The sequence below is a fragment of the Oryza glaberrima genome, chromosome 9 (assembly GCF_000147395.1).
Source record: "Oryza glaberrima chromosome 9, OglaRS2, whole genome shotgun sequence".
Classification (NCBI taxonomy): Eukaryota; Viridiplantae; Streptophyta; class Magnoliopsida; order Poales; family Poaceae; genus Oryza; species Oryza glaberrima.
Window position 1 is genome coordinate 275851 of NC_068334.1, and position 72089 is coordinate 347939.

The following is a 72089-nucleotide window of genomic DNA, read 5'->3' on the forward strand; positions in this document are numbered from 1 at the left end:
ATCAATAGTTTTCTTCACCTGACGGAAGATTGGGCACCCAGTTACCATCAAAGATATCTGGCATCAACATCTCAGGATGGAAAGGTCTCTGCCAAGAAGATAGTTAAATCTGAAGAAGGCGATGCCAAGACCAAGAAAATTCCTTTGATCCAACTGATCACTCCAAGATGACCCGCAAATAGAGTTCGGGAGCAATGAGTTTGGGCTATGAGCAGTCAGAGCAGGAGAAGCGATTGGAGTGAGGCCTGAGAAGTAATCGGAAAGAGGATCCTGTGACACCAGGCGTGCGATCAGACTGACGGATGACGAAATCAAGATCCCTTGTAATTTTAGTAGACATTTTGCAGGTTATCTATCAAACTAATAAGGAAAAAGTACGAATTACCCACCCCCGAACTATCGCAGCCGTCTAAATTACCCCCCTAAACCACAAAGCTGGACATTCTTCACCCGCAACTATGCAAACCGGACGAATTACCCCTTTGGCTAAATCCACGGTGGTTTTAGTCTACGTGGCGTACGCGTGGCAGTCCAGTCAACATTCTATTAATAAAAAATGTGGGACCCACATGTCATACTCTTCCTCTCTCTCTCACGGGTGGGTCGGCGGCGGCGGGCAACCACGGGCGGTGGGTGAGGAGCTGAGGCCGGCGTGGGCGGGGGCGGAGGTGACAGCGGGCGGCGGGTGGGCGCAAGGATGGCGATGGGCGGGGGCGGAGGAGGCGGCGGGCGGCGGTCGAGGAGCTGAGGCCGGCGATGGGTGGGGGCGGAGAAGGCAGCGGGCGGCGGGTGGGTGCGAGGCTGGCGACGGGCAAGGGCGGAGGCGGCAGCGGGCGGCGGGCGGGCGGCGGTCGAGGAGCCGAGGTTGCTCAAGCCCCGGTGAACGGAGAGGAGCCAAGGGCGGCGGTGGCTGCATGCCGCGGGCGCGGAGGCGGCTGCGGGCGGCCCCCGCGCGCCACCGCAGACCCCGCGCGCTGCCGGCCACCGCGCGCCAACGACGAGGAGGAGGAGCCCACCGCCCACCGCACGTCCCCGCTCGCCCAGTCGGCCTCCGCCTCCGTCGCCGGCCGCCGTCGTCCTTGGGCCCCCTCCGCCACCCACAACTGGCTCTGCCCCCGCGCGCCGCCGTCCTCACCTCACCGCCTCCACGCTTCTCCGCCGCCTCCGCCTCCTCCTCCGCACCGACGTCCTGAGCGCCGACGTCCACGCCGTCCGCGCCGCCCTCTGCGCTGTCCTCGCCGACCGCCCACGCCGACCACCCGTCCCCGCGCCGTCCTCACTGACCGCCTGCGCCCACCGCCTGTCCTCGTTGTGTGCGCTGCGCGAGAGAGAAAAGAGCGAGAGAGATAATAGAGAGAGGGGAAGAAAGTATGACATGTGGGTCCCACGTTTTTATTAAATAAAATGCTGACTGGACTGCCACGCGTACGCCACGTAGACTAAAACCACCATGAATTGGGCTGAGGGGGGTAATTCGTTCGGTTTGCATAGTTGAGGGTGAAGAATGTCCGATTTTGTGGTTCAAGGGGTAATTCGGACTACCGTGATAGTTCGGGGGGTAATTCATAATTTTTCCAACTAATAATAATAATACAAATACATTTTTTTAAGAGATGCATTTGATTTGATAGTGCAGTAGTGAGGTGTGCGTGGTTTCAGCCCTGAGATCCCGTGTTCAATCCCAACACACTCACAGTTCCTTCTTAAAAAAAAATGTTTTCTCGTGCCAAATCTCTTTTTTTTTCAAAGTTTTTTTTTTTTTTGCTTCGTTTACTCTTCTACGGCCCAGCCAGTCAGAGCCCAATAATTGCAAGACATCACAAGGCTTTGAAAATTTTTACCATGTTTTCGCAATGATTGAATGAATTTTATGAGATGTCTGTATGTTCGATGCATGATGTTGTGTGGTTGAAGCGAAATTTATTTGGATCCTACTAGTAGATGGAAAGTGAAAATGTGTGCGTTGAAACCGGAATTTATCGTTTGCGGGGAAAATTTAGCATTTGCTTAAACTTTACGTGGAATATCAATTGGAGTAGTAATATACTCCGACGACACTACACTAATGTGTACTCCCTCCGTCAAAAAAAAAAAAAAGACAAACCCTGGTTTCCGTGTCTAATGTTTAACCATCCGTCTTATTTAAAAAAATATAAAAAAAATAAAAAAATAAGTCACGCATAAAGTATTAATCATATTTTATCATCTAACAACAATAAAAATACTAATTATAATAAAATTTTATATAAGACGAAGCGTCAAACGTTGGCAAAAAAACCTAGGGTTTGTCTTTTTTTAGGACGGAGGGAGTAATTAAGGAGCTAGCTAGCCGTCCAAGTGAGAGTGACTGACACAGACACAGGATGAGAGCGGCTGTTGGGCTTCTTCCCCTTCAACCCACTACCACTAGCAGGCAGCAGCGTCCTTTCCGCTTCCTCCTTTCTTCTCTTATATATAGCACCACACCTCCATTCCTTGGCTCTTCCGCCGGGGCAGTGCAGTGGAGCTCCCAGCCTAGATCATGTCGTTCTGGGGTACTCCTACTAGCCTACTACTACTCTGCTTCCATTTTCATATACTACTCCTACATTACTACATAATCTATCTATCTATCCCTACATTGGTTGATTGATTCTTTGTTTGCTACTCCGATCCTACATTGGATTGGATTGGATTGGATGTTGCAGGCGCGGTGGTGAGTGCGGGGAAACCCTACGTCGTTCGGCCCTCCGACGCCGGCGGCCGTCGCCTTCGGGTTACCCAGGTCCCTCCCTCCCGCAGCTTAATCCTTTCTTCTCTTGCCTTAATTACATGCATTAATCTAGCTCTCTTCTTTCCCAGTTTTCCATGTCTTCTTTCTTGCTCTTTATACCAATCTACTACTCCACTACTATTTTTTTTCCTTTGGTTTTCTTTAATGTCTGTTTTGCTCGCAAACATCATGATTTCTACAGGAAAAGAACATGGCCTTTAATTATTCCAAGTGTACATATTTTCTTGACAAACTTTTACTACTTCATACATCTCACATGCATTATGCATGAGTTATTCAGAAATTTTAACTGCATGTTCTCGCAAGTCGCAAACTGATCACTATCTGAAGAGTTGCAGAATTTCTTGTTTGCAAATATGGGTTTAGTAGTTCTATAGCAGTTTTTATTGTACTCTTCATACATTACACTAGCATATATACGTCTAATATATGGAGGGGCCCCTAAACATTAATGGTACTTGAAGTTGTAATTAACCCACAATTTGGTCCCGCAAACTTGGTTACCATTTTGCTCTGCCTCCAGTATATTTTTTCTTTACCCAGAACAGACATCGTAACCATCCTTCAGTTTTTTTTTTTTTAACCATTCACCTATCCAACTTTCAATATTATTAGCTATGTATTTTTCTTTAATTCCTGTCCTTGTGCAATCATATGCACCGCTGTATTGATTTTGCAGTTCCCTGCCGCCCAATTAAATACACAATTTTGTTCAATTATATATATGGATTTCCAAGTTTGTAACTTGAAAAAGTAAGAGTGACATGTCTATTCTATAACATAGACGAATGATCTAAACATTCTCACCCAGATTTAATAGGACCAACACCAGAGTTTACCTTGGTTAATTAAGTATGTTTTTATATTTCCCTATCCTTTTACAAAGCTTCAAAATTCATTTCAGACTATGACTCGGTTAATTTCATTTTATTGTACCAATTTGCACTTCCACAGTAGTTTAGAACTGGTGCATAGACTAATTGATCCAAATAGTGGTTCATAACAATGTGCAAATGCAATGTAATTATACCTATCTCAATTTTAGTTAGTCCATTTTGTTTTAGAACTAGAAGTCATTAAACTGGAAACTTTTAAACAACAAAAAATGCTTCAGGCTTATTCTGATGGTTTTAGTTTTTTTGGTAACCTTGTGGATAAAATCTTAATATAAGCTGTGCAATTTTCATAAATGCAAATTCTATGATTTGAAACACTAAAACTGCTTGTCATCCAGCACTCTCTCGTTTATAATTCAACTTCATAGTACGATTGTTTAATTAGCTTGCTGGTGGCAAAAAGCCAAATTGCTTGCATTCATCTAAAACTTTTCATAAATTAATGATTGTTCATGTTTTGCTATTGATTATTGTGGACTCAGTCAAGAATTATGCGACCTTAGCACTATCACATGTACTATTTGTATAGTTAAAGTAATCTGTGTTTCTGTTTCTGCACTAAATTAACCCCATCAAAACAAGTTTTTCACAACTAAATTAATATTCAGACCTGATGGTTTATTATTTCAGGCTACGCTAGGAAATTTTGACCATTCTGGTTGGGTCCTTGTTGAATGCAAGGTTGGTGACCAGGGGCTCGTGAAGGTTGCTGTCCTAAATCCTGAAACTGCTCCAGTTGCCCCCCTAGAGCTGGAATTTGAGGAGAACAAGAATGTGGTTTTATCAGTCCATGGTCAGAACTCAGTACACTTATCAGGATACTACATCTGTTCTTACAATGGTGACTATGGTGAAAACAGCAAACAAGCCACTAAAGAAACGTAATGTATCTTCTGAATTCAATCTTCGGTGTTTACATTTTTTTGTGAAATTTTGTAGCTCTTTGCTTAAGTATGCAAGCGGATTGCCCTGCAACCTGTGCTTATAGGCCAATTTCGCAGGCCAGTGTTGGCTTGTGAAAATTGCCTAATAAGCAGGTTAGCGGTCCAGCCCACTTGTATCCCTATCTTTTCTTTGTAAGGAGTCCTTTTTTTTTTTGGTATTAATAGAAGGTAGTGTAAGATGGTAGCTGGTGAAAATATTGCTATAGATCAAGTGAATGAGAAAATGAATTTTAAAATCATCTAAGTATGTATTCCAAAAATCTGGAAAAATTGAATGATTCACATTTCCCTATTTTTTGTTATGGTACTCTTTTATCTATAATGCGGTGTTTTCCTTGTTCAATAGAAAGTCCAATATATGCAATAGATGGAAATGCATATCTTGACCTAGAGCATACTCTAGGAGGCAATGTGGTTCAAGCTGCTAGTCAGGAGGAAAATGCTTCACAAACTCATGAGGATTTTTTTTAGATAATGGAAGCTTTATTAATCTCAGTAAATTTCATCAAGTGATACAACTATTCTTAGAGCACCTCCGGCTTCTGCACCTAAAGAGTGCACACAGCCAACAAGAACGAAACAAAAGATAAACTCATTATCCAAAATAGCAGGAACAAAAATAACTTCAGGAGCCCTCTAACCATAGCCTAGAACGCCACCCATGTGCCGGGGTAGAAAACTCATGAGGATAATGATGCTACACGTCATATTATCCAACAAACTAAACCTCCTATCCTGTAAATAAAATCTGTCACCTCCCTTATCATATATTTTTTCGTGATCCGTAACTATATATGTGTTGCTACAATGTAGTTGATTTATATCTTTGTAGGGTCTCGAAAGATGATGGTGCTGCTGAAAACAATGATGAAAAACAAGGGGATGAAGCTAAACAGTCTAAAAATGTACAGGCCGAACTGCAGCCTCACATTCGCGTACTTGATAGTGACCATGGTGAAAATAGCAAGCAAGCCACTAAAGAAATGTAATGTATCTTCTGAATTCAATCTTCCAGTTCCTTGGTCAGTGTACAATATAAAATGAATCAGTGTTTACATTTTATGTGAAATGTTATAACTCTTTGCTTAAGTATGCAAGTGGAATATACCCTTCAAAAACCTGCGCTTATAGACCATTTTTGCGGGCCAGTGTTGGCTCGTGAAAATTGCCTATAATAAGGAATCATTTTTCTATGTACGGAATTATTATTTTAATATTGATAGAAGGTAGTGTAAGATGGTAGCTGGTCAAAATGTTGCTATAGATCAAGTGAATGAGAAAATGAATTCTAAAATCATCTAAGTATATATTCCAAAAATCTGGAAAAATTGAATGACTCACATTTCCCTATATTTTTGGATTGTTACTCTTTATCTATAATGCGGTGTTTTCCTTGTTCAATAGGGAATCCAATGCAATGGATGAAGATGCATCTTTTGGCCTAGAGCATACTCTGGGAGGCAATGTGGTTCAAGCTGCTAGTCAGGAGGAAAATGCTTCACAAACTCATGAGGATAATGATGCTGCAGATCATATTATCCAACAAACTGACCCTCCTATCCTGTAAATGAAATCTGCCACCTCTCTTGTCAGCATATTTTCATGATTCGTAACTATATATGTGTTGTCACAATATATTTGATTTATATCTTTGTAGGGTCTCAGAAGATGATGGTACTGCCGAAGACAATGATGAGGCCGAACTGCAGCCTCGCATTCGTGTACTTGATAGTGGTATGACAATAGAAGATCTGGCCAAGGGAAATGTTGGTGCCAAAATTGCATCTTGTGGCAAAAAGGTCATTCCAAACCTTCTTCTGCATCTTACTAGACTCTGTCTAGGATAGACAAATATGCAGACTGTATTAATTAGCACTTCACTAGCTCTGCAAGTATCTCTTTCTTTATATGTTATGAAGATTTATCAGGCGAAAAAAAATCGTTTTAACCAATTCAACAATACTTATTCAGGTTTATGTGAAGTATGTCTGTATGTTGAGCAATGGTGATACTGTTGATCCTACCGGTGAAAGTTCCACTTGCAAATTCAAACTTGGTAAAAGATTAACGAATGCCCTCTTCTCTGTTTCATTATTGATTTCTTTGATACTCACACAAGAAACTTCCTTGTTGGTTGCAGGTGCTGGAGAAGTCATTAGTGGATGGGATCTTGGTATCGATGGTTATAATCTTAACACAAAAGCTAATATTTTATATATGGGAATACAGCAGTCTGAAATTTCACCCTTTTTTAATGATTATTGTTGGAATTAAGTTCTATCCCACATTTTGTAGGCATGCGTGTAGGTGGAATAAGGAGACTTGGCATTCCTCCCCATCTAGGGTAAGCATGTGAATTTCTTCCCTTCTCATTGTTATTATTAATTGATAATCTATCAATAGTTCTACTGATTATGAACAAATTGACTAAACTTTTCATATTACTGTGCATCATGGTGCCATGTCTATATATATAGCATAATAGCACTATCTTTAGAGGTTGTATCAGACGGTGGTGTGTGTTTTGGTAAGCATTAAGTCCTTACCTGTTGTTATTTCTAAGAAGCCATTGATTTTACCAATTGATTCACTAGAGTGCAATTCACTAGAGTCAATGCACTTCTTTTAATTCACTAGTCTTCTGTAGAACTTTTTTTAGAATTATTTATTGTTTAGTACTCTTATCAGAAATGGTGATACCTGAATCACAAATTCACAATGGTTATTTTGATTTACAATACCTGCCTATCAGTGTCGAGAAGTGGCTGTTGTAGGGCTTAATAGGAATGTAACCTATCAAAAGCTACTGTATAAGTGGCCCCATAATTCTTTTATAATTACTACTTTCTGGGTGACGAAATGAATAGTTGTATATTTTTTCTTGAATGTGCGATAGAGCTGTATATATTCGATTTCATGAACATGCAACTCATTATCTTTTCTCTCGAATATGTGTGCAGTTTTCTATTAATTTGCTTTTACAATTTCGGTTGAAATGAAATTAAGATGATACCTCGTTTAATTAATTTCTTGGGTGCACTTGTTTTCAGCTATGGTGATGTTGGAAGAGGAAACATACCACCAAACGCGTGGCTCAACTTTGATATCGAACTGCTGAAAGTCAAGAGTGGACGCAAGAAGGCACGGAAAGTAAAGAAGTCTAGGAGAGCGGCAGCAGAAACTTCTTCCACTGCACGCTAGATGAAGTGAAGGCACCAGATGCAACGTTTTGTTTTGGCTTAATTCCAGCAAGATTCTGCAAAATGCCTCTTAATTAGTACTCCTAACATCTATAACACTCCTACCAGGCAGCCTGGTACTCTATGGATGGCAAACTTAATTAGTACTAGCAACCATCCTTCATCTTTTGTTCTGTTTTGGTGGAGAACAATGGCATCATGCTAACTATGGTAAACTGGTTATGGCCTGTTAGAAGTATGTAGTGGTTTCTCTCTAGTTTGGTGCCCAAAAAAAAAGTTGGTAGCTTTTGTTATGTACGGTTGGGCATGTGTTAAGTTTAATGCTAAAATTATGTTTAGTGAGATCAGTATCATATGCACACAACTTGTGTACCTGTTATGGCCTTCCTACTACCATTTTTTTTTGGCAGGGCAATATTTTGATGAACGTTTGGCTTGTTTAATACTTAGGTAGTATTAAGTAGCCCTCACTACTGTGCTTTACTTGTTCCCCCAACCTTTTGTCAAAGCTGAGTTCCTGTAAACTTTTGTGTTGTTTCCATGGATTCAGGTCGATTTCATGTATGTTGCCTTGGATAGAGCCTACATTCAGCTATGAGCTGCACTGAAACTGTTACTAGCAATTAGTACTACTACCTTAAAAAAAAAACTGTTACTAGCATATGAGATTAGGGTTATATATTATAAAGACTATTAAAAGTGTTTTTCATGACAAATCTACTAATAACATCGTTTTCATTACAAGCTATTATAAAAAGATTGTATATTCAACTGAACTCGTTTCAAAAAAAATATGCAACTGAACCATTATAGCACGTACAAGTGTGCCAGTAAGTCCAAACATAAATTAGGATAAATAGCATAAGGGTGCGTTCGAACCTTAGTTCTGGTTTAAAATTTCCATGGCACGCAAAACGAGATAAGCCATTAGCTATTAATTGTTATAAATTTGAAAATATGTTTCTTTTATTTTTTTAAAGAAGCTTCTATATAAAAAGTTTTTGAAAAAAAAAACACTATTGAAGCTTGCTAACAGAAAACAAGGAACAAATATAATTTCATTCAATTTTATCCACTGATGGGAAACTACCATTTTCCAGTATTCACAGTGAATAATTGAAGAAACAAAAACTTGAAAACTGAATGTTTCTGATACATTCAGTTTACCAAGAAACTATATATATGGATCAGTTAAGCGTGATACCACGGACGCAGGCAACATGCAAAAACCATTGGATTAATATACAAATGGCCTGGAACATAAAGCCAAGGTAAATCAAAAGGTTACCCTTACGGGTGAAGTTCTTTCTATAGCTTGAACTACAAAGATCAGTTCCCTTCTGGTTATATATGAAGCATCAAGTTGCTGAATTCAGCTTGGTACGGCAAATTTCATAACACGGCCCGAAGCCTGCAATGAAGAAAAACAAAGATGACATGCGCGCACTTTTTTGTTTTTGGGCATGTACAGATGATACCAAGAATCATGCAATTTATTTTGCTACCAGACATTGGAAGAAATGACGGTACTTAGCATCGTCTTGTGTCATTAGTGGGTCTAATTTAGTGCACAAACTTGTCAAGTGGGTGTAATTTAGTGTAAAACATCAATTGTGAGCATTACTGCAAAAAAGAAGCAAATAGATTAAAAAAAACTTCCTTTGCAGTGATATAATGCAGATTAATTTATGGCAGGGCAACATATCATTCAAAATGGCCGTCTTTTCCTTGCATGATTCTTAGAGAGCAAAGAAATGCCAATAGATTTGTATTTGTGCAAAAAGAAGTAGGATTGGAGTATGAATAAGGCCAGACAGTCCTAACTCATTAGAAAGAGATGGAAGGTTAGCATCTCCCCACCTGATATTCTAACCCATATTCCACCCCTTTATCCCTAAATTCGAACACCCAAGAAAGGGAATTTGAGCCTCAGGCGTCTGCTTACAAAATAAATAAAAGAAAAACAACGAAAAGAAAACTAAGAAAGAACAACATCCATCTCATATATAGTGTCAACTGAAAACAATTTATTTTTGAAGTGCGTATTTCTAAAACAAATTATGATGGATATTGCATATTAATTTTGAGCTCAGCGGCATAGCATTTACATGATCACTTTTTTCTTACATGTCACAACTGTCTACTGTGGCCAGAGGCAAATGGATTCTCAGACGCCAGCACAATTCAGATGCTATGGGATTTGAATGCGATGGCCACACACACAGCGAGCGGCAAATGCAGATGTTGAGACTTGAGAGTCAAGAGATAAGTTATCTTCCAGTTATCAAGTATCTTTTTTTAATAGTTACCAAGTTATTTTTAGAGATTTTTAGGGCCACCCACATTAGAAGCAATCGATCCATGTAATTTCTTTAAGCAATGAATTAACATAATCTTTAGTCTCAGTCTCCTCTCTGCAGTACTCAGAACGTTTATGCAGCATTGCCAGGTACTAGACCATTCCATTTCATCATAAGATAGATCTAACATAGAAATACTCATTAAATGTGCAGCTTCATTGGCTAGGTACACTGGTGGTATACCCATATTTCCTACAAACAAATAAGAGTCTAAAGGAGTTTGTGGCTTTTGCAAATTTTCCATGAGGATCCTACAGAGTTTGTCTTGAGTTAGAGGGGACTTGGGATGACTGATGACTGATGGCCATCACTACCAGCTCAAATTTTTATATAGGAGAAAAATGTATCTGGCATCTACCTACCACTATTGTTTTCACAGCCCAATTCAAAAGCACAAAAAGTGAGAAAAAAAAAGATGATACAAAAATATATAAATGCAGCATAGCATGCAAACAACACGCAACATGTAGGATTAGGATATAGAGGTATGCACTGGCACCATATAATTGTTTACTCCCTCCATCCAAAAGTCTAAGGCATACTCCCTCCATCCACAAGAATTAGACCTATTTCATATTTGAGTTTTTCCAAATAAGTTGTTTCTATTTGTAGTCTCTATGCATCCAAGACTTAAATGGAGAGGTAAACTAAATGTTTGATCGGAACCCGAGGAGTCATCTTAATACTTATTGGTTGCACGCGTGCGTACACTGCTTGATCTTTGTTACATGCAAGATGAGTTAATTTCTCCTTGGTCTTGGTGACAAAAGTAATAGGTGTAAATTTTGTGGATCGAGGGGGTATTTCTTTTGTCAACAAGACCAAGGAGAAATTAACTCATCCCACATATAACAAACACCAAGGAACTATATGCATGCATGCAACCAATGATTATTAAGATGATTGCTCAGGTTCCGGTCAACAATTTAATTTAGCACCGTAAAACGAAAAGATAACCCCTTCATTTAAGTCTTAGATGCATGAAGACTACAAATATGCCATCTTATTTGGAAAAACTAGAAATGAAATATGCCTTAGACTTATGGATGGAGGGAGTATACTACTTTTGTTCTCCTCATGCCAATATCTTCACCACTTATTTTCAACAAAATGATAGCTAACACATTATTAATGCAATTTCTAGAAAGACAATAAGCAATGCTGCTATGATTATGACATTTAAACTTATAATCTAATTGTTTAAGCAAATACCAGTAGTGTGTGCTTCAGCACAGTTGCTGCGCAGATTTTGCTACCACGCTCACGAGATATCACCAAGCGGACATGTGGAACAGTTTTCCAGCTCTCACCAAGAGCAGGCTTGGGAGCTCCATTCCCAGCAACCATATGGTTAGTAACCTGGAGTCAATGCAAGGGGGCAAACCGATAAATGAAAATGATGACCATATTTTTGTTTCAGCATACATTTTAAGCACAACAGGCATAGTGCCCAAGTTAGCAAGCCTTATGGTGACTTCTCTAATTTAGCAAGCCTTCTGAAACTTGGTAGTCAGTCTTCAAGGTAACTAACTAAAGAAAAGTTGCTCCAAGTAATAGAGGCTTTGGTGCCTTTTTCCAAACCAGGAAAACTAAACTAGAGAAAGTAGAGGGAATATGTGCTCAAGATAGAGAAGTTAAAATTTCCACAGAATAACAGAGATGGACATGAGCAAACCCACTAAAACTAACAGTACATGATCAATTTACTTTAATAGCTTATCTTAGAAGTAAAGCAGGAAATGAAGCATTTCCAGATACATGTCCCAATCTGTTCATGAGAAAGATGGCATGCTGAATAAGTGAATTTGTACAGCAATTAATTAGAGCAAATTGCACTAGGGATTACTACATTAGTTTAAGTGGCATATTTAGGTGACCAAACTGAAAATCTGCACAACGGTATAATGTGCATTAAGTGATTCACACAAGATCCTTAACCTGCCCATCATAACCTTAAGTGATAACGTGGACTGACAACTAGCTCCAACATGTAAAAAATGTCAGTGAGGGCACGTGACCACAGCAGTTCTTCTTTAGTACTCAAACGCCTGACCTCTAGAGATTCTATCTTGAAATGTATCCCCACCTGTTCCTATCTGCCTATTTCATGTGAAGCAACCTGGAGGTTAAGGGTCACCTCTCTGTATGTAAGGAAGTGCAAGCAATATAAAATTGTGGAGACCAGAGCAACTCTGGCCAGCATACATCCTACCAGGAGTAGGCACAATCAGGAGTTCAGGACATTGCATGACCTTAACCATGAGGGTGCGGGGGCCACAGTTATGTAATTCACAGGATGGGGATTGAGTGGGGTTAAATGAGAAAGGATGATGAGAATCTAAATTCAATCGAAAGGGGTGAACGCTGTAGTAATGTGATCTTAGCCACACCATTGTCAAAGGGATATTGGAGGGTTATTGCACAACCGATGTGTTAAAAGAAGTATAATGCATACAATAGCTTGATGAGTCAGAATAATATTTTAGAAAGCCTTGTGCAGATATGCTCAACCCAAAGCATGCAGTGCAAATGCCAAAAATTATTAGCACACAAATTAGACTAAAGTAGAATTACCAGAACAGATAGATTATGCTCATATGCTAGCTTCTTTAGAATCATAGCCACTGATATCATCATCGATCGCCCTGTTAGGTTAATAAGACATGCAGAGACAAAAGGAAACAACAAATTTACTTCATAATAAACTTTAAAAATTAATAAGGACCCTCTCAGGAAGTAATTGTGTGAGAAAATAAATGATTTTTGGAACTTCAACAATTAACAGAAGCACATTGAATTTATGACCAGATCAAAGTATCAATATCTCGCTGTATAATTGCAGGTTAAGTGCTCACTGAACTAATTTTCTGCTATTTCTAACTTGCTAATCGGATCTAGTATATCTCAGCCACTTATGACGTCCCTGCTTATCGAGACTGATTTACTTGTTCAATAGCAAGGTGCAACTTATGCTATGAATAATAAAAGTAGGGCACAAAGACTATGCAAGTACCTCGTGGATACTTCCCACCGTTGATGGGAGCAAGTATAGACGATATTGAGTCAATGATAAGCAAGCATATCTTGTTACCCCCATTGTTTACCTAAAAAGCACGTGGCACATCAGAGTTTTTCAAGGCACAAATTGAACAATCACTTCACACTCACCTTGCTCTTCAGTGACAATTCAAGTTGATGTAGCACTTCAAACAAATCGAATATATCAAAGACTGACTTACAAATGATGCTGCTCATGACCCTCTCGAGTCGCACATTCTTTGGCTGCAAGTCAAATGTGGTAATTAGAAAAAAGCAAGTAGTATAGCAAGTTGTTAAACAAGTGTTACTAGTTAGAGTAATCTAATAGCAGAAACATGTCTTCAACTATATTTAGTGACACCACAGCAAAGGAAGCAATTCAGGTAAGTCCAAGTAACAGGGTAGGAGCAGTATTCAAATATGTGTACAAGTATGATTACCTACCTCTCTGACCAAAGAGATGGGGAATCCATCAACTATTCGAGCAATGCGGCTAGGGGAAAAGGAATTGCTAGTATCCAAGTACATAACAACACCCAGCTGCCTGGCTGCCACATGTGAAGCAGAACAAAGACAGACCTGCAGTTACATAGACAGAATAAACAACAGTGCCGCTTGTGAATTGTGATGTATACCTTAAAATCCTACTGTTTTTGGCAAGCCAATCTTGTCCGGAGGAGTAAGCATATAAAATGTATATCTATCTATTGCGTCTAATAAGTTAAGAAAGATAGAAGTGGTTAACATTTTCACCTGTGTTTTACCGGAGGACGATTGGCCGGTTATTTCAGTGAGCTGACCTTGGCGCAGGCCGCCTCCAAGAAGCGCGTCGACGCTGGAAAATTGAGGACATGATGAAGTCAAAATCTGCAATTTGGTAGTGAAATTACCCAAAAACTAAAAAAACTAAAGCAAGGCAGTTAGGGGAATCCTATGATCCAAACAAGTTGGGGGAGGGCCAATAGCAATAGATAGAGAGGGAAAGGAAATGATTGGTACATTGAAGATAGGAGTACCCTTGAAGGCCCGTGGGGAGGAAGCGCTTGTTCTCCGTCGCATCCTTGAGCAAGTCCATTCCATCCAGAAAGCATTGCCCCTCCTCATCTTGCTTCTTCTCCTGTACCCCAAGCACAAATCCATGCCACATACACACAGAAAATACGATTGATCAGTAGTATGAAGCCGTGAAACCAACTGCGGGTGAATCGCATGCGCATTATCTCGTCAAGAGCAAACGGTTTTTGTGCAGCATTCCGTTCCCGATTAAGCTGAGATTTCGAAGCAGGAATAAAAAAGCTGGGGATGAACTGAAATGGCCGTCAAGCAGCCGAGGACGGAGGACTAACCTCGCCTCCGGAGGGAGGAGGCCTGGGGAAGCAGCCGGCGCCGCCGCTCGCCGACGTCGCCGCCATCGCCATTACAGCCAGAAGGGGAAGCGGCGTTGCGTGGCTGCTGCTTCTTCTTCTTCTAGCCTACTATAAGGAAGGAGGCCCACTTTTCGGCCCAAATCGAACTCCCTTCCACTGACAAGTGGGGCCTACTGGAATCCCTCCCCCCCCCAATCGAATCGATCGACACACGAAACACAAGTTCGAGGAGAGAAAACCAAACCCTAGCTAGGCTAAGGCGGAGTGGAGAACCCCCGCCGTTGCCGGCGGCGGAGGCAGCGGCGGCGCGCGGAGAACACTCCGTCGCGGTAAGGCCATCATCCTACTTCCCCCGTCCTTCCTCCTTCGTTTGCTTCCCTCCTGCCTTGCTTAGTAATTATAATTGAAATTGCTTCAAACTAGCAAGCCCAGTTCTTATTAGATGCAGGAAAAAGAATTACAAGCTAGTAGCAAGTAGCAACCCCTGCAATTTCATTGCCGCTTATGTGCTTACAAAGGAATTACAAGCTCTTTCTTAGGTACCTATGCTGCATTCCTGCCTGTCATACCTTAGAATATATGCTCTAGCTCATTGGATTTACTGCCTCGATATTTTTTAATTATGTTTGTGCGAATACTTATGTCACACTTTCGTTTTTTGATTAGTCGTTGCTGAATGGCTGATTATTCTTGCTATTTCCATATGCAACGTGTCATTTATTACTTATGCAGACCAAATGGCTCCATTTATTGTAGGGTAACATTCCAACACATAACTCACCGTCTGTCATTTCATCTTATATAACCTGGTTCACAGGTCGATTCCGTATCAACAATGTCAGATCCTGGGAGGGATAGCAACATGCAGCAGCTCATCCCGATAGCACCTCCACCAAAGGCTTCTTCTGGTACCACTGGCAAGGAGCTCGTGGTCGTGGATGGTACGGGAAAGGCTTCAGGAGGAGTCAAGCTACGGGAAGACGAGGAGGACCTGGAGGTGAAGCTCAGGCGCATCATGGAGAACGTCCCTGTCCGTGTCAGCAACACCTCCGGATCCTCTGCTGGTTCTGGCTCTGGTGATTTCCACCAGGTAATGTCTCCCTCCCCCAGCCATCCTCCGTATGTGCTTGTGTGCATGTTTCTGTTGAAATGTAGCCTGATTGTAGTGAAAACAAATTCTTCACTGATTGTTACCACGAGGAAACCTTCCATTAACTCAGTACTGCATATGATGGGCTTTTTCTAGGTCGATTAGCACATGACTAGATGGACATGCTATTGTTTTTGTGTTTTTCTATGGAAATTAATTTGGAGTTTGAATAAATCAACTAAATTGTTTATCGGTATTGTGCTCCAATGGTCTTTACATAGAAATGACCGTGGAGGTTGAGTCAAAGTTTTACACAGAACTTGTGAATTTTTGTGAGCATGATAAACCTCTACCTGTTGTCTCATATAAAGAACAATGACAGCAGTTGGAGAAATTCTATGTATGTTGTTGGGATGTAGGAAAATACACACCTACTTGATAAAACAATGCCCAAACTACTAGATGATTTATGTGTAGCCACACTTATTAATGGGGGCTTACAATTTTCATGAGCTTGTGGGGTCAAGGTATGCTGAAAGCCCGCAACTCAGTTTCTTTATCATGACATCTAAGGGCTGAACAGAACAATTGTCCTACTTGTGAGTTTTCTTGCTATATATATACATGGCAAGGTGACAAGATGAGTGGAAGTTTAGGTGATTTATTTCCTAGTTGTGATCCATCTGAAAAAAGTCATTTTTTGACCAAGGCTTCACTGGAGACTATGCTTTGCATTATGCTACCATTGTTTAGCTTATCTGATAAAACCTATTCTAAATTTCAAACAAGACTTTCTGCTGAACATATTTGCAGATGTTCATAGCATTTTTCTGTTATTTAGTTATTTAATAACTGGGACAGATCTACACAAATAATTTCATTTCACATATTGTAGGTTAGAAACTTTTTTTTTTAACTTTTGTGTTGTATGGAGGGTTCCCAACACACTTAACCAATGAGCTAATTAACTTAGTTTTGAGTCTACCCATCATCATTTGAGAATTTTATTAATGTGTGCCAGTGGATGGGATTTTTGGGGTATGTACTTATGCTTAAACATTGAGGTCATGCTTATCAGCTACTGAGCAGTAGCTGCATATGCTTCACCTGGCATTTAAAATAGTAACACCAATGTCATTTCTGATGTATCAGTGTCTTGTAAACAAAATGACCATATCTGGATCACAACATTTTTTTCAATATTGGTTTCATAAGAATGGGTCTATTATATTAGGGATAGGTCATAGGTGCCCATAGGTCTGGGTAAGTTAGGCCGGATAATCCCTATTTGATTGGTGATAATACGGACACGATTACTTGTTAGGGTCGATATACCTACTTGATTGGTGATAATACAGACACATGTTATCAATTTAGAACCTTTCTACTTATTTAGCAAGTGTTCGTTTTAACATGTGTATGCTGCTGCACTCTTGCTAAGCTCAAGTCAATGGAGAAACATGCATTTCTAGTTATGCTCTTGCTATTGGTACTTAATAAAATCACATCGTTTAACAGAAAGTGTTCTTCTGATAGTATCGGCAAATGAGGAGGAGAGAACAGGACCGTCTTGCAAGGATGGATGCTGATTACCAGAAGAGGAAACAGATGGCTGAGTTTGAATTGAGGAGGGAGGAAAGGCTAAAAGAAGCAGAGGAGCGGACAGCAAAGAAGCGCCTGAAACGCCAAAAGAAGAAGCAGCGGAAGAAAGAGAAGAAACGATCTAAAACTAATAATGGTGGCGAGCAACCTAACGGAGGGGAGTCGTCTGGTGGTGATGAGGATTTAGACGATGAAGATAAGCCATAGGCAAGTGGCACACATCAATCGGATTTGAAGTTGCTATTAGACTACTGTTGAACCATTTCTTGGAGATTACTTCTGAAATAGAGCTTTGAGCATGAACTAATATTGGCAGGCTGCAGGCCCCCTTGTAGTTTTTTCTTGGAAACACTCTTAAGATGAGATGTGGCTTGTTTTCCTTGCTCTGATAAAGTGACTATGGAGTATGGATGGATAGATGAATCATTTTCTGGTTACCTTGTTTGTTTCTTCTGATTATCATGTCTGGGGCTCCCTGTCCCTTACAATAGCTTACTCGTGACATTTAAATGAATGAAATTTAACTGTTTAGCAATTTGAGAGCTGGCTAACATTTAATTCCTTTTTGAAGATTGTTAGCATTTCTTTCTGTTCTCTACAAATTATGTTGTTGCCCCAGACCTATGGATGGACGTGATAACCAAGGGCTTTTGCTTAGAAGCCTTGTATTTGACTATTCGGCCCAAAACATAAGCCTGCTTGGAAGCCAGGTATTAGGCCCAATATCTAATAAAGCAATTTCAGTTTTTAGATGAGAACTACTTCATGGGAGAAATTCCAAGTATGTTTCATGGATGATCTTTTGTGTCTCTAGTTTCGTCACCTTTACCTTTGTATCAACAATATTATGCACTTGGTCAATAAAACTCAGTACACCAAATCATCTTGCTATAAAACTAAAACACATCTTTTGTTATGTAATCACCTAAGAAAAGCAGTATAAATGAAAAGAGAACTTGAGCAAAGGTTTCTGCAGCACCAAATAAACTTGAGGAACCAAGCAACATACATAGTCTTGTTGGGGCATCAGACAACAAAATAACTTAGGCTAAACATACTGGATAGATCAACAGACCATACAGATAATACCACAATGGCTACTGATTCCAACATACTGACATCAAAGCTAGCTAATACATTAATACCTAGGCAGATTAGCATAACAAGCCGGTAAACAGTGATCTGCACAACCAGCTGTAAAAAGATAAGCACAAAAGTCTATCATTATCTGCTACGTTCCCAGGTGCCTCTTAAGGCACACAAAACCCACAGTTGTAGTGTCTTCCTCCCTAACTTGTTAACAAAGGGGTCATTACAGCCTTTCTTCCCTGAACAATTAATGTCAAAGTCCCTGGTAGTAGAACAGAATGGAGCACAAAAGGTCTATCGCTGTGGCTTTTGTAATTGTATGTGATGTGAGTTACAGAAATCTTTGTATGGCCTGAAATTGTTTTGCCATGATAAAAACTGATTCTTCAAGCTCTGGATTGCCTTTTGCTCAGCAGGCTGTACGTCTACAAATGGAAGCTCAAAATCCATCCTCACTGGGCTGCAATTGCAATCAAACAAATTGGATGCGGCTTGCTTTGGTCCAGAATGAGGAACTCCAGCTTTTCCACAAACAAATGTTGTCAAGTTTTCATCCATATGCGCCTTTTTACCCTCCTTTCTAGCAGTCTCATCAAGAGTGAGTCTATCATCAATCTGAGGCTCATAAACAAAATATGGCTTCTTTCTCAACTCTCGCGAAGCATACCATCCACTAAACCTGGTTGCATTGGCATTTGATGTTTTAGGAACACAGGCTTCAAGAGCTTCCCTACAGCGACGGCTTACCGAGCTGGTTTCTCCCTGACAAGTGCTGCTCTCTATAGTACCCTTGTTTCTGTCTTCAATTGCAAGCAGAAGAGGGATTGGGAGTAGTGGACCAACAAGAGCATCTCCAGATATTGCTTCGCTGGTGAGCTTGTTACCTGTGCCTGAAGGTTTTGCCAACAGGAAAGGCCGATGTTCATCATTGTTTCGAGAACGTGCAGGAACTTCTGGATATTCATATATCAGTTTTCCTTTACTGCATGCAAGCATGTCCTTGTATTTGGAGAATGTAACAAGAAGGCTATCTGAAGATAGCCCATTGTTCAGTATGTGCTGACACCCAGTTTCGAAGATGTTCATGGGCACACTAGCATTGCATAGGAGATCCGAAACTGACCGATAACACGGCGGAGAGTTCTCCTTTGCAAATGCTGATACATCTTCACTAATAACAATTTGGTGGGAGCCTTTGTTAACAACATTATGATTCTCCAACGCGCTGAGCAGATTGCCCTCCAGGTATTTTGATAGGTAATGGAACTTCAAAAACTTATATCTGGAAGAGAACTTTTCACCATGAGCAGTAGTGTCTGGAGAAATAATGGATGAAGTAGTACAAGCCGCAGATTGATGATGTGATCCATCACACATGACATGTTCATCAAAATCTCCAGATGCACGGAATCTTTGCATCTCCAACTTCCCCGACGACGTTAACCAGATCAAAGCAAAGCCAGTGAACGATGACGACGATTCGTCCTGCAGCAATGTGTTTGGAAGCACGTGGTAGCCAACGACGGTGTTCCTAGTGATGGGCTCATGATCAGTGAATATCTCTCTCATAAGCCCATTGCTGCAGCTGCAGTGCTGGCCTATCAAAGAAATCCGAGATGGAACATCCCAAGCATACAGGTGATGAGCATTCTGTGAAGAGGAAGAGCCTTGGTCCTTGGGGCCACAGAAGAAGAGATTAAACTCAGTACTCCAGAATGAACCAGCCAGAATGGCGATCCCCGAGCTGGACGCCCACTCATGCTCCTTGGAAGGCCTGAGTTGAGATAGCCGAAACATAGCAAGATGACTTGGGTTATGGAGGCCATGCTGCCATGCCAGCACGGGTGTCAGAGGCTGCCTGACATCAAGCACCAACAGAAGACGCTCCGTCGCCACCGACATGAGAAAATCGTCGAACGGAGCCTTGCAGAATGCAAGATAGTGGCATTCGCTGTTGAGAGGAGGATCAGGGTCGAACAACCCTTGCATCCCAACCCTCGCTAGAACCTTGCAGTGTCCAGGATGATCTGGACCATATCTGAGATCAAGGAGTAGGATGGCCTTGGTGGTGGCGACGACGGCCGTCCACGGTTGCGGCCCGTAGTCGCAGCTTAGGCAGGCGCCACCCTCGGTGGCAGTGGCAGTGGCAGTGCCAACGCGAAGGACGCTTCCACGGCGTTGGTGGAGATCGAAGCAGCAGAGGTGGGCATTGTCGAGCAGCACAAGGCAGTCGGAGTGCAGATGCTTGCTCCAGCACGCGTGCACGACGGCGGCGTCGAACGCCTGCTTGGCCGCGGGCACGAGCGCAGGCGGGGAGGTAGAACTAGAAGAAGAAGACTCAACCTTGAACCAATTGACCGAGTAGGTGGTGGCAGCGAGAAGGAATCCGTGGACAAGGGGGGTAGCTGCTGCTGGTGAGTGCGAATGCGGCGGGGGGCAGGAGGAGGTGGCGGCGAGGTGGTGGATGCGGTGGCCGGGGTGCATGAAGCCGTGGGTGAGGGTCTGCACGGCCGAGAGGGGGGCGGCAGTGGAGTGGAGAGTAGCGTAGGAGAGATGGTCGGCATTGTGGCCGGAAGGGAAGAAGAGGAGGAGAGAGGTGGAGGGAGCGCGGAGGAGGATGGTGGCGAGCAGGTTGGAAGGCGGCGGCGGCGGGCGGAAGGTGGTGGAGTCGGAGAGGGAGCTGGAGAGGGAGTGGAGGTCGGGGGTGGGGAGGAAGGAGGCGGTGGAGCTGAGAAAGTAGCGGAGGGCGTCGCCGGTGGACTTGGAGTGCGGGGGATGAAACTGGAAGGCGGGGAAGGGGATATTGGTGTGGAGCGTGGCGGGAGGCGGGAGGGGGGAGAAGAGGAGGGGTCCATACCCATTCCCATTCCCATTCTCGTTCCGGTTTGCGACGGCGAGGGACGGCGGCGCAAAGACGGAAGAGACGGGGAAGAGGAAGCGCCATTCCTCCGACAGGTTCATGCTGCTCGGAATCGGATCGGAGCCTGCAGGTGGTTGGGTGGGTGAGCACCTGAGCGGAATGTGGGAAGAGCCCTGCCGGCTGTGCTGCGCACTTCCTTCTCACTCATAATCGCTTCTTGGACATCCCGCCTCCTTCACCCACGCTCCCGCGTCTCCTCAGCTTCAAGCCTAGCTGCTACTATCCCCTCTCCTTTGGTAGGGGTTCACATCCAAAAGGCAAAGTCTGCCGTTGCTTCCATCCACACCCTTCGTTATGTGATCAACTGTTACATGGTTAGACCCCTTCCATGACTAACTAGTACCTGCTATTTATAATGATAGAATTTACTCTCCAAAAAGAATATCAAGAAAAAAAGATAAGAACTATATGCACGGTGAAGACTACAGCATGGCATCGCCAATCTCCCAGTACACTTATAGACCTCCACGAGCAATGTTGCGACAATGCGCTCCACTGCCGGATCCGACGTTGATGAGCACCTGGCTGTCAGCACCCTGATTTGCCGCTCTCTTCATGATAGTAGTAACAACGAAGTATTTATCAGCTCACCTATATAACAAATAATATAGATGCCAATATGCGTATATATGAATCTTTATGTGTAAACGGCTAGAGTAGTAGCAACAGAGGATCAATATTAGTTGATATCAATCCAATGACTCAGACAAATTAAACCAAGTAGTTTATATATATCCACTGATCGTAAAGATAATAGGCAAAAATATACTTACAGAAACGACACTTAGACCAACCCCAACCAAGATCCACATTAAGGTCTTGACTATAGATGGCCATAAGGCCCGAGGCCCGATGGCCCGGCCCAAGCACAGCATGACACGACTGTTGTCTGGCTCGTGCCGGCCTGGCCCGATAGTTGGGCCGTGCCTGGGCCGATGTCTTAGCACAATGGGCCGACCTAGAACGACAAGGTCAATGGAAAATAGTTGAGGGACCCCAAATAAACTTAATAAACCATATAAGACACGGCCCGAAGAGTAAAGGAACACAAAATATACTTGTTACAGCCATTTAATATAAGACAACCCAAAGAGATTAGGGAGGAAAAATAGACTTATTCTATGAAGAAGTACGATAAGCTATCGTTCCTTCGGGCAGGCCCAAGATTTGTTAAGTCATGCTTGAGCTGTGTGTGTAGCCCGTGGGCAAGTCCAGCCCGGCCTAGCTTGTTGGTCGGGCCGTGCCGGCCCGATTGACCTCAGCCCAGGCCCGATCATGCCTGGGCCATGCCAGGCCAGGCAGCCCATTTGATCATCCATAGTCTTGACCGGCGAAGATGTTTCACTTGATCCACCACGTGTCTGATCAGCCTCCTAACCGTAGACGTAGAAAAACAATGGGAGCACCATCGGTCGTGGCGGCGAAGTATTTGCAACCTCGATGACAAACCAATAAAAATCCAATCGATCTCCCCTCTATGGCTTCGGCTGTCTAGCAATATATGGCACATATATAGGCCCAGGCGCCCAGCCAACCGGACTCTGAATAATACTGCAGGCATGCAAGCCGAGCCTATATGGGAAAAAAACACCTTTAAATCCTAACCTTAAAAATAATAAAATAATAACAAAATTGCCCGTTCGCTGCAACGAGTAAAAGCGTTTTTTCAATGGTATCAACAGGTATGAGGAGTTTAGTAATAAGTTGAAACATTAATATCGCTACATACATTATAATCGAAAAGGTTAATGAAAATTCTTCCTTGGTTTGGGCCGAAAGCCGACTCCTTTCTTCCTTTTCAAATTCAGCCAAGTCCGCTACCTCCATTAGCTCGCCTACCTCTCTTCGGTCCAGCCCATAGAGCCGTAGGACCAGCGTCCAGCCCATAAGTGGAGCCGTAGGACCAGCATCCTCAATCTCGCCTACCTTACTTCGGTCCAGCGGAGCCGTACGATCAGTATCCTCAACCTTCGGAAGACAGTCCTGTCCCGTGCACGTACTATGTTGGAGACTATCCTCTCCACCAAATCCGGTAAACTACTAGGCAAAGCTCGCCGGCCAGCCATCATCAAAATCAATTAAATCCGGCGAATTAGAGCCACATTGATTGAAAGAGTAAATCATGATGAAAATGACGAGGGAAGAGTCGGGAATTGGTTTTTCAATCAGTTGAAAGAGGAAACATACTGGGAGGCATATTGATGTGGCGGGCAGTGCTAGAGTTCAGCCCAGCAGGGTTGGAGGCGTGCTGTGTGTGTGGGATCAGACGGGGCTAGAGGAGACGGATGAAAAAAACTGGAATACTTACCTATTTTTTAAGTAGGCATAGATAGATTTGTAAGGACTCGAATAGGATCTCTTGTGTATAAGTGCTAGTCCAGGATCAAACTAGCACACACAGACACAAAGATAATATTACAACCAACATCACGAAGGAAACCTAATATTTAGTATTAATAATTACTATGATAATCCTTATGGCTAAAGTTTACATTTATTCTGCCACGAAGGGCCTAAGGAAAATATTAAAATAGTAGCAGAAATAAGATAAACGTGTAGTAGTTCGATTCAACTCACCACAGGCAGTCAACTGGGACACACGACATATTCCTCGTCTTCAGCAGCAAACTCCTTAGGAAATAGTGGAAACCTTTCTTCTGGAATTGGGGGAATTGCAAGGTGAGTACATGGAATACTCAGCAATTACACGTTAATATTCACATGCAAGGCTGACGAAGAAGGCGATAGCTATTTTGCATAATAGAGCAATTTGCAGTTATAAACAATTTATAAACAAAGATTTGAACAACATTTATAAATAACGGGTGTTACCAACCATCCATCCACACAGGACCTCATAGCTATATTCATTAACCTGCACACAGCTCATTCCCATATTTCACAAACTACCCCTCATGAGATATCACCGAGCATGTCCATGACCGCAGACGCGGCTATTCGAATAGATTAGTTTAACACTCTACAGAGGTTGTACACCTGGACCCACAACATATATCGTCCTTTTAACGGCCATGCGTAAATTTCATACTTCAGGTTGTGTGCGGCCAAGGAGTCTATAATGAGGCTTTTTAGAAACTCCGTCCCAACGATACCTTCCCCCATGAGACACATTTCCCTCACACAGACAAGAAAGTATCCCTGGCTAACATAAACTCCTATCATCTAGCCACCTGGGCCGACAGTGCCAAGACTCGGAATCATACTAGGCCTGGTTCTTCCCATGAGATCATATGGTTGCACGTTAGGCTCAGATCAATTAATGGCTTATGAAGTCAAGTCTTTAATTGACCAAGGCAACTTACCAAACTACAAAAGCACACAGCTCAACAGTAGACTGACAGAGAGACTGTACCCAACAACGATCACACATGTACATGACCACCTAACCAGGTTCACATAGAACCACCCATCACCCCGGTCGAAAATGTTCTATCCGCCCATTGTTTACTACACGGTGCAACACATGCTACCGGAAAGATAGCACACATCCAAACAGTTCATATAAAATTGATTATAAGTATATGATTAATCAAAATTGTATTTTGCTTGTAAAACAACCTTAAACGGGGCTAAGCATAACTACTCTACCTTGAGTTGAGCCCAATGTTCAACTCACAAAGACTAGGGCGACAAGGTATCATGGACAATCAATAATTATCAAAGGTAGGATAATAATAACAATTTCGTCATGCTACCCATCAATAGTTTATAAATAAAGTAATGCATGTATTCAAAACAAAACATTTTACAAATGGGCTCCATATGTTCAAAGAGTGCACTTGCCTTGATCCCAGTACTGTCCTTGCATAGCGTCTTCTAAAACGAACTGCTCTTTTGCTTCAACATCTACATGGTCGCAAACGAAGAACAAATAAACAAAAGAAAAATCTAACTAATTAATATCAAATGAAATAACCAATTAAACCAGGAGGTAGAGCTCGATTATTTTAGAAGAATTTAGGAAGAAGAACTGGTCGAATCGGAGTTTGAATGACAAAGTTATGGCTTCCGGAAGTTTGAATTTACAGAAAATCCGAAGATAAAAGAAAAAGGAATATTCCGGGAATATTCTCTGGATATTTAATTTCGGAAATTTGATTATTTTTGAATAGGAAAATATGGTGGGCCTACTGTCAGTCAGGGGTATAGAGTTAGTGGACTCGGTGTATGTGGACTCGGTTGATGTAGACAGACACGTGGCGACACATGCCAATGAGATGGCACCGACAGGATGGATCTAGGGCTGACGTGGCATAAGTTAGGGTTATATAGATCTAACGGTTGAGATTGAATCTACGGGGTTTGGATGGCTGTGGTTATTTGGGGATTTTTTTTGTTGCGGGACCCACAGGTCAGCTACAGAGGGGAGGAGGAAGTGCATCCATGGCTCCATGGGCACGCTCCGGCGCAACAGCGTCGACGACAGCGTTCTGTGGCGACGGCGCACGGGGGCAGTGACTAGCGGCGGCATCGGCAGGAGGAGGCGGAGGCGAAGCTGGTGGCACGGCACGGTGCTCCGGGATAGCGTGGAGGCGGTGCATCGCGATGGGATTGTGTTGACGCCAAAAACACACACTGGCCTAGGAGATCTGCTTAGCTCCAGTGCAGGTCCAAAGATTGATGAGGTGTGGGCGTGCCAGTCAGTTTGATCCTGCAACTGACAAGATATGTAAACATCATATCAATAAGCCGATCGGTTGACAAACCGATCGATGGAGTAATTTCAGCCGATGCCGATACCAGCCGATAGCAATAGGGTTTCGAGCTATCGACTAAGTGTTTAATGTGGAGCCTGACACTTGATGTAAATACCAATATAAAGACAATCGGCTGATGATAATATGATATAACAATAATATAGTCCAATAGAAACCAATCGGTTAATAATAATATGATAGGATAAGTGTTGATCCGAAGGTTAAAGCATAGATCGGCTGGAGGTCCGATGTCATAAAATCCACAACATTAGATTAAACAATGAAATATTTGTTGCCATCGGCTAAATCTAACTTGTATGCAACATCCAGATAACTCATCGGCTGAAACCCCGATAAAACCCTTATTGGCAGTCAAAAAGCAGGCTAGGGACTATGCTAAACACGACTTAGTAGATCAAATTTAACTGATGCAACACTAAGTATGAAAAGAAACATAATATCTAGACAACAAAGCCCTTGACTATTTTTTAGGGTGGTGGATGCCTTAGCTAATCTAATCTAGTAAAACAATTTAGCCGATAATGGCAACTAATAGAGCTCAATTGAGATACTAAGACCAGATTAACTAAGACATATGATAAATAGGAAGACAAATATATCAACCAAACTGGAGCAATCTAAGAGGTCGAATGTACTAATGCAGCCTTGAACGACGCCGACGTAGACGAGACAATTGCCTGGGCCGGCGGAACATAGGACTTACCTCTTCACTGGAGATCGAACTGAACCGATGCAGCCCCACGTCATGTGCCAAATTCCACTGGTTGATAAGTAAAAACCTCGTGAAAGAGGGTGGCGATGCGCCGAATTGTATTGATTGTGGAGATAGTTTACAATGACCCCGGGTGTACATATTTATATCCATGGGAGGATACTAGTCCTTATAGGACACTGAACATATTTTCCTAAAGATAAAAGGAAATTAACAAACTATTTCTAATTAATAGATAACTTGCCATACCGCATCCTCCTTGAACTCGGTTACTTCTGGATAAGCTTCCTTTAATAGATTAATTTCCTTAACCGAATATAGTAGGAATACGACTATTGACGATGTGATAATTCTCTTAGGGGTTTACCAAATTTCACTGTTAACAGATGGCGGACGCGGGAGTTGAGGAGGAGAGAGGAAACGGTGTGGGAAGAAGAGAGGGCTTAGCCTCGGGCTCACCGGCGGCTGCAACATGGGAAGGAGGCAGCGATGACGATGGTGCGGCTCCTAGTGGCACGAGGCAATGGTGGCGGCGGTGGCTGCTCACGGTGGAGATGGTGGCTGCGGCGGCAGCAACGGAAAAAGGAGGGGAAAAAGGTGGTGCCAGTGGCTATTTATAGAGGGAGAGGACTAGGGTTAGGGTGACTCCGGGATTTGTGGAAAGGCTGCACCGGTTCTTGCGGGATTTGGCAACGACATGGCTAGTAGGAATGGTAACTTCCCCCGCGGGGACCCGACCCTACTGGGGCGGGGGCGGGTGACATTTCTGCCCCGCAGGTCCATCGGGGCCTGGGCCCCGCACTTGCGGGTGAGGGGACAGGGAAAACATTCCACCCGCGGGTGACTCGTAGGCCCTTGAGGGGGTATATTACCTCTTATAATGTAGCCCATTACAGGAACACATGCCCAAGTTGCCCATGGGAATCAGCATATATAAGGAAAAAAACCTAACCCTACCCCAACCAGACCTCCCCTCCACCACCCCACGCTGCCGCACATCACAACCGCACAGCCGCAGACGTGCTCCGGAGTTCAGATCTCGCCAGCTTGCCGCTCTCCCTAGTCCCTTTCTGCGCTCCGGAGTTTGGATCTCACCGGCTCGCCGCCCTCACTAGTCCCTTCCCCTTTGGTTGCCGCTCTCCCCAGACCCCATTCCCCTCCCCTTTGTTGCCGCTCTCCCCAGATGCCAGTCCCCTCCCCTTCGGTCGCCGCTCTCCGCAGTCCCCTCCCCTTCGGTCGCCCTCTCCACAGTCCTCTCCCCTCCTCTCCCGGTCTCCCTTCCAGACACAGGTGCGGCGGTTGCACACAGGCGCGGCGATGGCGCAGAGGCGCGGTGGCGCGCAGAGGTAGGGCTGTCAACGAGCCGAGCTCGAGCAAGCTTTTATGTGTAGGCTCGAGCTTGCTATGGACTCGAGTCGAGCTCGAGCCGAGCCCAGGTTTGCCGCAAGCTTGAAGTCGAGCTCGAGCTCGGCTCGTTCGAGCTTCGAGCTTTTCTCGAGCCTACCTAGTGTAGTGAAATACTAGAACTGTGATGCATGATTAGATAGGAAAAAGTAATACTAGTGCTCCTATGCAAGCCGCACAGTCGCACACTAGTAGTAGTACTAGTACTACCAGCCATGCTCTCGTTGGGACTTGGGAAATGGGACAACAAATGCACTCTGCCACTGGCAGTACTAGTGCTCAGTACTAGTACTAGTAGAGAATATAGCAGTACTAGTGCTCAGTATAGTAGAGAATTTAAACGAGTTAAGAGAGAGAGGGGGAGGAAATATACAGGAGAAGGAACATGTGCTAGATGCTGAGGCTCGCCGAGCTATTCGAGCTCGGCTTGGTAGGCTCGCGAGCTTAAAGTCAAGCTCGAGCTCGGTTTGAATCTTAGACGAGCCGAGTTCGAATCGAGCTCGTAACGAATCAAGCTCGAGTAGCTCGCGAGCCTCGAGCTTTTTTGACAGCCCTACGCAGAGGGACGACGGCGGTGCACATGCAACTGGATGGAGTCGCTACTCAATGCGGGGGCCCGGTCGGGTTGTGAGGCCCCAGAATGGCTAGGGGCGTGGGCTGATTTGGCACTGCATGTCCACTCGGGGCCAGGGCCGGGTGGAGAGTTCGGGGGTCGGGATGGGGCCGTTCCAGCCCAACTCGCCCCTGACCCGCCCTATTGCCATCCCTATTGGCTAGCAGCGGCGGTGGTGTGGCGCGGGCTCGGTTGGTGGCGGCGTGGGCCGAGGCGTTGCGGAGGAGAGGAGAGCTGGGCCGAGGACGACCACGGGCTCAGTGCTTGGCCTCCCCGGCTTGCTGCTCAAGAGGGAGAGAGGGAGAGCTAGAGGTAGAAGAAGGTGGAGGAAGGAAGAAAAAAGAGGAAGGAGAAGGGCTTTTCTGCAAAAAGGCAGAATAGAGAAAGAGATGAAGGAAAAAGGGAAAAAGGCATGGACTTTTCTGGAAAATTCCAAATGTAATCTATGCGGTACTTGTAATACTCTTTTTTTGGCAATTGCAAATTTACCACTACTTTGAATCGTTGTTGCAAGAATGCCACTAAAAAATTGCAAAAAAGCCACTAGAACTATCATTCGAGTGACACCCTTACAAAATTGAAAAAACCGGTGGAAAATTTGCAAATACCCCTTTTTTTTCTCGATAATAAACGGAACAAGCAAACAGGAATAAAATCGGATCGGGAGATAAGCAAAATTGAGGACGTACAAATACTTTCTTTTTTTTTTTTTGCAAAAACACCTTTCAATTTTTATAATAGTAGAGATAGAGATACGGCCACGATACCTAATTACCCTAGCTAATCTATATTTTCTATAAAGTTATAGCGCACTAAGTCTAAAGCTCAACATGCCACCGTGCTACATCATCACCCACTAGCAATAATTGCATATTTGACCTCATTTAAGCATATAACACCATCTACAATTTACTAGCTCTGTCCCGACCTGCAACCATACTTTGAGTTTTTGTTTATAATGTTTGATCATTCGTCTTATTCAAAAAATTATGGAATTATTATTTATTCTGTTTGTGACTTGCTTTATTTTTAAAAAGTACTTTAAGTATGACTTATGCTTTTTATATTTGCACTAATTTTTCAAATAAGATGAATTGTCCAACATTGCCAAGTATAAAAGTCAAAGCTAGCACCAATTTAGGATGGAGGTAGTATTTAATTCTACAAATCAACATGCAAGCATATCCAATCATCGCCCTCACATCATTTGCACAATATTTTAACAAATCTATCTATTATTTTTATAATATTTAACATATACTTATCAATATGTTTCGCATTAAGCAGTGGTATCATTTGTGTGTTTCATAATAAATACTGATAAACCCTGATATTTCATTATTTTTACCTTTTTAGTTCTAGTTTGATTGTCAAGAAAAATATATATTGAGAATTGCTTAATAATTCCCGTAGCATAGCGTGAGGAATCACCTAGTTAGTTTAAGCTTATAGTAATGGCACATGCAATGAACCATGCAATTTCTCCTGTCCTTGAACCATACAATCACTGAGAGTTGGCTTGTCTGGATCTTGTGTCGCACGATAAAATGAAGAATTCAAAGCAAGGCTGGGGCACATATATCATCCTCTCTGTTTTTTTTGAAACAAAGCCATCCCTAGCTTTGAATTAATTTGAGATAGTTCTTATTTCGTCTTTACAACATGAAATACCAATGACTTTAACACCACGATGCATAAAAAAAATAGTGACACTACTAGGAAAAGCATTATCGCAAGCGGCCGAAAAGGGTCTTCGCAGGCGGGGCGGCCGTCTGCCTGCGAAGATAATTTTCGCAGGCGGACGTTGGCTAGTCTGGTCCGCCTGCGAAAATAGGAATCGGCCGCCTGCAAAAAAAAAACTTCCGCCTACGAAGATAGGTAGAAAATATTGAAATTTAATAATAATTTGCCCGTAAATTACTTTTAAATTATTTAATAGAAATTCTTGCAAGTAGATTATTATGTACATATATTGGAAGATTATGAAGCATTTGGTACTGATAAATGTACATATATTACATTACTCAAAAGTGTTGCCAAAATATATGTATTACAATATTTTTTACATTGTCACTTCAAATACGCCATCTAGTTAATACATTATGGCATAGCACTGTTCCACTCCCGAAGATCCTTGAATTCGTCACTTGTGGCTAGGGCACCCTCTGGGTCGAAGAAATCCCCTTTCACATGACAGCACTCATGGTGGATGAAGTGACACAGATCACGCTGGACATTTTTTATGCCTGTATCGACAAAGCTTGTTCGACATTGTAATCTTGGCAACTGCATGCATTGAAGATAAACAATATATTAGTATCATAAATATATGAAGTTGTCTAGCACATAGTATAGAGACTTACATCCTCCGCGTTAGTCCTGTACCTCCCATTAACTCTAAGGAATTCGCAAGCGTAATACCCGCAAAGGACCGTTCCTCGCGGTTGCTTGTGACACTTCAGGACATATCATAAAAGATAGTTAAAATTTGCAATTAGTGAAACAATTGGTATACATTAAGTGAGTGGAGTATTACCGGCCAATAGGTACGTACTAGCAGCTTCTTCCTTGTTCGGGTCTGTTCTCCACCCTTGAACTTGTAGTACTGGTACGCACTGTATAGATGTCATACCGTTTCACATTAAGGAGGATATTTATTTATAATACATTCATATAAAATGCAAGAGTCATAATCACTTACTACTGTAAGATTGTTAGAAATTCTTTGTATGACTGGTGTTTGTAATCGAGAGGGTCCAAGACTACCACGGTTCCGTCTTTAGGGTGGATGAGTAAACAGATATAATGATCGTTACATATTAACAACAGCATAGTTAGTTAGTACCAGCTAAAATAAGACATGTGTGTAGAAGATAAATATACCCGACTCACTTAAAATTATAAGCGGCCATGACGACTCTCTTATTTTGAAAGTGCAAGAAGGCTCGTTCAATGTACTGTGCGACAATAATCAATTTCTCCTTGTGCAAGCCCTTCTTGTATTCAGCTATCTCTTTTAGAGTCTTGCCCTTCAGCTGGTCTGACCCTGGTGCTAGCCTCACGGTATGTTGTGTTTGGCAGACCCGAGTTGGATCCAAGAAGCCGATAGGTTCTTTTGTCTTCTTAGCATCCATGTATTGCATCCTACAGAAGAAGTTTGTTAGTAACAATCACATGGATTTGTATTGTACATATTTTTCATATAATTAATTAAAACTCATACTCACATGCACCAAACACCGACGTAGTTGACATCCATCTTATCCCGACAATATATGGCGTGGAGATATGAGAAATCTAGCCATACGTAACCTTCTTCGCCAAAACAATCTGCCGGTGATTGAGCTGTTATATTGCCCAAGCCTTTCTTGCTGGCCTGCATGTAGAAGGTATGTAACCTTTTCATCTCCCATGGTACTTCGTTCAGTGCCTATTCCGGCAAGAGTGCTTTCCCATGTTCGTACTCAGCCGGGCAATCATCGGTTGCGAAGTATGTTGGTCCGGCTAGTTCAGCGGCCTTCTGGGGGTCATCATCTCTGAGCTTGGCACGTTCCTTACCCCCTCTGAAGACGGTTACCATGAACTTCTCCTTGTTCTCATCTTTGGACTTGGAGTCGTGTCTCCTAAGCACTCTAGGCACCTCAGAACTGGTAGTGGCCTTCTCAGGGACAGTGGTCTCTTGCACCTCGGGGTCTTTCGCAGGAGAAGGGTCTTCAAATATTTCTGGCTCTGTACCGTCCCATTCCAATCCTGGTACTTCTTCTATTTCGGACCCGACTGATGCCACAAATTGCACCTCTGGTTCTGCCACTGTAATCTTCATGGGCACTTCCGGCATTGGAATCTCCATGGCTGCCTCCGGCACTGCAATCTCCGGTGGCACTTCCGGCACTGCAATCTCCGGTGGCACTTCCGGCACTGGATTATCCTTTTGCATCTCGGGTTCCTCCGCCTTATCAGTCACCTTCCTCTTAGGAGGTCTCGGAGGTTTTCCCAACCCCAGTTTTGGCACCACAGGTTTTTCCGTAGCGTCGGTGCCCAATCCAAAGGATATGTCATTCTTGTGCCAGAGAATTAAAAGATCGACCACATCCCTAAGTACGGATACACCATCTGCAGTCGGGAAGTCAATGTCGTAGGACTCAAACCCTTCGTGGACCACTTGCGGCTACATCTTGGCATACGCATCGGGTATGAACTCTTCGTTGTATGTTCTCCCAGGGATAGCAATGGCTGTAGCGGCCTCAAGAGTTTTCCCGGAGCGTCCAATGGGAACATGCAATCTGCAGGGCGTATTCTCCTTGAGGTCATCGAAGGGGTAATCTGGCTCAGGTTCTTTGGTTTTGGGGCGAGGCAAAATCATGTGCTTGATGCAGAAATCCATCATTTGCCTTTCAAACTCCGCAGCCCCTTCGTCTCTAAGTTTATCCTTGTACGCTTCACGCTTCTTGTGGGGGTCATGTTTGAACCCTTCCTTCCAACTCATCTTGCTCGACACATCTCGAACCCTTCCCCCATGCTCAGGAGTACCCAGCGCCGTACTTAGCACATCTTTCTCCCTCTTAGGCTTGAAAAATCCTTTCTTCTATGAACTGGATAAATTCTCTATTTTATCAGCAACGCTCTGCAGCTCCAGATCTTTAAACGATACTTTTACTTCATCCGTGATCTTAGGAGTTCTAGCTCTTACCCAGTTCTTTGATCTCTGTGTCCATTCCTCCATTGGTACCAGTTGCCCCTTCTTCCTCATTTTCTCCTCCTCTTTTGTCCACTACTCTACCTTTGGTGCGTACCCCGCGGAGCCTAAGCGATGAGGAAATTTGTTCTTTTTGGCCAACTCTGCATACTTTTGGCTCCTTTGAATTTCTTCCGGGGAGTTCTTCAACGTCAGAAAGTCGTCCCACTGATTCGGGGTTATGTTGGCATACGTCGAAAACGGTGTGCGTCCCGTCTTGACAAATCTCGTGTTCAAGGTGGTTTTCCAACCACGCCAAGACTTGGCCATTGTTTGCAGTGCACAATTCGTCACAGCTGCCTCTGATCCATCTGGGAACTGGAAGATTTTCTTTAACTCTTTCCATAGGACTTCCTTATCCCCATTCGATACATGATCCTAGTCCTTCACCGTGATGGGGATCTTTTCCCTTACTATTATGCCACACTGTGAACTGAATTTCGCACGTGCCATCTTAGGGGCGAGCGGCTCTCCTTTTGGCGAAACATGGGTAACAACATGGAACCCTTCATCCTTTCTATTCACGCTTCTCTCGCCCTTCCTTTTCTTCGCCTTAGCTGACCGTTTGCTTTTGTTTGAGCCGGTTGTGTTAGCTGGTACCTCGTCAATTTGCGACGGAACTTTTTTCTTCGGCTGCCGTTTTGATCGCCGTGGCGCCGTTTCCTACGAGAAGGTATACATGACAGTTTCGAATTAGCTCGGGCTAATAGTTATCACGGTGAATAGTTTACATATTACATTTACTTACCCCTTCTTTAGGGGGAATGTAGTCTTTGTCGCCTTCTTCACTGTCGCCCTTTTTCCTTCTCTTCGGGCTTGGGCTTGGACAAGGATCGCTTGGCGACGAGTACTCATCGTCTTCGTGAGCTATGTCGCTGCCGGAACTATCTTCTAGTGGGACCGTTGTTTCCGGAGCAACCACAATAGCAAGAGACTGCTCTTGCTCCCCTAAACCCTTCTCTTCAGTCCCTTTAGTACTATCGGCCATAGTTTCAAACCTCTAACATAAAAGAAAAAGTTATCCTCCACATTTTAAATTACTCAAATTAGTACAAACAACTTTAAATTGCGAAATTAATTACCACTTACTATTATGCTAGAATAGATATGTTTTATTAATTAGTACTTATGCTATTAATTAGTACTTACTATTATGCTAAATTAATTAGTACAAACAAATTTAAATTGCGAAATGCTATTAATTAGTACTTACTATTATGCTAAATTAATTAGTACAAACAAATTTAAATTGCGAAATGTTATATATTAGTACTTACTATTATGCTAAATTAATAATGCTAAATTAGTACTTACAAATTTAAACATATCATCCACAATTTTTTTTAAAAAATGTTAACATACCCTCCTACATGTTATTTAAAAAATTTGACAAATTCACATATCCTGCAAAATTAAACATACCCTCCCAATTTCATTCACATATCACCCACATTCCCAAATTCACATTCACAATCACATATAATCCCTCATTCACATATCACCCACCCCTCATTCCCATTCACACCCACACGCACACACACATATATACCCCCTCACACCCACATGCACACACATATAAAAAGGAACACCCACATGCACACACGTCCGTGGACGACGAACGGCCGACGACGAGCTTCGGTCGTGGACGACGAAGGAAGGGCCGACGATGAGGTTCGGCCGTGGACGACGAACCAGCCGACGAAGCCATTCGGCTGAGTACGTCTTCGCTCATGTGGACGATGAAAGGCCGATGACGAAGCCGCTCGTGGACGACTGCGAGAGAGAGACAGAGATGGCGGCGGCGGCTGTGGAGCGGCCGGCGGCGGTGGAGGGGCCGGGGGGGAAGCGGCCGGCGGCGGTGGACGGGGGCGGCGGTGGAGCGCTAGAGCATGAGCTTGCACGCGCGCGGTGGACGGCGGTGGCGGCGGCGGAGCGGTGGAGCGGCGGCAGAGGCGGTGTAGCTCGGCGGTGGAGCGGCCGGCGGCGAGAGCAGCCGGGCGGCGGTGGAGCTGGATTGACAGCCGGCGCGGCGCGGTCGAGCGCGAGGCCGGCGCGAGCTCAGCTCGAAGGCCGGCGGCGCGCGGAGGACGACGGTCGGCGGCGGCGGAGGACGACGGTCGAAAGGTGAAGGTCGTAGGCGGGCGGCGGCAGAGGACGGCGGAGGCGAAAAAATTTGGCAGCCTGACGACGCCAAAATTTCTAGGGTTCCCGCCTGGACTTAAAAATTTTGGCGCCGCGGGCTTGCCCTTATATAGGGTAACGATCTTCGCAGGCGGGCCGCAAGCGGGCGGTCCGCCTGCGAAGATCGTTTTTATTATCTTCGCAGACGAACGGTCCGCCTGCGAAGATGTAAACCCTACTTGGCATAATAATCTTCGCAGGCGGACCGGCCGCCTACAAAGATATTTGCAGGACTGACTCTTTCTATTTCAAAATTATTTTAAAATCATTTTTGTGATTTGAAAATGTCTACAGTAGTTGTAATAAAAATGGTAATTGTACATACAAATAGATAAACCTTAGTATTACTACTTTTCAAATTTAAATATTACTTAAATGTTTCAAACATTAATATTACTTATATGTGCACTTACCATTTTTTTAAGACTTTTTAAAATAAGTTTTCAAACAATCGTAAGTGAACATAACAAAATGCTACTAAATTTTTAAACCTCTTTTAAAAAAAACTTTTAAAAAATAAAAAACTGTAAATGTCACCCTACAAGTGGTAATTGCACATAAAATTAGTACAAACTCATATGCAAAATGTTGCGTGCAATTGTTCGTCAATTTGCGATATGATCACACATTACCTTACATACCACCATTACATAACTACTAACTTCTTAGATGCTTACATGCGACTCAACAATCATTACCCTTTAACATTTTTTCCCACACCGTCCATGTGCATGTAAGGCTTCACGATCTTCTGAGTAGATGTCTCGACATTCTTAATCTTCTGTACAAACTGACTATAAAGTGGCATACTATCGTATTGATTGTAATCTTCGACATCTTCAACCCCATCCACTCCCAATATATTTTGTTTCCCGGGTAGCACTATATCTTTCTTCAAATTTGATGGGTCTTTCACGTAAAACACTTGTGCCACGCGATTGGCGAGTACCTAAGGGTCATCCTTGTAACCCACACTCACCAGGTCATCAACAGTAAGACCAAACTTATCAACATTGACCCCGTTCGGGTATTTTACCGACTGGCACTTAAATATGGGGAATTGCATTGTGTGCCCATAGTCGATTTCCCATATTTCTTCAATAAACCCGAAGTATGATTGTTTTTCCCCGGCTTCATAAATTGCCTCCACACGGACACCGCTATTTTGTGTACAGGTCTTATTATCTCGGGCTCTTGTACTAAACGAGTATCAATTAATGTCATATCCTTGCCAAGAATTTACTGTAGTTGATGGACCACAAGCCAACCGCAACCAATCTACGAAGAGACGCTTGTGTTCTTTCATTATCCACTCGGTGGTGCGACCCTTATTGTTAGCTCGTATTAGTTCCATATGTTGATCGATGTACGGCTCAACGATAGCAAACTGATGAAGCACGCTAAAGTGAGCTTCTTGGAATGATTTGTGATCATGGGTGACGAATCTCTTCTTTCCTATCGTTCCCCTGCCACTCAATCTGCCCTCGTGTCGGGGCACAGGTACTCCAATTGCATATCCATCTTTGAGGTAATCGATACAGCACTCGACAACCTCTTCAGTACTATAACCCTCAACCATTGATCCCTCTGAATGTGCACGATTTCGGACGTAACCCTTCAAAACCGCCATGTAACGCTCGTATGACCACATTTGATGTAGGTACAATGGGCCAAGCGCAACCATCTGTGGCACTATGTGAACAATGAGGTGCTCCATCATATCAAAAAATGACGGAGGGAAACACATCTCAAGTTGGCACTGTGTCTCATGTGCGAATGTACGGAGATTTCCTAACTCTTCGAGACTAATGACCTTCTGTGACACTGCGTTGAAAAAGTAGCACAACCTTGTGATAGCAACCTTTAAATGCTCCGGTTTTATGGCCTTTATTGCAATTGCAAGAAACACGGTGAGCAAGACATGACAGTCGTGTGAATTATAACCAGATACCGACAAACCTTTCATTGAAACTAGTCGACTGATGTTTGATGAGAAACCTATGGGCACTCTGACATCACGGAGTGAGTTGCAAAATGACTTCTTCTCCTCAGGTGTCAGTGTGAAACAGGCTGGTGGAAGATATACTTTGCCATTTTTTTCTCCTTCTTGAGGGTGTAACTCTTCCCTGATTCCCATCTCGACTAGGTCTATCCTTGATTGCAGACCATCTTTAGTCTTGTTCGGCATGTCCAACAATGTTCCAACTATGTTGTCAAACACATTCTTCTCTAGATGCATGACGTCTATGGCATGCCGAACCTCCAGATCTTTCCAGTACGGGAGGTACTTAAAAAATATGGAATGCTTCTTGAATGGGGGAGGGAGTTTATCATCTGGCTTCGAACTATCATCTTGCTTCTTACTATCCCCTTGGTTCGTATTCTTCTTGGGTTTCTTGTGCTTTGTCCCCTTTGATGGTTTCTTAGTCACTTTTCCAAACTCGCAAACAATTTTCTCTGTCATTGCACACACCTTTTCTCCCGAGGTTGGTTTGGGTGCAGGATCTGTCTCTTCAATGCCATCGAACTCCGCCTTCATCTTGCGGTACTTGTGATTTGTGCGTAGGAACCGCCGGTGCCGCATGTACACAAGCTTGTTGGAACCCGGGAGATACCTATAGTACGTTCCATTCAAGCAGATCACACATCCTGTATTACCTTTAATTTGACCTGAAACTGAAAACATTGCTGGATAATCGTTAATGATCATGAAAATGATGGCCTTCACTGTGAAGTATTCCCTTAAGTACTCGTCCCACATTTTCAATCCCTCTTTCCATAAATCAGCCATATCTTCCAACAATGGTTCAAGAAATATGTCAATATCAATACCAGGCTGACAGGGTCCCTGTATGAGGATATAGAGTAGTACGTATTTTCGCTTTTGACAAAGCCAGGTAGGAAGATTATACATGGTGAGAAGCACTGGCCAAGTACTATGTGAGCTGCTCATGTCTCCAAAAGGATTAACTCCATCAGTACTCAGGGCAAATCTAATATTCCGTGGGTCTTTAGCAAACTCTCTGTACTGAGCATTAAAGTTTATCCACTGACGAGCATCTGCCGGGTGTCGAATCATCCCATCCTTCTTGCGCCCTTCTTCATGCCAGCGCATTAGTTCCGCATCTCGCGGATTTCAGTATATCCGTTTAATGCGGTCTTTGACAAGAAGGTACCACATCACAAGTTGCGGGATTTTTCTCTGTCGTCCCTCAGTTGTGTCAGACGGTTCTAGGCCAGTATTGCTATTCGATTTGTACCGGCTAGCACCGCATGTTGGACATTCATCTAAAGAAGCGTACTCTTTCCTGTACAATATGCAATGATTTACGCACGCATGAATCTTTTCCACACCAAGTGAAAGGGGGCATATGAGTTTCTTTGCTTGATACGTGCTATATGGTAGTGAGTTAGGCCTCAGGAGCATTTTCTGCAGAAGTTCTAACAAACTGTCGAAACTAGAAACTAGTATCAGACCATCCATGTCTCGCCTTTAACCTCATAAGTTCAAGAACTGACCGGAGTGTTGTGAACTCACTGTCACAGCCCTTCGACTCATCGTACACAACTTCCTTTGCTGCCTTCTGTAAAGCTTCAAAGTTATTTAACCCTCTAGCCGACCCCATCAGCACCTCGGGTTCTACATGATGTAACATTTCATCTAGGTCGATTTTGTCCTCAACAGAACCATCGTCATGCACCATGTCTTCAACTTGTGTCGGAACTACATTTTCAGGCCCGTCCACTTGTTCTTCGCCATGACGTGTCCATATTTCGTACTTGTCCATAAATCCACGAGTTACTAAGTGCTCCTTCACTTTAAAAGCATCGTCGAAGTCCTAGGCTATTTCATTCTTGCAGTCAGCACATGGATAAATTATCTTCCTCATATTGTTCTTCTCAGCGTGTGCCTTGGCAATACCAATAAATTTAGACACTTCGTTTCTATATGGAGACAAAAACCTCAGCCAATGATACATCCATTCCCGACTTTCCATATCTCTAAAAAAATACACGTAAAATATTTGCACAATTAATACCAAATTTGTAGGGTTTATTGAAAAAACTTATCGCTATTCAAAACTAATTAACTAAAGGTTAAGTGCAAATTAATAAAAAATCAAAGTTTATTTCAATTTTTTTTACACAGACATGCTAAATTAGTACATTAGGAAAATCTAACAAAATCATATCATCAGCATATTACAAAATACTATAACTATTTTTTGATTGCACCGAATAAATAGACATTAAAAATTTTATTCTCTCTCTATATATGACAAGATTTAGATCTAGATCTAGAACTAGGAGGTGGATTTGATAGCAAAAATAAAAATCTAACATCAACATATCAAAAGAAATAAAATTAAAAAACATGGAGCTCTTCCTTCACAATTTTGCATGCATAAATCCATCACAAATTAAGGTCTAAAAGCTTAAAAAATTGCATACCTAGTGTGGAAATGAGTAGATCTAAGTACCGTAGAAAAATCCCCCGAAGATTTGAAGTTCAAAACCTCCCCCCTATATTTAAGTCACTTTAGGAGAGAGAAACTTCGGGGAGAATGAACATGGCTCGGGGAGGAAGAAGACTATCTGGGGCATCTTTTTAGGCGGGCCATATAAGCGGCGCCTGCGAAGATGGACCGCCCCCTCCACCCTGGGTACTTTTTTTTCCGGCGGGGTTTTGGCTCCGAATTACATGCCCGCCTGCGAAAATCGATCCCCTACAACGCCGAAAATGAGTTTTCTAGTAGTGTGACTAGTCTGGCCCTCTTGTGTTGCATTAAAACCAAATTGCCACGGTCTTTAAAAAACAAGTGACAAACATTTATTGGCACCACATCACAGTCTACTTTATGAACATATTGCTCCCAATAGAAAATACATCTCTCCGCTCGATTCACCCATTAATTGAATATAACACGGCATAGGAAGCCTTCTCATAGACAAAGATAAATATGCACCAAATCTAAACGGATAGCATTAGTGAAAGTGCCACCACAATTATTAATTTGCATACCTTCCCCTGAATTTTGCACTCTAATTAAAAAATATTATAGCACTGCCCCTTTTCATCAATATTAGAGCTATCTTGCTGTACTACGCATGGAAGCATAGATAAACCATTATTCTGTTTAGCACCATCATCCATAGATAAAACATCAAAATCTCAATAGCATGCAGCTAGAGTATGATCAAGATGTACACCTTCTGAATTTTCTGATGAACTCTCAGAAATATAGCCCTCTCTAGTTATCAACACATTTTTCTGATTAGGGCAATCTCTCATGTAATGTCCTCTTCTCCCTACAAGTATAACACTGTACACTTCATGATTTTGAACCAGATGCAACGGTAGATTCAACTTTAGATGTGGATTTACTCACCGAACTAGTAGCAAGTTTAGATCCATCTCTAGAAGGAGTAGTCGACTTGAAAGAGACCGACTTACTAGCAGCACATACATTACTGTCTCGCCGAAAAGAACATGAACGGCTAGTGTGACGACTCTTTGGTTGTTGCTCCACCCTCTGAGATATGTTCACCATACTTTATATATATCTCCTATTATAAAAATTAAAGATGTTTCTGCTGGAATTTTGGTACGTCATCCGTGTTTGAGTTGGTTATATATCGTCCAAATCCAATTCGACGTGTGTCTAGAATAACTATTATACACCCCTATCCTAGCCCAACCCCTCTCCCTCCCAGCCCAACCCAACCAGCCCACACCATTCCGCTTCCCCATCTTGCACGCTCCTCCTCCTATCGACGTCTTTTTTTCCTCTCCTTTTTTTTGTTTTGTTTTTCTCCCAATAATCCTGATCATCTCCTCCTTCCAATCCCATCTCTTTTCTTTTCTTTTTCCTTATTTTTTTCTCTTCCAAATTTCTCTCCTCAAATATTTTCCTTTTGAATTTATCATTGTTTAAGGTGCATGCACAAGTTTGTTACTTTGAAAATGCTTTCCATCTACAGAAAAAAAACATTTACTAATTGAATGATCAAAATTTCAATATTTGGTCTACGAGGTATAACAAAATGCACATGCGTCAACTTATGAAATAGTCACCCAATCGATTTTTGAGGCTATGAAAAAGTGTACATAAGAGATTCTTCGTGTGGTATACAAAAGATTCATATCTTGGAAATAAGCTTTGAAAAGGTTTATTTTTAAAATTAAAAATTTTAAAAGTTCAAAAAGTAAAAAAAAAATCTGTGATCGGCTCTCCCCGTCCGCTCTGCATGCACGATTGGTGATTGGGTGTGGCTGCCCGCTCCCAACTTGCGAAGAGCAGAAGTAAACGAATATGTTTTTTTTTGAAAGAAGGGAAAAAGCTTTACCTCTTATACATTGATAGAGCAGGAGAAAACCGAAAAAGTTATATACAAAGCCCAAGGAACTCAAGCCCAAAGGAAAAGGTAGAGATCTACACTCCCGCTGGAATGATCTCGGTTAGCTTAGCCGCTCCCACTACGATCCAAGCTCGCTCCTCCTCTTTAATCTTGGCAATGATGATGGCAGGCATGGATGCCACTTGTCTGAAAATTCTGGCATTGCACTCGCACCAGAGTTCCCACGCCATCAGGATAATCATCAATTTAAGGGCCTTCGTAGGATAGTTTGTTGGGCACAAAATTTTTCACAACCAGTCTTCCACTGTTGCGCATTCCCCCCCTTCTTGTAGGCGGAGGTCTATACCAGTCCACCTTTGTGCTTCAGCCCAAATTCTTTTGGAGAGCCTGCAGCCTGCGAGTAGGTGAAGTGCTGACTCCGGCACAGTACGGCAGAGTGGGCAAACACGCTAATTAGCCGAACTTCTTTTCTGCACTCTATCCACCGTCCAAACCCTGATCTGAATGATTAGCCACAAGTAGAATTTGCATTTAGGTGGGGCCCAACATTTCCATATGGTCTGGTTGTAGATTGTAGTAGCCACGCCAAGAAATTGCATCCTGTATGCCGAACTAGTAGAATAGATGACATTTGTTCTCAGCTTCTGGACGATGGAGTCTCGCTGGTCGGATAGCGGGCCAACCTGTTGGATCAAGTTCCAAAGACAGACATATTGGCTCAGGTGGTCTGCTTCTGTAGTGTGCAGTAGATCTATGTCCCTAATCCAATTGTTGTGGGCAAGGGCGTCGTGTACCATTCTTGATTTGCGCTTTGAGGCCGTGAAGATGGCTGGTGCGATCTCTTTTGGCGCTTTGTTGTCAAGTGAGTGCGGTCCCAAAAACTAGCCATCTTCCCATCCCCTAGGATGATTGTTGTCGCCGCTAGGGGTGGGCATTCGGTTTCTTCGGTCTTATCGGTTCGGTTTATTCAGTGTTTTAAAAGTTCGGTTTCCCAAAACTACAAGCCGAAATTCTTTTTTTCAAAACAAAAACCGAGCTACAAAAACTGATGTAACTTGGTGCGGTTTTTTCGGTCTACGGTTTATACCGATATTGAGCGCGGCGCTTTGCTCATGGGGGTGGCGGTGTTTTGCGGCTAGGGTTAGCTTCAATAGAAAGGCCGATGCGGTGGGTTTGGATGGGAGTAAATATTGGGTAAGATGAGATGAAGCTGGGCTCCATGTTGTTGTTGGGCCATGTGTTGAGGTGAGGAAGTGGAGGCTCTAGTTGGGTGTTGAGGTGAGGAAGTGGAGGCTCTAGTTGGGTGTTGAGGTGAGGAAGTGGAGGCTCTAGTTCAGTGTTTTCAGTACATGCGGTTTTCTTTCTAAATGAACCGATTTAGACACCGAACACCGAACTGCGCTAAAATGAAGACCGATGAGAAAACCAAACACGAAAAAACCGGGATGCGACTACACCGAGACCGGTATCGCGATAGGGCTATCGCGCTACGCGCGCAACTGGCGATTCCGCGCCACGCGCACACCCCATGCCAAAAACGGAAACCGCTTTTTCCCGGGCCCCCGCGTGCGCCATCGCTAAAAATAGAAGGGAAAGCACGCGCTTGCGTGCGCAAGCGCCGTGCGACGCACGCATCGCTAGCTAGCGTGGGCCCCACCTAAGACAGCGCGATGCACCTCTCTCCCCCACTCCAACCCATCAAATCGGGACATCCAGCGACATCAATCCCCACACAGCCGCCACAGCGGTAAAAATCAGAAAAAAATCGCCATCTTGGAAGTGGGGAAGGAGGAGAAGCGAATCCAAGAAAATATCTAGGTAAAGTACACATGAAGTTTAAATTATGTCTTCTTTGAGATCCATCCACAAAAAAAAAAGGAACTAACCTAGAAACTTTTAGATCTTTTCTGTATTCTTCGAGAAACGAATTGATATGAATCTGTGCTGTAATTTTGTAAGTAATGAGCTGTAGTCTTGTTTTCTGTCTTCCTTCTTGATTTTTGTCTTCCTTTATACCCCAAATTCACTTTCTAGTGCTGCTGAGAAAAAAAGTTGTAGAAAAGGCATGAGTACTGGTGTTTCAAAAATCTCAAAGCAATTTCTAGGAACATGCAACTTACTTCCAGATAAACTTGAATTCACAATCCCTAGTTTAAACAGCATGAAAACATCCCATCTAGTTGCCTCTCAGTGCAATTTGAACAGAAAAGTTAATTTACTTCCCAAAATAAACTTGAATTTGCATTCCCTAGTTACATAGGCATGAGCGCTGGTGTTGGAAATGTCATAGCAATTTTACAGAAGTCTTAGCGCATTTTTAATAGAAAGTTACTTCTAACACTTCAATGAGTTACTTCCTAGAAACATTAAGTTACTTCTCACTGTGCATTAGGTTACTTCTCATAGCAATTCTAACCGTCTCAGTGCATTTTTAACAGAAAGTTACTTGTAACAATTCAATGAGTTACTTCCTAGAAAATTGCAAGTTACTTCCCTATAAACTTGAATTTACATTTCCTAGTTACACATTTTGTACCTTGTTTCTATATACAGCATGATGCATCACCTAGTTGCGTCTCAATTTCATTTTGTACTGCATCAAAACAAATTGTGAAAAAAAAATCATTAGTATAGCCACTGGTCTTAATTTGAGAAAATTGCTTCCTAGAAAGCATCTAAAAAAACAGAAACGTTTATATCGGTTATTTAATTACATCGAGTCCAGTTATAAAGAGTTACTATCCTGTTGCATGTAACTTACTTCCAAACTGTACTGGCTTACTTCAAAACATATAAATGTTACTCCCTCTAAAACATGCAAGTAATTTTCTATACCACTGATGAAATTGTTTGACAAAGTTACTCTGAAAACATAAAAGCTTTACTTTCATGTGATGTGTAAGTTACTTCTCCCCCCCCAATTACTGAATTACCTCAATGAATGCTCTGTATAAACTTTGTTACTAATAGCCTGAAACACATGCAGCAATAATGGATTTTGACCTCAACAGTATCCCAGAATTAGTTTCTGGTGAAAATGAACCTCCAGTACACCATTTACTAGTTGATGATGAAGACAGAAGTGAAACATAGTTCCCTATAAATCCAACTAACACTAGCATGGATGATTCCTGCTATAAATTTGGACTACACTTTTGACTTTGAAACTATGTATACTGCTGGTGATGCTGGAAGTTTACAAGCACACAATGTAGCCAATGATGAGATGCAAGTATTTGAAGCCAATGATGAGATGCAAGTATTTGCAACCAATGATGAGATGCAAGTATTTGAAGCCAATGATGAGATGCAAGTATTTGAAGAAATGTCAGATCATGCAGACACAATGCATACTAGTGTTGCAACTGGCGCAACAACTGCTACTGCCAACACAATTTCAAGTCAAGACTCTGGAACAGATGATTCAGAAGCACAATCAGCGCCATTACAGGATATTCCGTGCAGCACACAAGTGTCGTACCTCATCTTGACTTTCAACTCAGAGAAGGAAGCAAGGGCTCACTACAACAGGTACGCAAAGCGCGTTGGATTTTCAATCAAAATCAACACTGCAAGGAAGTCAACCAAAGATGGAGAACGTGACAAAGTAATGTTTGTTTGCAACAAATGTGGTCCAGAAGAAAAAATGGGTGAAGCATGCCCCCAAAGAAAAGGAAAAGAAGTAGAACAAGACAGGCTGCCTGCAAAGCAAGGATGACAGTGAAGAGGAAAGGAGCTAGGTGGGAAGTAATTCAGTTTGTTGAAGAACACACACATCCTCTGGTTAGAAAGTTTTCACTCAAGAAGTTCCTAAGGTCACATAGAGCAATACCGAAAGAGGAAAAAGATTTCATCACAATGATGCACGGAGTTAATCTCTCAGCTGGTAGAATTATGAAATTGATGTCGGAATTGTATGGAGGGGCTAGGAATGTACCCTACACTAGAAAAGACAAGCAATTTCAAGTCAAAGTTGGGGAGTGAGTATAGGTGTAGAGATATTCCTGAACCAATTGCTCACTTCGAGGAAATAAAAAAGGATGACCCAAATTTCTTCTACAAGATTCAACTTGATAAGGAAGACAGGGTGCAGAACATATTTTGGGTTGATGGAGCAGCAAGAAATGCCTACAAAGACTTCAAAGATTGCATCTCGTTTGACTGCACATACATGACGAACATGTATAACATGCCTTGTGCACCATTCATTGGGATAAACAGACATGGGCAATCAATACAGGTACTCCTTTTTTTTCAAAAAAATTAATTCTAAAATATCTGTAATAACTTTGTACATTATAGTACACCATAAGTTACTTGTTGCATTCATTGAGTTACATCAAGTCCTGATAAAAGTTACTTCCAGTAGAATATGAAGTTACATTTTTTTTAAAAAAAAGTAAAAAAGTAACTAAGTTTACAAGCTACATCTTTTAGTGTCTGTTCTATAGTTCAAAATTGTACTGATTTACTTCCAGCAAACACAAACTATACAGACTACGCAAAATTGTAGTAACTTACCTGCTTCAAATTTGTACTGACTTCCTTATGTGTATTTTTTTTGATATTCAGCTGGGTTGTGGATTTCTAAGGAATGAAAAGACAGAAACCTTTGCATGGTTGTTTCAAGCATTTCTAGAGGCTATGGAAGGTGTAGAGCCCACAAACATAATAGTTGATCAAGACCTAGCTATGAAGGCAGCTATAGCGCTAGTTTTCCCACATGCTAAGCATCGCAACTGCCGCTAGCATATAATGCAGAATGCTCAGAAGAAGATTGGCCATATATTAGATCATGACAAAGCATTATGTGATGCATTCAATGACTGCCATGATAACAGCTGGACAGAGCAAGAGTTTGATGCTAAACGGGTTGCAATGTTGACAACATATCATTTAGAAGATAATGAGCACTTCCGACACCTTTGGGAGATGAGATAGTGTTGGGTCCCAGCATACTTTATGCACTGTTTCTTCCCTTTCCTCCAGACTACAGCACAGAGTGAGGGATTTAGCGCAGTGCTGAAGCGCTATGTAAATCCCCAAAACAGCATATACAACTTCTTTTTGCAGTACAAGAAGATTCAAGAAAAAATCACTGTTGCAACAGATCAGAATGAGTTTGAAGCAGAAGAAACAATCCCTTCTATGTGGGCTAACTATCCAATGGAAACAAAAGCATTGGAGGTCTACACAAGGCCTATATTCAACAGATTTCAAAAAGAGCTGATTGCTTCAACATCATATAAATTGACCCGAACTTCTGAAAACATGTATCTAGTAGAACCGAATGGAGGTCCTGTTAGGAATTATGGATCATAGGCATTCATTGTATCTGCAAATGTGTTGGACAGGATATACAACTGTGAATGCTGTAAGTTTGAAAGGGATGGCATTCTTTGCTATCATGTTCTGAAGGTAACAGTCTGTTGTTACAGTAAGCTACTTCTCACTGTGCAATAAGCTACTTCTCACTGCACATTAAGTTACTTCTTAATGTGCATTAAATTACTTCTTATGCATTAAGCACTTTTGGCAAGTAATAAAACATATGTTTTTTTCCATGCAGGTGATGACATCTGATTTTGTGGGCCAAGTGAGTGACATTCCAGAACACTACATATTGCCTAGATGGACGATAGTTAAAAAGCCTGAATTGCCTCCAGTTACAAGCATTGGTGAACAAATGCAATTGCCCCCTGAATCTCTGAAGCTAATCAGGTATACCAATCTGTGCACAAAATTTACACATATTGCAAAAGATGCATCAAGAAACGGAAAGCCTACCGTATGGCTCTACAGCGTATGAGCTCAATGACTGATGATTTAGCAGCTATGAAGCAGAGTAGAAAGAAACAGAAAAAGGCACAGCTAGCCCTAGCTGATCCTGCAAAAGGAATTTCAGATATCCCCTCGGCATCAACTAACCCAACACTACAGATAAATGACCCCCCCATCATACAAAAGCAAGGGAGACCAGTTTCAACAAGACGCAAGCCTGGGGTCCATGCAAAGGCGTCAAAGACATCAGTTAGGAAAGGCCTAGCTAGTACGGAGAAGTGAATTAGAGCTACGAGATGTAACTTATAATGCTGTGACAAGATTGTTGAAACTTACTTGCACAGTTGTATTAAATTACTTTTAGCTTCCATAGTAGTTACTTCACAGTGATATGTAAGTTCTCAGGAAGACCATGCTGAGTTCTTTGCAAAACCAAGATGCTATTTTAATTTGTTACCCAACCTAATTTATGTGGCTATAATTTATGTGCTGGTTCAGGAAAAAATGCAGTGTTTGATTACTTTACCTTAAGTGTAGGATCAAGCTCTTTGCCCCATAATACTTGCATCCATTGCACACGATTTTCTTGAAACGAGAGCATCTTGTGTGTAAGTAGTTTCTTAATGTTGGGGATGTCACTTGGTTCAAATGCTGGCAACTGTTTGCCATCCCACAACTCCACAAATTTCAGAATATAAAAACCACAATCCCGGCTGTTTTTGTTTGCAAAAATAAAACAGGGATAAGTTTGAGTAAAAACAATAAATGAAAATCACTAACTAAAAAAAGCATGTTACGTACATGTTATCTTGCTTTGGGCCATCAATAAAAATCAGTGGATAATTATGGATGGTTTTCTTTGAAGACCTCATGTAAAACCTATCCTACATGGTCTTGATGGATACAATACCAAGATTAGATACTGAAATCAGCTCTTCGTCATCTTCTCCCCTCAGCGAATCGTAAACCTCGAATCTTTCAGCTTTCAGATTAAGGCACACCACGAAATAGTGACCATCCTTATCATTCCCATTACCCAATTCCTGGAGAATGGGAAAAAAATGTCTGCATTCAAGTGAAAAGAGGGAGGGGAGTGGAAAAAAGGTTTTTCTGTAAATATAATCATAATTTAGTAAGTATAAAAGGATAATAAAAAGTGTTTCAGAATAACATTTTCTGTCAATATAACAGAAAAAGTTACTTCCACAAACATGCTGAGTTAATTTGCAGAGACATTTAAGTTACTTCTACAAGCAGACAGGAAAAGTAACTTCACATGTCATTGACAGCAGGAATATATATTTTCTTACTAATTCTTCTACAAGCAAACAGGAATAAGTAACTTTACATGTCATTGACAGCTGGAATATATATTTTCTTACTAATTCTTTATGGTCAAGACGGTTCGCTCTCGTTTGATCGAAGTGTTTCTTGAGCTCATTCCTGTCCAACTACGAATCCAACAAATATCCCTGCACCATGTGGAAAAAAAACATAAGGTGTTGCAATGATAATAATAGTACATTAAAAAGTAAGAGATTTTTGTAAATTTTATATACTCCTATTCTGGCAGGAAAAATTCTCTTCGAATGCCAATTCACATGTGTTATTGTCCAGTGAGCCCATTGGTTTGACAGAGTTAGCAAGATCGCCCAGATAAATATAATATTCTCCTGTATCAATGATCTTTAGGCTGCATTTAACAAAAGCAAAAAGAAAAAAATGAATAAGCAAATTAGTATACCTTGTACAACTACTGTAGCATGTTAAATTAATTTCAATAACATGGTAAGTTACTTTCAATACATGTTAAGTTACTTTCTATGACATGTAAAGTTACTTTCTATGACATGTAAAGTTACTGCAAAGGGATGTGTAGAAGTTTGTCTGGAAAAAATTGCTGGGTCGTGTGCAGAACCAATATGCACATAACAAATGGAAGGCATGAACCAAAATGCAGTTGCTTCAATGGCATGTGAAGTTACTTATTTAAGAAGGTAATTTTACTTCTCTGAGAAGTGAAATTAGTTCTACAAAGATCATTTTACTAAAAAGTAAAAAAGTACTTTGTACAGCAAAAAATATGTGATTGTACCTATTCCTTCTTGACTTGGTTCTCCCTCCATTCTTGCAAATGTCGTCATATACCTCATTTATAACTCGAGAAACCACGAACTGCTTCTTGTTCTTATAATCAATGAAGGGTGACCTTTTGAATTTCGCTGGTTTCACCACCCTTTTATTGTACTCATGGGGCACATGTGTTTCTTCTTCTACTTCACAATCATCAGCAATAGGTTCCTTGGAGATTACTTCAGCGACAGGTGATTTTGTGGCAGATTTGCTGGCAATGGCCTCATCTGCTTCTCTCCCAACCTTTTCATAGTCTTCAGTAGTAAAACTTCCATAGTCCTCATTTGTGATAATTCTAGGAAATTCTTTACCTCGAGATGTTCCTGTTGCTTCTTGCCCCTTTGGTGTTTGCACAACTTCCTGAGAGCTATCAAAACCAAGATTGAAGTTTGTAACTTCATGTGAATCAATGGTTGTTGTTAGGAAAGGATATTTTTCTGCCTTTTGCACTGGTTGCTTCTCTGATTCTGGAACATTTTGTGCTGCAGCATTGGGTGCTTGCTTTTCTTCATGTTTTTCCTTGTCTCCAAACCCAATCCCTTCATCTACTTGTTTCCCTTTTCCAATAACATCATCAGCGCCTTTGCCTCCGCTGGCAATCCCTTCATTTGTGTCATCTCCATTGCATCCAGTAACATCATCAGCGCCTTTGCCTCCGCTGCCAATCCTTCATTTGTGTCATCTCCTTTGCAACCAGTAACATCAGTTGCAGCATCAGCCTGCTCACCACTCCTTCCAGTTTCAGCACCATCATTGTCATCATTTTCTGACCTATCCTCATCGTCATCTTCTTCTCCTTCATCATCGTCATCTTCTTCTCCTTCATCCTCATCATCATCAGAATCTCCATCTTCATCAGTATATTCATCTTCCTCAGTGTCTTCCACTTCTTCTTCATCAGCAACAAAATCTTCATCATCACTTGAAGTTACATGTACCAAAAGAACAAAAGTAACTTAGTGTACTGTAGGAAGTTGTTTAGACAAATGTAAAAAACTAAAAATTCAGTTCAAATCAACGTAAAAAAACAGTGTGGTAGAACAATGATACTAATGAGATTCAAATTGTGCAGAGTGGTAGAACATGGCTATATTAATTATTCTGTACAATAATTAATAGAAACATAGTGAAAAAACCAAACCTAGATCTTCATCTTGCTGAACTTTTTTTTGGCCTTTGTGCAAGTTTCTTCCGGTTCATTCGCATTTGCCTTGGTTTGCTACCCCTAGGATCCACAAAATCAAGGCCGGAAATCTGTCTCACAAATTTCGTGACCAATCCTGAAAAACCTTCACACAAATTTTGCACAGCGATCACAATTCTGTCATTTTCCTGTATAAAAAGAAAAAACAGAGAAGTTACATATGCAGATTTCACAAAGTTACTTTTGCAGTTCATTGATGTTACATCTACCAAGTGTACAAAAAGTAAAACAGAGAAGTGGGGAAAAAATATAAACCTGCTCCTGCATAGTATTGGGCACATTTGAATTTATGAAGGTTGAAAAATCTACATTGCTCCCAAACAAATTGGTCCCTTCATGCTGAAAGCTGCTCTTAAGCTATATTTTCAATTATAAAATGAGTAAGTTACGAACAAACAAAAAACTAAAAATGATGCAACTATGCCAACTATAAAAAAAACTCACTGATAAAGCTCCAAAGGAGCCATCTGCTGATGTATCTGCTAATATTGCTTGATTTATCGATTCATTCGTCCAAACAGTAGCTCGATAACCCTCCACTGGAACATTGAGATTTTTAAACGAAAGCGAGTCCAAATAAAGAATCTACAAAAGAAATTAGAGCATTTAGATTAAGTAAAAAAAGTACATAACTTGTCTGATTTAAAACCTACAAAATATGTTAACTTCCATATGTAATTTAAATTTGAAAACAAATTGGAAAAAAAGATGTGGCAGGGCATATATGAAGAAGTAACTTAATGCACAGTGAGAAGTGACTTAATGCACAGTAAGAAGTAATTTAATGCACAATGAGAAGTAACTTAATGCACAGAGAGAATTTACTTGACAGAAAGTTATTTATAACAATTTAACAGAAAGAAGTTACTTCCTAGGAACATGTAAGTTACTTCCTGGACAGCTTAACTTACTTTAAAAAACATAAAAGTTACATTGGGACAGTGATCGAATAAAAAGAGGTGAGCATTGTTACCGTCATGTACAGGAGACATGCTGAGTTGGTATTCTTCCCAGCTTTAGCAGCTTTTTGCAAAGTAGATATGACAAACTTGCATGAATTAAGATTCTTGATATTTCCAGCATCAACAACAGAAGGATAGCATCTTGGGCTGACTGTTGTTGCTGTCGTTGGTGCTAAAACAGAAGAAATGGCGTAGATGATCCACATGTGCAGGTACTTGTCATCTACTAACTTCAACTTCTCCAATTGAATCCCAAGAGAAGTCAGTGATGGTGAGATACCATCGTTGATTCCAAGCAAATTCAGCACAAATTCTTTAGCTTCAGACTCCATCTCATATGAGACATCTTTGTCGCCCATAGGGATACCAAGCACAGACTTCATTGACTCCTCGTTCACATCTATGGCTCCACGTCCAGGAAATACAAGCTGATTGGTTGCTGGATCGAAATGCTCCATCAACCAGCTGCACAAATCAGGTCTGAGCTTCGAGCACTTGAGATCTACGAGGCCATGGAAGCCAGCTCCCCTCTGTTAGTCGCTTTTGTTTGCCACTCATATGGGGATACAACTTTATAAGTTTCATAGGTGAAGCCCTGCTACTCTCTTGCTGCAAATGTATAAACAACAAAAAGAAAAATAAAAAAACTTCAGCATTTGTTTATTTTTTAAAAAACATATATAAAACAGTTTAAAAAAGGGTAACTGAACCAAGAAGTAACTTGCCATTAAGTTAGCTCTAGAAAATAACTTGCCCTCAAGCAGCAACATCAAAATATTTTAGGCACGGCGAGAAGTAACTTTATGCACATAGAGAAGTAACTTAATGCACAATGAGAAGTAACTTAATGCACATCGAGATGTAACTTCTTACTTGTTAACAGAAAATCTCAAAGCAATTTTAACAGGAAGTTACTTCTAACAAATCAGTAAGTTACTTTCTACGAACATGCAACTTACTTCCAGATAAACTTGAATTCACATTCCTAGTTACACAGCATGATACATTCCATCTAGTTGCCTCTCAGAGCAATTTGAACAGAAAGTTACTTGTTATAAAACTCAAAAAGTTACTTCCTAGAAACATGCAAGTTACTTCCAAAAATAAACTTGAATTTGCATTTGCTAGTTACATAGCCATGAGTACTGCTGTTGGAAATCTCATAGCAATTTTAACAGAACTTAATGCATAGTGAGAAGTAACTTAATCCACAGTGAGAAGTAACTTAATGTATCATAAGAAAATGTAGTGCATTGAAAAAAGCAAAACACTACTTGAGGGCAAAAAATGCATAAAAAAAGGTGGATGCTTAATACCTTTGCTCTGCTCCTTTTTGGAGGAGGTTACTCTATATCATCTGCATGATCATCTCCAATACTTCTTTTCTTAGCACGTTGAGACACCCCCCTTGTTTTTTTACTTGACTCTGGTTTGCCTAACATGCCTTTCTTTATAATGTTTTTCTTTTTCCCATTCCTGGAAATATATTTTGGATGTTAGTAATCAACTTGCAACTAACCATCGATCAACTAATAATCAACTTGCAGCTAATAATGTTAGTAATCATTTTGGAAATTCATTTTGGATGTTAGTAATCAACTTGCAACTAACCATCGATCAACTAATAATCAACTTGCAACTAATAATGTTAGTAATAATTTTGGAAATTTATTTTGGATGTTAGTAATTGCAACCAGAAAAATCAACATAAGCCAGAGAGAGAAATTTAAATACCTTCAAATGGAACCCGAGATCCACAAGCCGATGCTTGAGGGGGCGAATTCCACCGCAACCTTGCGCTCGCCGAGAGGATGAACTAGCACCTGATGAATGAGGGAGAGAGAGGGGAAATGAGGGAATAGGGGAGAACAAACTGGGAGGTTTGAGGAGCAATTTGCGCAGTGAAAAACTGCCCAATCTCTCCACCTCCCTGGCACAAAAAACGCATGGAAAAACAGCCCCATCACTCCACCTCTTTGGCTCAAAAAAACCGCAACGAAACCGCCGCATCACGCTGCAACTTACCCAAAAAAATGGCCGCCGGATTTGGTGGAGAGAAAACCACCTCCGCCGCAGCCTACGCTTCCCACCGCAACTGCAGGTTCGATGAGAGGAAACCGTCGGCTCCGCGCCTCCGCCGTCGGCTACGCCGACTCCGCCGACGCCAGCGCGACGGGAGGAAACAGCAGCAACTCCCCCCCACCCCCCCTTCGCCACAGATTTCGCTGGAGATTCACGCCGCCTCCGCCTCTCTCACACTCTCCGCCTCTCTCTCTCTCTCTCTCGTCGAGCGCCACCCAAAAAATTTGAACAGTAAACCCTCGCTCGTTCGGTCAGAAAAGGCGATGCGTGAGCTCGCTCGGTCGGCCGGTGGGGACGCGCGGCGTGCGCCGGATGGACACCACGTCGCCAATCGCGGATCGACGGCTGCCACGCGCGTCGCGCGATAGCGCTATACGAAAAAACCGGAGATTCGGTGCGGTTCGGCTCGGTTCTGTGCGTCCTACAGTTTTCGGTGATTTTCTGCCCAGCCTCGCTGCCGCAAAGAGACTTTTGTCCAGTTGGTTGCAAGGGAGTGCAATGTGTTTGATGGTATTTTGTTATATGTAAGGAAAATTTACAGTGGCCATAGCAAGCAAACAATGTGATATAGTATGTGAGGTTAGCTAGCTTGTCATTTTGTGCGTGCATGGGCCATGCAAATATATGAATGTATATGCCGTATATATACACTAGCTAGAGAATCAAAGGCTAGCATTTGCTAATTGGCCAGTGGGGCAATTATGTTCGTACATGCATGCGCCATATGCATGCTTATCGTATGAAGCGTGATTAACGGTGAAGTAATTATCGTATTTTACACGTCGCCGGCTGGATAAACTGATCAAGGCCCATCAAAAACCAACAGAGAAGCCACCCAAATATTTGTTCATGCACGGAGGAGATAAAATCCAACGAACCAAGAGATAATGAGCATAACAAACCAGATGACGGCGGCGGCGCACATGCTGAGGAGGAACGAAGGAGATGGCGCCAGATGACGGCGGCGGCCGGCGACTTCGGCTGCGGCACCTCGGCATCCGACGAGAGGACGCGTGTGCGGAGAAGGAGGCGCTGCCGAGGAGAAGGAGATAAGGCTCCAGTCCATTGTTATGGGCACTGCCCTCGTCGGAGTCACCGTGCCAATCGACTCATGGACTTCCGTGGAGAGCACCGAAGGCCATCGTATCGGCGTCGCCGCGCACACACTCCGGTGGCTGGCAACTTGCACCAGCAGCAGCTACACCGCCAAACGTCGAGCCGCATATTGACGGAGCTAGGCGACCGGTGGTGTCGCGCACACACCTCAGCAGCAAGCAAACAAGGAGGAACAAGCTGATGGCATCTATTGTGGATGCCTCTCCAAGCTCATCTTCGTCCATGTCTCGCCAACCTGAGGAGTTACCACTGACCAAGACGGTGTTCTACGCTGCGCACGCCGTCAACATACGGGATCATGCGCCGTCAAGATGAAGAGAGCACTGGCCGGGAGATCATCGGAGTAGCGCGGACGCCGTCGAGCCACCCGTGTCCACAGCTAGGCTGCTGCCTCGCCGGAGATGCTATTTCGGGCACTATTCATCACAAAGGTGTCGGTTGGAGTGCAGCCAGCCAGCTCCCACTGAGATCGTCATCACGCCATCCCCCGGAGATCGCGAGAGCTGCCATGGACGTCGGCCGGCGCTGCCGGCCGAGCGGTCCTCATCCTCGCCAACTGATCACCATCTGCCGAAGATGGCCGTCCCCATGTCGCGTTGATGGAGCGTTGGGAATAGTCGGAGCAGCCGCGGGCGCGCGTCGCCAAGCCATCCCTGATCCAGGAGATTGTCAGAGCAGCCGCGGACGCCGCCAAGTCAGGCTGATCCAGAAGTTCTTGTTGAGAACGACACAGACGCCGCTGAACCGCCCGTGTCCGCGAAGCCGTCGTCAACCGGGAGGCCATCTCGTCCACCTTATCGGCAACGCCCAGACGCTCGCCGTCCCTGTCAAGCTGCTGGTGACAATGTCCGCCGAGTGTCCGTCAAAGGCTGCCATTGTGCCGACACCTTCGCACCGAAGCCAGGCTCTAAGGATGCCGCCACTGTGATCCCTACTGTGTGAGGGCGTCTCACCGAGACTCCACCGGCCGGCGACGCCTTCACGCTCGTCACGGTCTCTTCGGTCACCATCGACATCTACTCAATCATCTTCGACGGTGCTGCCACCTTCCTCACACTCATCGCCAAGCCACTCAAGAAGATCGCCAGTCGGAGCGCCGCTACCCGGTGCCCGTACGCCGTCGTAAAGCCCAGCCATGATTCTTTCTCTTCATCAAGCCGAGGTCGTCTTGCCGTTCGTCCGCGACGCTCACGTAACCATCACGCGGGAGCACCACTGCTTGGTGGCCATAAACCATCGTCAAAGCCGGGGTCGTCGTGCCGTCCATCTGTGGCGTCTCCTTTTCTCTATACCAACATGATGAGATGACATCTATCTATGATGCTTCCACTTCGTCACGCCAAGATGAGATGCTGTCCGTCCGTGATTCTCTCCCTCTTAATCAAGATTGATGCCGTCCATCCGTGATTCTCTCCCTCTTCGTGGAGATCAATGTCGTCGCTCGTCTACATCAATATAAAGCAAAAATGGTGCCGTCTGTAATGCCAGGGAACCGTTTGTGCTGAATCTACTCTAACAAATGCTCTTGCCATTCCGCCGACGAGGCATTTACTTCTTGCAAGGTCATCGTTGTTATCGGCACCCTCATAGAGCCCCTTTTATGGGCTCGTCATCATATTAACCGGAACAATAGTAGATCCATTGTCCGAAGGAGGTGCCAAAGCCACGTTCGTCCAGCTGCTGTCTGCACTGACTTCTTCATCAACATCTTCATTACAAGTCCCTGTTGTATAAGGGGCATGACGGGTCATGAGGTGCCCAGCCATGTTTAATCCGGTAGCCGTCTACACCAACTGTCTTCGTCAACTCTTCGTTACTTTGATCTCACCTAGCCAGGAGGTGCCCAGCCATGTATATTCGGCTGTCATGTACATCAACTGACTTCACCAACTCCTCTTCCCTTTAACACCATTCCGACGCTGCTGCTGTGACGTCTCTACCGTCCAAGCTACACGAGTTCCATTCATGTCGAAGATCAACCTATCAACACCAGCACGTCGCTTAAGACTGATGAGGCGGAACGACGAGGGCGGGCGGAGTCTATATGAAGGCTACGCCACTAACACCAGCGCACGGACCGACGAGGCTGTGGATGCATTGCCGGCGCCCACATATATATCCACCATCTTCACCAACATTCATCATGCATGGAGAACGGGAAGCGAAGACGACGAGACGACCACAAGTAGCTTAATCGGAGGTGCTATGTAGGCTTAGACATGTGGAGGTAATTAACCAGGAGCTTCTCAAGGCCCTAGGAATCAGAAGGCCACATCGCTAATGTCAAGATCTGTCCAACGACAGGCAATGGCGCACGTATTTTATATTATACATGGAAACTGTATCTTGTTAATTCAATTAATAAAGATTGCGTATTTCTGTGTCCCTTTTGTGTTTGTTTTACATTGTGTATTTTGATACACTGGCACGCCCGTACTTATTTTCTTTTTAAACATAGAGGGATACATTCGTATTTTTCTATCCTGAACACAGTGCCGCTCCAAGGTTTGTCCGGCTCCATCTATTCGTACCACAGCCACCTTAGCCTGAGTGCTCGAGCGAACCGGTCCAAGTCGAGCACACCGAGGCCACCCAGATGTTTCGGCCTACAAATTCTGTCCCAATTCACTTTGCATTCACCCCCCCTCCCCCTACCTGAGATGTCCTCTCCTCTTGCCCAGAGGAATTTCCGTCTCATCTTGTCAATTGAATGGAGCGTGCTGTCCGGAACTTTAATGGCTATCAGGTGATAAATGGTTTGTGCCGTGAGGACGGATTTGGTCAGTGATTTTCTACCGGTGGTCATCATCATCTTGCCTTGCCTGGGCGCCAGCCTGGTCTTATATTTATCCAGCAGCGGCTGAATGTGGACCTTTTTTCTTTTTTAGCTTGGAGACCGTTAGATGGAGGCCGACATACTTCATCCGAAAGCCGGTTACGTTAGCGGGGAAGACTTGTAGTATCTCTTGGAGGTCTATGCCAGTGCAATGAAAGGACGCAATTTGACTTTTCGATATGTTTGTCCGAAATCTGGTTACTTCTCCGAAGGAATGAAGAATTTGGGTAAGATGTCGCATATCATTGACTGTTGGTCGGACGAACATGGCAACATCATTCGCATAAAGGGATGTACGAAGGTGTGCTGTTCTCCCATTGAGTTGTGCGAGCATGCCGAAGTCGGTTGCCTTCAGTAGCACTGCCTTTAAGGGGTCGATGGCTAGGATGAAGAGGAGAGGGGAGAGCGGGTCCCCTGACCGCATCCAAATTTTGAACCCTTGATTAGGATGATCATTTTGGAGCACGATTTTAGATTAAGATCTAATTGCTGATGGTGCTTTAAGTCCGAGGGATCTGCACCACCAATAGTTAACCAACCTTATGTGCCCCTGAAGACACGGAACCAACCAGCAAAGTCTCGATAGCTGCTCGCAGCATCAATCTGGAGGAATAGATCATGACCAATTCCTGACAGCCTGTTTCCAAAATCAGTCAGTTGACCTCTCGACCATTAGAAATTAAAATACAACTTAAGAATTGATTGTGTAAGGAATATGCATTATTTACCATGGACTCACGACAATTTGAGCTACGGCTGATCAGCTGCGGGGGAAAAAAACAAAGCAACCTTTTATTTATCTGTGCTGTTAGCAGTTTAGAAGCCAATCAGAAAAAGGACTACAATTTAAAAATTTCCAAAACTAACTCTAAAATTAAATATGAAAATTCAAATCTGGAATGTGGCTCATAAGGTAGCAGAAGGTCAGTGGCAAAAGTTTCAAATTTTTTTACTAAAGTCACCGTCCTGCAGCACATCGTGACATCCCACCTCAAAATTTTTACACCCCATCACATCGGACGTTTGAACACCTGTATGAAAAATATTAAATAAAGGCTAAAAAAAATAACTAATTGCACAAATTGCGACTAATTTGCGAGACGAATCTTTTAAGCCTAATTGCTCCATGATTTGACAAAATGGTGCTACATCATTCAATGATTGTAGTTTACTGGCGGATTCTGTAATTAGTTTTTTTATTAGTGCCTAAACACCCTATACGACACCCTATATAATATCGGATGTGATACGCGAAAACTTTACACCCCTGGATCTAAGCACCCCTTAATACATGGTATTTGGTAAGTATTCCCACCAACTAAGCAGGGCTGATCCTCTTTAAAAAAAAGAAAAGAAAAGAAGAGCACGCTGATCCTACAAGAGTGGAAATAAATGGGACGAGGTGAAGAATTGCATAGTTTCAAAAATATTGTAAAGTTGTTTCGATATTAAAAGAGTAGTTGCAGCAAATCCTTTCTTTCTATATAGTCACCCAAAGCTGAACTGTGGTTAAGCCACGTCACCACTTAATCCTCAGCCGTTCGATCTAATATGAATGGTTGCACACGCGTGAAGCCCAGCCCACATCTCTTTCCGGGGTTTGTTGGTTTCTCCAGTTGTCGTAGGCTCTCTGGACCTCTCATTATATTTGAAAGATGAAGTGAATAATTCAAGTCATCAAACAAAAATAATGAAATATCCGACGCCTAGAGAGAAAAATATTGGAGACATTGTTGGGCCTTTAGCTTCTTAGTCAACTTCAGCCTGAGATGTGCCCGTCAAACCACTCAAAGGCAGCGACCAGATGTGTTACACATTCAGGAGACTTGACAGAATGGCTAAAGATCTACAACATCTCAAATATTCTTAACTCATACTCATGTGAATCTAGTTCCTAGGATGTGCGAACTAGATTCATACTTTCATCTTAAGCATGGAATTACATAGCAAAATACATTTAAGACGAAAGTGATCTAAGATTTACAACTATTTATAGTTATAAGGTCCGACCGGCCAAATATAGATATATCAGAGAACAGCGGAAGCTTGACTACCCAAATACAAGCACACCAACTAGGGGTTTACCCAAGTAAGTTCAAGTCCTAGAAGAAGCAGTCAAAACCCGCATCACTCCTGCACAAATGGATATTTCAACATAGCAAGCATCAGTACATTAATCAAATTAATGTATTGCCAAGCACAAGATAATCCTACATACTACATGTAAGGCATATATTCAAAGAAAGGCAATATGTAGTTCAATTTCAACATAAAGCAAGTTTTGTTTCACAATTCTTTTGTAAAGGGAGTTGGTGATTCAGTTAACAAATCATTTTTGCATGTCCATCATAAATATCATTATATCATCATAAGCATACTCTTGTTGTCTTCCTTGGCAACAAGTCATATAATCATCATCACACTCACACAACTCAACATAATTAACCCATTTCAATCTCAAGTTAAACACACACATTTAAAAACATAAGTCTATACTCATGACACTTCACTACGCCGCTCATGACCGGGAGCACGGCTAATCGATTAGTTTTAGACTCTATAGAGTTTGTACAGCTTTATCCACATGATATGAATTCCTCTAGTTTTCCGGTACCCGTCAGTACCACCACACTCTACATGTTGAATGCGGTCTAGAGGTCATAACGAGGCCGTATTGCCTACTGTCTAACCTTGCATGAGCACGATGCGTGTTATTCCACACTAAGCCTAGAAGCTTAGTGTCGTCAGGACGGCTGGCCTACCGACCCTGATGCCGTGGCGTAGCATTCCCTACCCACGAGGCACTACGCTGTTGTATTGGACACGCGCAGACGCCCATGCCACAAAGCGAACATCAGTTCCTTTGCTAGAAGGTGGAGGAAGGAAGAAAAAGGAGGAAGGAGAAGGGCTTCCCCTCTACCACCCAGGGGTCGGCGCCCACGTCCACCCACCGCCCATCGACCAGGGCAACAACGGTGGCAACCATACCTCGCTTCCCCTTGACCACGCCGGGGTCGACGTCCACATGCCGGTACTCGCCCAACTCACCACCACCGGGTTTCACCCACCGCATCTCGTCCACGCCTGGGTCGTCATCCACCAAGGCGAAGGTGACACCGGCCGACATAGATGTCGACGACGACGACAAGGCCGACATTGCATATACGGCCCGCATCAACAAGGTTAGTCATATCAAGCTCTCATCGCCCTAGATAATGTTCATTCATGTATTTATTTTTATGGTTTGGAGTATGTCAACAAGTAATTCTTGTTTCAATGGGTGATGTTGCTCATCAATCTACACAAGTACATCCAATTTCATGGATGAGTGAATAGCCATGATCAGTGTTGAAAAGATTATATTCATGGATGATTGATGATCAATGCATACAAGTTAATTGTCATGAATTTAATGTGCTATGGGATGCATTTATATCTTTTTTATTGTGACCCTGCTTTGCTGTTAAATGAAGGATAATGAATACCTTTATGATTTCATCTATCCACATGAAAATATGTTTAAAGACTTTGATGACGACGACAAGGGTCTCGAAGGGGAGGTTCCATCTTACAAGGAGGTGATGATCCTTCTCTTAGGTATTATATATATATATATATATATATATATATATATATATATATGTATATATATATATATGTATATATATATGTATATGTATATATATATGTATGTATATGTATATATGTATATGTATATGTATATATGTATATTTATATGTATATATGTAAATATGTATATTTATATATATATATATATATATATATATATATAGGTTTACAAACGTTACAAACTTGGTAACACCTTACAATAAAATCTTACAACATTACCATAATAAAATAAATATTACACATACTTATTGACTAATTGACTAACATATTAAAAACTTATTGAAATACAACGTCATGCAGCAAACATATCATGACCGAACATAAATAACCAGACAGTGTAGGTTATAACTACTACAGGTTTCCTTCCTCCCTATCGTGAGCACCCTAAGAGCCCCTTCTATTCCTCCTCGCACGTTGTTTCCTAGGTTCCATGCTTGAAGATGTACCCTCCTTGTTATTCTTGCAATCTCTAGTGCGGTGCCCGTACTGAAGACAGTCCTCACATCGCCTCATAGGCCCTCCTGTTTCGGATGCATCCATATCACTTCTTAAGCGTCGTGTTTGTCTTCTACCCTTACCAGCCTTCAACAAATCCAAGTCTAGCACATAGATCCTTTTATCACCCCCAGTTTCGACTAGGTGTTGGAGGGACCTCCACCCGAGGATCTCAGCACTCCATGCATTCAGAACTCTATCCTTTAGGGAGAACGTCTACACGTATGATGTTGAATCAAGCTTAATTTTAGCACACGCGGCCAGGACATGGCTACATGGCTTATGAAGAAGCTTCGGCTTATGGCAAGAGCACGAACATGTGTTATCAGATTCGTGCCCTAGAGTAACTTCATGAGTGATGACCCCAGTAGAAGATCCAAAACCCCCCTTAGTGCGACATGTGACTTCCCACCTTCGTCTGGCGTTCCCAGTGGTAATGACCGTGTGAAATCTTGCCTTGTTAGCCTTCTCTTGGAGGTACTCTGCCATCCTATGGGTTGTTGTTGGTCTGCTCATCGAACTTTGTAGACTGATTTGCCTTGCACAACCGCTTGAATATGTTCATCAGCCGCCGACTGTTGAATTGTTTGAAAAAATTGGCTCCCATGTGCTGCATGCACCAACGGCTATGCATGTCAGGCCAGTAGTATGCACCATCACCATCCTCCTGGAGTTCTTTGATTGCCTTCAACAGACCGACATTCCGGTCATGGATGATGCATATCGATGTGCGTTTTTGCATCACTCCCCACTTTAGGTGTTGCAAGAACCACAACCAGCTTTCGTAGTTCTCGCTTTCAACAAAAGCAAAAGCTACTGGAATTATCTGGTTGTTCGCATCCGCACCAACGGCTGTTAATATCTGGCCTCGGTACTTCCCAGTTAGGAATGTACCATCGACACACAGCACCGGCCACGAGCACTGGAACGCATGAATGCATGCTCCGAATGCAAAGAATGCCCGTTGTATCACAAGATAATTTGGAGGACGAATTGACTCCCGATCCTGCACAGCAACATAGGTCCCAGGGTTCCTGTTCTTTAGAATGTTAAGGATCCGTGGCAGTGTGTCATATGCTTCCTCAAATGTCCCATATCTTTTCTCCATGGCCTTCTGCTTCGCCCTTCAAGCCTTGTGGTTACTAATTGTGTATTGTTCACCTTTCTCCACCAGTTTTATTATTGCCACATAGACAGGTCATCACCTTCAATAATTTCCTTGTAGTACTTGTTTGCGACGTATGCCGCGGTCAGGTTGCGGCTCCCTAGTGTTCCGAATCAGACAGGAGTGTTCCTGCAGTTTGGACACAATCCAATAAGGCTCGTACTTTGGCACGTGACCATGAAGACAGAAGGTGCAACCTTCCGTCTCACAGACGACTGTGTACTCAGTCTTGTTAGACTTCACAATCCTGAACTGCCTTTGCATCTGGAATAACCATGACTTCACTGTGTCTTGCAACCCAGTTTTGTCACAGAACATTGCACCCAGATTGATTTGGCCATCCTCGTAGAACCATATTGAATCATGACAAGAGTTTACTGCAATATAACTAGGGTCTTCAAGGTTCCACGAAGCAGGCATAGGTACTTCCTCAACTTCTTGTTCATCTTCGTCATCATTCTCTTCAGCACCGAGGTTTTCCTCATCTTCGACTGCATGTCGGTCCACCCTCTCAATTTCTTCAACTATAGCAGGTATGTCCTCCCCTTCATCGGCTTCACCAGTAGAATGGCGGTTGACCACTTCATCTCCTTGTATGGATAGATTTTGAATGTCAGGACCAACATCGCCACCACGATGGGGAGCTACAACTTCATCTTCTTCGTGTGAACTATACCCCAACTCACGATTGTTGGATTGCCCTACTGCGCTCTCCGTGGGGACTCTTCCTTGACATGCTTGCACCAGCATGACATATTCATATCCCTGTCTCCTACAGCCAGCGAGCCAATCCTGCCAGGTCTTACTCCGTGTCACATTTTTTAACTCCCATCTTATGTTGTTGGCCGATCGGCTCCACATAACCCTCACGTTAACACTATATATACCCGGATCTAAAGAAAATGTGCATGTTAACCAGTACCAAACTTCGGGCATGGTAAGGGTGTCAGGATTTGGATGGTATAGTGTGCATTGCCTAAAGTTGCTCAGATCGACACCACTTTCATTTTCCATAATTTCACCTTCACCAAAATACACTCTAAATGCTGACATTCTTGCCATTGCAGACAACACGGACTACTCCGTAAGGAAGTCTTACAGAACAAACGTGTCCTATTCACGACCAAAATTAGTTTACACGCATACTGTTTTTTTGATAAAAAATTCTTTATCAATAACTAATTATTTATATGTCCATATTATTTATAAAAAAATCATGTACTTGTAATAAAAAATTTATAAATAAATAATTACGTAAACATAAATTATTTACTTATGAATACATGACAATGCAATTCATTATTTATAATTTTACTACAACTTTGACATAAAAAATAATCACATGACAATAAAATTAATACCGATTAATTAATTAAAACACGTAATTAAACATAACTATGGCAATTGATTTAAGTAAAAGAGTATGCAATATTTAAAACAACACAACCATACCATATCGTACATAAATATGATGACAAAATATTTACCTGCATTTATCAGATCCTGCCTACTCCTTTTTAACAAGCTTGCTCGTATAACAATTGTTGCCTCAAAGTTTAGTTCACTGCATAATCCATATGTTTAACTAACAAATTAATTATACATATCAATTAATTTTAATACAACAAATGACTACCTATACCGAAGAAACATTGACGGAAGCTAAGTTAAAAATCATTTTGGTTACCTCTTTCTATTCTTTATCCAGGACAATGACACTCATTGAGCCGCATCATGTTCTTTGCTACGGACTGTTTGTACCTACTTAGATATGACCTCTGAAACAATACTACTATTGCAAATTTGGATGAGTACATTTAATATATTACAACTTTAACTATTAATTATCTAACGGACCGTAACTTTACTTAAATACGAAATATTTGTAACTATCAGTTAGTACAAAATTATCTATAAATTAATCATAACATGATAAATTAATAGAACTAAGTTCAACTTCACTTGATTAATTACATAATCAAATTAATCATAACTACCAATTTATTATAGTATAAAACTAGTTGCAGCGACATAAATATATTTAACTGCACTTTAATTACAATACCAAATAAATTACAAACTGTCTACTAATTACAAACTGTCTCCATTATAGTACCATCCTTCTCTTGTCTTCTTCTTTTCAACCAACTTGCTCATATAAAAGTCCCAATTTCAAAGTTCTTCGTACTACTGCATTTCTTTGTTCGTTCGTAACTACCTACAATGTTAAGCATGTCTTTAAGCACATCATATATTTCCCGCTACTTAACGAATATTTATACCTTTTCCATTTCTTACAAAATAAATAACTGCATGAACTACTAAGTAATTGTAACTTTAAATTACTACAAATTAATTAAAACTTTAATTTAATATTTGTACCACATTTAATAATTATCAATACTATTAATATCAATATCAATAACTACAAATATAACTATTAATATTTCAGTTTTTTTCATTTGTTACATATAATATTGGCCGTATATATAAAATTAAACATCACATGAACTACTAATTAATTATAACTTATAATTACTACTACGTACAAATTAATTATAACTTATATTATACTTTTGTACCTTATAAATTAATTATGTCTACCTATTTTTTAACCTGAATCTACTCTATTAAATTTCTACATTTCTATTTTTACATACGACCTAACAAAATATATTGTAGTAGTAACTAATATATACCTAAATTTTTCTGTAACATAATTAAAAACAAATATTAACTACGTGAACTAATATTTTCTAAATCCTCATCGTACTAATCAACTTACGTGTCTGTTTTTTCCTTCTCTCCACTACCTGCACTGCCTCCTCTCTTCTCTTGCTCTTCCTCTCCTCCTCAGTTCATTCCCTTCTGTCTTTCTCTATGAGGACCATCTCCTCTCCTCTCAATTTAACCCGGTGAGCGCATTGGATTCGAACACTACAGCGGTTACAAATGGCCGGCATGACGTGACTACAACAATAAACTGATAAGAGAGTGCACAGAGCTCTTCCACCTCTCCCTAAAAAGCTAAGGTAGATGGCTAGAACCCGTGCAAAAAGCAAAAAGAAATAGAGATGGGAAATAAAGGTGTCGGTGGCGTCAGATGCAAAAAGCGCCGCCGCTCTCGCGCATGTGGAGCGCGATACCGAGGGCGGTCTCGTGCATGCGTACCACGAGACCGAGCCCACTGCCGCTCCCTCGATACCCTCGCTCTCGTGCACGCGTAGAGCGAGACAGCCCGCGGTCCCGCGCGCGCAAAGCGCGACAACGCGCGGTCTCGTGCCCGCAAAGCGCGACAGCGCTGCCCCATTGCGCTCCTCGCTCTCGCGCATGTGGAGCGCGATACCGAGGGCGGTCTCGCGCATGCGTACCGCGAGACCGAGCGCACTGCTGCTCCCTCGATACCCTCGCCCTCGTGCACGCATAGAGCGAGACAGCCCGCGGTCCCGCGCGCGCAAAGCGCAACAACGCGCGGTCTCGTGCCCGCAAAGCACGACAGCGCTGCCTCACTACGCTCCTCGCTCTCGCGCACGCGTATAGCGAAACCGCGATCGGTCTGGCGCTCCCAAAGCGCGACGCCGCGGGCCCACTGCCCTCCCCCAGGCTTTCTCTCTCACGCGCATGCCGCGTCACCAGTCTCGCGCGCCACGTCTCCCCCGTCGCGTCATAACCGGTCTCACGATTTCATATTACGATACTGACCTCGGTCTCGCGCAACAAAACTGTGAGAGCGATGGCTCCACCCGAGGTAGTCGCGGATTTCTCCGCGTGGCACTTTCGCACGTGGGAAAGCGATACCGCTGCGGTCTCGCGTCTCGTTTGCGCGAGAGCGCCCGCTCAACTTCGCTATCGCTCTTTCAGATAGCGATTTCGCCATGCTATCGCACTTTTCAGCAGCGAACATCGGTATCGCTCTTTCAAAGGGCGATACCGATGGTTTATTTCCGTAAATCGTTCGCTATCCGGTATATTTTTGCACAATCAATCGATAAATAGTATAATTTCAAAAATTTTTTCATGATACTAATCCGGACAACAGGCCTGCTACCCTCGAAATCCTCCATAAGCTTGAGGAGACTGAAACTGTCCATGCAACTTGTTCGCCTGTGCAAGCGCAGGTATGCACGCATATGGTAGAGTCACGATTTTCAGCACGGGTATTCAGGGTTTACAAAATAATGTATAACAAATTTAACCATATATCCTATGTTACTATAAAGTTAGATACCCACTGACTCCTAAAATTCAACATGCAAGTATGTCGTATCATCACCCAGTTTTTCCTAGCAGTATAGCTAGCACTCCAATGGTTAAAATTTTTATGGTGATGTGACTCAATACATGTTAGCTTTTGGTTTAACAATAAATTACTAGTTTTACAGACATTTTAACTACCATATGTTTGTGTTGGCGTTAAACTAATTAATTTTCAACAAAAAAATTAATAGAACATATATTTATAGTTTTCGTTGTTACGTTATATAATAAAGTCATTCTTTGTTGATGGCGTACGTACGGCAGGATCAGAGCCTCGTTGATTTCATATAATGTATTTTAATATTTCTATTTTGTTGCAGATAAGTTCTACTCCTATCCCCAAGTTGATGAATGACTTGAAGTTGATGGCTGTAACTTTTTCCCGTCAACCATCAACTCGAGTCGAGCGATACGAAGTGTTCTCACCAGTTCCATCATTGTCCAAACCACCAACCAACAAGGTGTGTGCCGGAATTTTGAAGAAGTTACTTACTACTAATTAATTAATTAGAAATGTTGCAACATGGATTTGATCAATGTGAACAGATTTTTTGGGTATCAAGATCATTAAGGATAACGTGGGGAGATACGCCCGGACACTGGAGATGGATCTCCCTCCCTAATTCTAGGTTTGCTTACCAACATGACCTTCCAAAATTCATAATTTTACTTGCCAGTCTTCAAAATCTAAACTTAGATTGCTCACTATCGTTTCACCCTGGGTGACAAGATTCGCCGAGTGCGCGGAGCTGCTAGACGTGCATTGGTTGGCAGTCATTGGGGAGATATCACCAAAGGACCTAACCATCGACACACCCTATGCAGCCTACCTAGTGTACAATCTAACCAGTGGCACCAGCGGCCTGCAAGGTGTTTAGACGTCGTCTCTGCGGCTCTGTGGTGAGAGGGTCGTCGCCACCAGCCGTGTTAGTGTTGATCCTGCAGCCCGCAGCGGAGCCTCCGATGTGTCCTACCCTACCGAGAGGGACGACGGCTGGATGGAGGTGAAGCTGGCAGAATTCAGTAACGATGAAAGGATGCTCACGGAGGCAGCGGTGATCGTGGATTTCCGCGAGGTGAACGACCATGTCAAGAAAAGTGGCCTCATCGTTGAGGGCCTGGAGTTTAGGCCCACTATCCATTAATTCAACACTAGTTGGCTCATGCTTATCTATCTATGTGTAATTAACTTCCAAGTTCCAAAGCCGTCTGTAAGTTATCAGTTTGTATTAAACCACTTTTTCAATAATGTTGAACCACATTTCACGATCAAATTAGGAAAATATCTGAAATACCACTAAATTATAAAGATGTACGAATTACACACCTAAACCACAAAATCAGTCATCCTCGAGGCAACGCCCATGAAGCTCCGGCAAATGGAAGGCCTGCCATGCTCATGGGTGTAGGATTCTTCGAAAAAGCATGGGCTGACTTGGAGACCTGAAACCTTGGCTTAGCTACGAATGAAGGTTCGAGCTTTCTCCGCCAACGGCTTATGTAGTAGTCAGCCAATTAAAGCTCGCTAAGTTTTGTTTCCCCTCTTTTGAAAAAAAGTAGTCCGCATTCTATAAGAGACTTGTCGAGTTTACAAAGCTTTGCTTCTTGTAGTTGGCTCTCCATGCTTCTCTTCATTTGCTTGCCTCCTTCCAGCCATCGAGAGAGTTTATTTTACACTGTTGTTAATATTTGGAGGGTCAATATATATGATATTACGGCAGAGGGATATGAATCATATTTGACCTATGTTTTGAGGGAGTCCAAATGGACTTTTTGCAATCCAGAAACAAGAAATAAAAAGGCCCACGAAATGGAGATGGGCCAGGAAATTGGAGGATGTGTAGTGAAAACCAGACTGTTGATGGGCAATCATTGTGAGTTGATGGGCCTCAATGTTGTTGGAGGGGATTGCTAGAAAACTTCCAACAGTTTTTCTTCCCAAAACTTTCAATTTTATAATTGTAGGATCATCTCGAGATCCGTGTGGACAGGGTGAAAAAAAGGGTGGAAAAAATATGCATGCCAAAAAAAATAACAGAGTGCATGCGTCAAAAGGGTGTCAAACCTGCAACCTCTTTCATACAAGCATGTTCCACTAGCCAACCAGTCCAATGCATGTTTTGATCAGTTATATACGAGATACATTGTCTCAAAGAAAAACTAATTTAGATTTAGATGTGACACATTCTAGTAAAACAAATCTAGACAGAGGTATATATTTATATTCGTAATATTATGATGTATCACATTCAGTACTAAATTTGTTTTTTATGGGACGGAGGGAGAGTAACTACTTACAATGTAATGTTTCAATTATTACTAGAGTTATATTGGAAAATTTTCGTTTTAAAAGAACTTGTGATAGTTTATTAAGATAAAACGGACACCGCGCTGCAGTGTGCATGTAAAGGCTTTTACAACGTGTCTCTTTCTATTAATCTTCAGGTCCACTAACACCTTGTCGAAAATGTAACCAAAAGTTCGCTTACGTACAATCATCTCACATCGGCTCAAATTTAGCACAAAACCGATACCACTTATTACCAATATATAATTTGATATACTAGTTCTCTGTGGATCATTGCCCTTTAATTTCGTCCTCTAATTCTAGTTCACTGTGGATCGTTGTAGCACCCTAGTTTCCAAAACACATTGCAGTTGGAATATTAATTAATCTACCCTCTTCTAATTAACTGGCACCAAAGATAAGTCAATCACAGACAAACTATGATGGCGTGACGTGAACTTGAATAGAAAATGACAGATTAACTAACTAGCTGGAGGAACTGCCTAGCCATGCCAAAAATATGATAGTGTATTATGCCATCCTGAAAATGACTTAATAATACAACATATACTCTTTAAGCACAGCAGCTGTACTCTAATGTCGTTGGCATATTTAGCTAACTTAATTTAGGCGAAGAGTACAAATTTCACATCATATAATAAGTACAACATCATGTTTGCACTACTGGAGAAGTGCTCATCTCTCCTGTTTCGCAACCCCTTTACTCCCGGGTAGCGAACCGGGAGAGAGAATCCGGGACTAAAGATGGCGGTCTTTAGTCCCGGTTCAAATACCCGGGAGTAAATCTCTATCTTTAGTCCCAGTTGGTGACACCAACCGGGACTAAAGATGGCTGAGCCACGTGGCCGGCAAAGCCATCTTTAGTTCCGGTTGGTGTCACCAACCGGGACTAAAGAATTTTCTTTTATTTTTTTTAAGAGTAAAATCCATCACCGGTCCCTAAATTTGTACCGCTGTATCATCCCGGTCCCTAAGCTCGCAAATCGATCGTTCAGGTCCTCAAATTTGTTTGACCGTATCATCCCGGTCCCTAAACTTGCAGAGCACTCGTTTAGGTCCTCCAACTTGTTTAGTTGTGTCACCCCGGTCCCTAAACAGGACAATCTAAAAACTTTATATCAAAAAATAATTCATAACTTTTTCATGTGAACTCTAATGAAGACAAACTTTATATCAAAATTGTAGCCCTCGACACAACCTACAACTTTGTAGTTGAAAAGTTTTTGAATTAAAACTGTTTAGGGTCCCAAAATATTATTGCATGTTTATAGATTTTGAAATTTTAATTTTAAAATTACATTTTGGGACAAAAAATGACTTAAAATAAAAAAAAACTCAACTACAAAGTATCACGTCGAGGGCTACAAGTTTGATATAAAGTTTGTCTTCATTAGAGTTCACATGAAAATTTAATGAATTATATATTTTTAAATATAAAGTCTTTAGACAGTCCTATTTGACCCATATAATATTCAAATCCAAGTTTAGAAACCGGAGTGACACAACTAAACAGGTTGGAGGACCTAAATGAGTGATCTGCAAGTTTAGGAACCGAGATGACACAGTCGAACAAGTTTGAGGACCTGAACGGTCGATTTGCGAGTTTAGGGACCGGGATGGCACAGCGGTACAAGTTTAGGGACCGGCGATGGACTTTACTCTTTTTTTAATTTGATTGTGCTGCCTGGTGTACATATATATATATATATATATATATATATATATATATATATATATAGACACACACACACATGATATATATTCATATATATATATATATGCATAATATAGAAATGTATATATTACACACATGCATATATGTGTGCACTATATGTATATCTATACATATATATAATGCAAATGCATTATATATATATACATATATATATATATATATATATATGTGTATGTATATATGTATGTATGTATGTATATATGTATGTATGTATGTATATACAAATATGTGTGCACTTAAGTAATTAGAGGCCATATGCATATATATATTAACAAAATATGAGTTTGCAAGTAAGTAAATATACACATATATTACCAAACCAAGTACACAAAAGTAAATGCATGTGTGCATATATGAATAT

The 72089-nt window shown here is 42.3% G+C and overlaps 5 protein-coding genes across 6 annotated transcripts; 3 read left to right on the forward strand and 2 right to left on the reverse strand.

Moving 5' to 3' along the window:
- The first annotated feature begins 2416 nt into the window (after positions 1–2416).
- Positions 2417–8752, forward strand: LOC127784579 (peptidyl-prolyl cis-trans isomerase FKBP53-like). The gene is made up of 10 exons (XM_052311913.1): positions 2417–2534; positions 2688–2764; positions 4300–4550; positions 5446–5598; positions 6018–6176; positions 6271–6412; positions 6585–6669; positions 6754–6795; positions 6909–6957; positions 7664–8752. Exons 1-10 carry the CDS (start codon positions 2522–2524, stop codon positions 7812–7814), a joined length of 1122 nt encoding a protein of 373 aa, XP_052167873.1. The 5' UTR covers positions 2417–2521; the 3' UTR covers positions 7815–8752.
- Positions 8753–8857: 105 nt separating this feature from the next.
- LOC127784577 (DNA repair protein RAD51 homolog 4) lies at positions 8858–14677 on the reverse strand. Of its 2 annotated transcripts, none has more exons than XM_052311911.1 (9): positions 14559–14677; positions 14212–14329; positions 13966–14047; positions 13657–13791; positions 13342–13455; positions 13187–13277; positions 12748–12818; positions 11386–11532; positions 8858–9224 (listed from the first exon to the last, which is right to left on the reverse strand). In XM_052311911.1, the coding sequence occupies exons 2-9, from the start codon at positions 14301–14303 to the stop codon at positions 9186–9188; spliced, it is 771 nt and encodes a 256-aa protein (XP_052167871.1). In that variant the 5' UTR covers positions 14304–14329; positions 14559–14677; the 3' UTR covers positions 8858–9185. The 2 variants fall into 2 exon arrangements, with proteins under 2 accessions (XP_052167871.1, XP_052167870.1); XM_052311910.1 differs by having other exon boundaries at positions 14229–14329; positions 14559–14671.
- A 76-nt stretch (positions 14678–14753) lies between these two features.
- On the forward strand, positions 14754–17820 carry LOC127784578 (uncharacterized). The gene is made up of 3 exons (XM_052311912.1): positions 14754–14908; positions 15397–15669; positions 17206–17820. Exons 2-3 carry the CDS (start codon positions 15415–15417, stop codon positions 17476–17478), a joined length of 528 nt encoding a protein of 175 aa, XP_052167872.1. The 5' UTR covers positions 14754–14908; positions 15397–15414; the 3' UTR covers positions 17479–17820.
- Positions 17821–18257: 437 nt separating this feature from the next.
- On the reverse strand, positions 18258–21530 carry LOC127785130 (uncharacterized). Its single transcript, XM_052312551.1, has one exon. It carries the CDS (start codon positions 21319–21321, stop codon positions 18655–18657), a length of 2667 nt encoding a protein of 888 aa, XP_052168511.1. The 5' UTR covers positions 21322–21530; the 3' UTR covers positions 18258–18654.
- A 45831-nt stretch (positions 21531–67361) lies between these two features.
- Positions 67362–68830, forward strand: LOC127784621 (F-box protein At2g02240-like). The gene is made up of 6 exons (XM_052311966.1): positions 67362–67393; positions 67468–67546; positions 68006–68146; positions 68232–68314; positions 68416–68520; positions 68593–68830. Exons 1-6 carry the CDS (start codon positions 67362–67364, stop codon positions 68828–68830), a joined length of 678 nt encoding a protein of 225 aa, XP_052167926.1.
- Positions 68831–72089: the final 3259 nt, after the last annotated feature.

Coding starts and splice junctions, on each gene's coding strand:
- LOC127784579 (XM_052311913.1), top strand. Junction 5,599..6,017: donor AAGCAAGCCACTAAAGAAAT/GTAATGTATCTT, acceptor CTTGTTCAATAG/GGAATCCAATGCAATGGATG. Junction 6,958..7,663: donor GGCATTCCTCCCCATCTAGG/GTAAGCATGTGA, acceptor ACTTGTTTTCAG/CTATGGTGATGTTGGAAGAG.
- LOC127784621 (XM_052311966.1), top strand. CDS start 67,362: ATGGTTTATTTCCGTAAATCGTTCGCTATCCG. Junction 67,394..67,467: donor CGTAAATCGTTCGCTATCCG/GTATATTTTTGC, acceptor TCCGGACAACAG/GCCTGCTACCCTCGAAATCC. Junction 67,547..68,005: donor GTTCGCCTGTGCAAGCGCAG/GTATGCACGCAT, acceptor ATTTTGTTGCAG/ATAAGTTCTACTCCTATCCC.
- LOC127785130 (XM_052312551.1), bottom strand. CDS start 21,321: ATGAACCTGTCGGAGGAATGGCGCTTCCTCTTCCCCGTCTCTTCCGTC.
- LOC127784578 (XM_052311912.1), top strand. CDS start 15,415: ATGTCAGATCCTGGGAGGGATAGCAACATGCAGCAGCTCATCCCGATA. Junction 15,670..17,205: donor GCTCTGGTGATTTCCACCAG/GTAATGTCTCCC, acceptor TTCTTCTGATAG/TATCGGCAAATGAGGAGGAG.
- LOC127784577 (XM_052311910.1), bottom strand. CDS start 14,630: ATGGCGATGGCGGCGACGTCGGCGAGCGGCGGCGCCGGCTGCTTCCCC. Junction 13,456..13,656: donor CCATCTCTTTGGTCAGAGAG/GTAGGTAATCAT, acceptor TTTGACTTGCAG/CCAAAGAATGTGCGACTCGA. Junction 11,533..12,747: donor AGCATAATCTATCTGTTCTG/GTAATTCTACTT, acceptor CATTGACTCCAG/GTTACTAACCATATGGTTGC.